This window comes from Erithacus rubecula (genome assembly GCF_903797595.1).
Source record: "Erithacus rubecula genome assembly, chromosome: 23".
NCBI lineage: Eukaryota > Metazoa > Chordata > Aves > Passeriformes > Muscicapidae > Erithacus > Erithacus rubecula.
In genome coordinates this window covers 7,391,714-7,460,588 of record NC_136675.1, presented here as the reverse complement: position 1 = coordinate 7,460,588, position 68,875 = coordinate 7,391,714, and the positions used below count along the sequence as shown (strand labels likewise).

At 53.6% G+C, this 68,875-nt stretch overlaps 3 protein-coding genes and 2 long non-coding RNA genes across 9 annotated transcripts; 1 reads left to right on the top strand and 4 right to left on the bottom strand.

The window, feature by feature from the left end:
• Positions 1 to 28,994: 28,994 nt before the first annotated feature.
• On the bottom strand, positions 28,995 to 30,773 carry LOC306811711. Its single transcript, XR_013776715.1, has 4 exons — positions 30,699 to 30,773; positions 30,074 to 30,175; positions 29,115 to 29,691; positions 28,995 to 29,079 (listed from the first exon to the last, which is right to left on the bottom strand). It is a non-coding gene; the product is annotated as an uncharacterized lncRNA (long non-coding RNA).
• Positions 30,774 to 32,402: 1,629 nt separating this feature from the next.
• On the bottom strand, positions 32,403 to 38,828 carry SESN2 (sestrin 2). 2 transcript variants are annotated; one of them, XM_079325649.1, is made up of 10 exons: positions 38,686 to 38,828; positions 37,821 to 37,886; positions 36,893 to 37,087; positions 36,425 to 36,607; positions 36,012 to 36,206; positions 35,209 to 35,359; positions 34,950 to 35,065; positions 34,016 to 34,206; positions 33,530 to 33,674; positions 32,403 to 33,462 (listed from the first exon to the last, which is right to left on the bottom strand). In XM_079325649.1, exons 1-10 carry the CDS (start codon positions 38,761 to 38,763, stop codon positions 33,376 to 33,378), a joined length of 1,407 nt encoding a protein of 468 aa, XP_079181775.1. In that variant the 5' UTR covers positions 38,764 to 38,828; the 3' UTR covers positions 32,403 to 33,375. The 2 variants fall into 2 exon arrangements, with proteins under 2 accessions (XP_079181775.1, XP_079181776.1); XM_079325650.1 differs by lacking the exons at positions 37,821 to 37,886; positions 38,686 to 38,828 and adding an exon at positions 37,224 to 37,389.
• Positions 38,829 to 38,859: 31 nt separating this feature from the next.
• LOC306811712 lies at positions 38,860 to 50,452 on the top strand. Its single transcript, XR_013776716.1, has 2 exons — positions 38,860 to 39,219; positions 48,731 to 50,452. It is a non-coding gene; the product is annotated as an uncharacterized lncRNA (long non-coding RNA).
• Positions 42,646 to 56,622, bottom strand: FAM76A (family with sequence similarity 76 member A; the record flags this gene model as incomplete). 4 transcript variants are annotated; one of them, XM_079325660.1, is made up of 11 exons in its annotated part: positions 42,646 to 44,511; positions 45,789 to 45,890; positions 46,344 to 46,479; positions 51,159 to 51,290; positions 52,099 to 52,185; positions 52,590 to 52,747; positions 53,615 to 53,767; positions 54,322 to 54,376; positions 54,853 to 54,925; positions 55,150 to 55,214; positions 56,421 to 56,622. In XM_079325660.1, 11 exons carry the CDS (start codon positions 56,612 to 56,614, stop codon positions 44,425 to 44,427), a joined length of 1,242 nt encoding a protein of 413 aa, XP_079181786.1. In that variant the 3' UTR covers positions 42,646 to 44,424. The 4 variants fall into 4 exon arrangements, with proteins under 4 accessions (XP_079181786.1, XP_079181787.1, XP_079181788.1 ...); XM_079325661.1 differs by lacking the exon at positions 51,159 to 51,290; XM_079325662.1 differs by lacking the exon at positions 54,853 to 54,925 and having other exon boundaries at positions 56,421 to 56,501.
• Positions 56,623 to 63,061: 6,439 nt separating this feature from the next.
• On the bottom strand, positions 63,062 to 68,628 carry LOC306811642 (digestive cysteine proteinase 1-like). The gene is made up of 11 exons (XM_079325560.1): positions 68,460 to 68,628; positions 67,321 to 67,380; positions 67,001 to 67,093; positions 66,752 to 66,924; positions 65,845 to 66,088; positions 65,580 to 65,772; positions 65,295 to 65,488; positions 64,621 to 64,712; positions 64,377 to 64,538; positions 63,753 to 63,942; positions 63,062 to 63,432 (listed from the first exon to the last, which is right to left on the bottom strand). Exons 1-11 carry the CDS (start codon positions 68,509 to 68,511, stop codon positions 63,245 to 63,247), a joined length of 1,641 nt encoding a protein of 546 aa, XP_079181686.1. The 5' UTR covers positions 68,512 to 68,628; the 3' UTR covers positions 63,062 to 63,244.
• Positions 68,629 to 68,875: the final 247 nt, after the last annotated feature.

The window sequence follows — 68,875 nt, the reverse complement described above, 5'->3', positions numbered from 1 at the left end:
AGGGACCAGCCCACCAGGAGGGCCGGCAGGGAGCAGAAAAGGGGCAGCACTGCAGCTCTGGAAGTGTTTAATGGAACCATGGAACGGTTTGGGTGGGAAAGGACCTTAAAGTGTGTCATGTCACCCCATGCCATGGGCAGGGACACCTTCCCCTATCCCAGGTTATCCAGGCCCTGTCCAGCCTGGCCTGGAACACTTCCAGGGACAGGCAGCCACTGCTGCTCTGGGAAATCCATTCCACCCCCTCACCACTCTCACAGGGAAGAATTTGTCCCCAAAATCCCATCTAAGCCCACTCTCAGTCAGTTTGGAGCCATTCCCCTTTCACTGCAGGATGGTCCCTCCCCACGTTTCCTGCAGGCACTGAAAGGCACAACTGGGTCACCCCAGAGCTTCCCTCCCCAGGCTGGACCAGCACAGCTCCCCCTGCCCTCACCACAGCTTTTGTTCTCAGCTTTGGGAGAACAAGAAAATGAAAAAATGTTGTATGTGCAGATCCCAGCTTTGGCTGCCTAGAGAGCTGTGCTCTGACACCGAGTGTAATTAATACCCCACCGACCGGGGCAGCAGGGTGGGGAAGGGGCAGCAGTCACCCCAAACAAACAAGCACAAGGTGAGCTCTTCCTTTCTCCTCAAAGGGAATGAAAAGCCGGTGTGCAAGTGGAAAACGGGTTATTTATAAGGCAGTTGGCATCATCACATTGTTTGGGTCCTGCAGACTTTGATGGTCCAGTGAGACAAATGGCAGCGAAGTGCTCTGCTCCACATGACTTCCTTCACGCTTCCTGTGACATTTCCAAGAGGGAAACTCCTATTTCCAGCGCATTCCAGTCCCAGCAGTCGGCAGGGAGCCGGTGCCACCACGCCCGCGGCTCAGGGAAGGTGACTGTGCCGTGTCCCACCGCCGTGCAGATGTGAGCACGCCGGGGCACAGCTGGAGAGGAGACTGCTGTGCCCAGGAGCCGAGTGCCAGCAGCCCCAGCCCTGTGCCCACAGCAGGGATCGCTGCCACGGGAAGGGGCTTGAAAACCCTCAACCAGGCTGGGCTTTGGGCCCAGAGCAGCCCAGGGCAAAAATACCCCCCGGCCTGTTCTGCAGGGGAAATGCAACTTCCAATGGAAGCAGGTTTCAGCCAGTACTGGAAAGTCTCACCATCAATGCCTCCTCGCCACGCCCTGCAATTACGACACAGACCGAGCATTTTCTTGTTTACTACTCAGGGAATGCTGAGGAATGCCACCCCGACAAAATTAAAGATTCAGTCACATCTTGGCTAACTTGACTAACCCTAATTTGATCACTATGGTGATTCATGGCTTTGCCATCTCGAGGCAAGGGAAACTCCAAAGCTGAAGAACAACTTTTTGGAGCACCTTGAAGCAGCATTAAAAGAAAGTCTGGTCAGAAGCCAAAGGAAGCACACATATAGGATACATTCCAGCAGAGCATCAGGCATTAGCAAAGCATCAGCACATTCCCAACAGGGAGGCATTAAGAGACAGGATACCCATCTGCCACTTCCAGCTACGTTATTAGCAATGCATTAAGCAAAAACACGGAGAAGAAAATTACATTAATTATTGCATTGTTTAGAGAAGAAACAGGAATGGCATTTAGCTTAACTCTTGTTTAACCCTCTCCTGCAGCAAAAACAAGATACTCAGAGAAAAATGTATAAACTGACATCACCTGAGGCTCACCCCACTTCAAAACACGGGGATGAAGAAATCCAAAATACCTTCCCCTCCTTCCAAAGCAGTGCCCAGCACAGCACAGCTTCCCTGAGCAGCTGCAATCACATCCAGCACCAACAGCCTCACAGGACAAACCTAACTCGTAAGACTTTGCAGCTTTGTGCAGACATTACCCAACATTTACAAGTCCTCCAGCAGAGTGAATACATCTATGCCACTTATACAACCAATGGGTCAAACTCTTAAGCACAACACTGGAAGCTGCAAGCTAACAGCAAGAATAGCAGTAAGTGTGAAACCTCTAAATTCAGATTAAATTGCAATTAACCCTAAGAGGTAGGACTACATTAACTCTAAGTTAGTCTTCAGTGCATAGGTCAAGGTCCAGACTCATTATCCCAAATTTCCCTTCCTACCTCTAATCCTTTAAGATGTCAAACTCCAGCTGCAAGCCTCTCTGCCCACACAGTAACTGAAAAGAAAGGCAGCAAGATTCCTCTGTAAAAGTTCTTTTAAACATTTCACACAAATCTCAGTAAATGCATTTGCTCTTCATGCCCAGAGCTGAAATTGCAGCAAAAACACCTTTGCTCTGCCAACCCAACAGGCTTGCAGCAGCCGCACGCACCAATAATCCAAATTATCCTTCAACACCTCCAGCTCCCCAGTCTGAAGTTACATTTTTTCCAAATTACTGCACAAGCCAGGCAGTGCCAGAGCATCCTACCACCCCTCACTCCTGGCTCTGCTCACACAGACTTACAAAAGCGCCTTGGTTTAGTTTTTGGGGAACACCCAATTTCCCCACCGCACCTGCTCTGCTTTAATTATTGACTAGGCGAGGAGCTCCTGATTAAAATGCAAGGCAAGTCTGGCACACAACCTCAGCTTCTGATCATCTCCCGCAGACACAGTTGGACGAGAAACCCAAATTCCCTGCCACAGCTCAGGAATTAAAAGAAAGGGTGGATCGGTTTCACTTGGGGCACTTACATGTAGCAAGGAAAACACTTTTGGTACCCTTGCAACTGAAAACTCATAAAATTTGATATTGTAAACCACAGCTTTAGGTTCACACACACAGAGAAGGTTTAAAAGCTTCCTTTCAATTGTACTGTGTTTTTACAAGCCATTTCTGCCAGAATAAATCTAACAGGTAATTACAGGTCTGACCTCCTTCTATTGCACAAATATGCCTTTGGAAACAACATGGAGAAATATTTGCCCAAGACAAGAAGACAACTCCAAGAGGAACCATTCCAGTTTATCAACTCTGTGATTCATGTTGGTACAAGCTCTATTCTCTATTTAAGGAACAAGATAACACTTGGGTAGTGCATCTGCCCAATTCATGCTTCATAGATCTACCACGGGCCACCCTAAACAGTGGCATGGCCAGACCTCAGGTCACACCCAGGCAAGAGCCATCAGAGAGTGAAGCTCAGCTCCAAATATTGACTCTTGCTCAGCCACCGAGGCATCTCTGAGCAGCTGAAGAGAGCAGGATGAGTAAAACATTGCTGCTAATGTGAACAGAGCAGTGCTGGGGTTGTGCTGTGTAACATCCCCCTCTTCCCCTTTGGAACTGGGCAGAGAATTACGGAGGCCCCAAGAGCTGAAAACAAAACGAGAGCACTCCACCTGCCCCCTGAGGCTTGTCCTGAAATCCCAACCCCAGAGCTCCTGCTCTCTGCCAGGACCAAGAGAACTTGGGAAAACAAGGTGGTGGCAGCCACAGGCACCAAGGGCCACCCTGGAGGAAGGCACAGAAATCAGACAGGATGGCTGAGTCCCAAACCATACAGAGCTTGGGTCCCCCACACCAAACCCTGCTTACACATCACACTGACTCACTGCAGGGACAATGTCACGGGAATTGTTTACAGTGTCAAGGTCGTTTCATATAATTAAAGGAAATGTCAAGAGATGAGATAAGACCAACAGTTCTGACAGCACGGCTAACCCTAACCTTGGAGAAAGCCATTTCTCCCCGAGTTGCTCCCCCTCTTGCAGAAATAACCCTTCACACATTCCCAGATTCCTCAGTTCACTTCATTGCTCATGCTGTGTCTGCAGAGCACCAGCAGCAGCCTAATTTAGGAGCAGGCAGCACCACACCAGAAGTGGAGATTGTCTGCAAGACTCAAACGAGGCTCCCTCTGCTCCCCTTGGCAGGGCTGGCGTGGGGCTGAGCCCTCCACAGGCACTGCTGCTGCCAGCAAGGGGACTCACATATTAAATTGTTTCTCTGTGCACTTTGGGTTTGAAATCAGGATTTTTTTCTTGTGCTGAATTCCCACCAAGAAGACGTGACACAGGGAAGTCTCTTTAAACTCATCCTTGTTCTTCAGCTCTTTTCCTAAACATCTGTTTAGGGATGAGCTTAAGGGATCCTTGCTGTGGAGGAGTGAATGGCTTCAGGAGGTGACAGGGTGTTCACTGTCAAACTCATTTAAAAAAATAACAATAACCCAGCACTGCTGCAACACACTGCCTCAGATACCAGCTCCCAGCACTAACTCTAGGAAGCCTGATCAATACTTTATCCCGAAAAGGAACATAAGAAAAAGCCCAGAACAGGGCAAGGGTGCCAGACTGACTCACATAATCCCATTAGAGTTACCCAGAGCACTCCATTTGCTCAGTATCTGGGAGATAACAGGATTAGCTTCATGTTCAACATCATTTCAGCCTAATAATTGCAGAATCACTCCTACAACCTTCATGTCACTGATTCAGCAGGGGATCCCCATCACCCCCCCACGAGTCCCAGCCTTGAAAGCCCCTTCATTAGCATCAGCATCTTAAGTTAATTACTTGGAGAGATTTTCCTTTCCTCTCCCAAAGCAAAATGTAACTTAACCCCTGCAACCCACAATGCTTGGGCAGAACAAACTCCTGCCTTCCCTGCAGGAAGGGACTCTGTTTGCTTTCCTAATCACTACTTCAGCTTCCAAGATTCAACGTTAAGCCCAAAGAGCTGGAGGAGAGGAGGGCAGGCTTTTCTCCATTTTGGCTGAATTACAACAAAAAAGATGGCAAAGGCTGTTCGAGTCCTCTAGAAGATGGAGTTCAGCCCCAGACCCCTGCCCAGCTCTGCCCTCCCAGGGAGGGGGTTGATCAGCTCTCGGGGAGCAGAGGATCACCAGGAGCGATTTTCCTGCCAAGCCGTGCCACCTCACCTTGGAAACGAGTCCCTCGGAGCAGCGGGGCTGGGGAAGGAAAGGGAAAGCACACAAAGCAAACGCTCCGGAGAGCTGCTTCCAGCCGCGCAGGGGAACGGAGCACAGGAACCGGGACACGCTTTTAGCGGGCATTTTCTCATGGACTGCAGAACACCATTAAATTCCACCTTTCCAGTGCAGCTGTGCTACACCAGTTAGGCCAGTGCTGCTATGCTGGCACATGGTGCCAAACCAGACCCCACTGCACTGCCTATGAAAGGCAATGCCCACAGCCACTGCTTACGATTTGTCTGCTTTACCCCCAAAAAAGGGACGAGAAAATCTCCTACAGAAACGCAATTCACAACATTCTAGAATGGCTTGAGTTGAAAGGGACCTTCAAACTCATCTTGTTCCACTCCCTGCCACCGTCCACTACCCCAGTTTGCTCCAAGCCCTGTCCAACCTGCCCTTGAACACCTGCAGGGATGGAGCAGACAGAGCTTCCCTGGGCACCCTGTGCCAGGGCACCAGCACCTCACAGGAAGGATTCCTTCCCACTGCGCCCTGCACTGCATCCCTGCCCTCTGTCCCTTGTCCATCTCCCCCTTGTCCCCCTGTCCATCTCTCCCCTGTCCCCTTGTCCCTCTCTCCCCTGTCCCTCTCTCCCCTGTCCATCTCCCCCCTGTCCATCTCTCCCTTGTCCCCCTGTCCCTCTCTCCCCTGTCCCCCTGTCCATCTCCCCCCTGTCCATCTCTCCTCTGTCCCCCTGTCCCTCTATCCCCTGTCCATCTCCCCCTCTCTCCCCGTTTCCCCTCGGGCCGGTCCCGCGCGCCCTCTGGCGGTCACAGCGCAGATCTGCAGCCCCCGGAAACCGGGCTGGGGCCCGGGCACGGGAACGGGGCCGGGGGAAGGCTCCGGGCACGGGAACGGGGCCGGGGGAAGGCTCCGGGCACGGGAACGGGGCCGGGGAAGGCTCCGGAGCAGCTGAGGAGCCCGGAGAAAAGGAGGGTCGGGTCCCTCCTAACAGGAGGGTGCTGCCAGGTGAGGGTCGGGCTGGGCTCACAAGGGACAGGACAGGAGCAAACAGTGCAAAGCTGTGCCCAGAGAAGTTTAGATTGGATACTGGGGAAAATTGTTCAAAGGGGTGTCAGTCCCTGGCACAGCTCCCCAGGGCAGTGGCAGAGTCCCCATCCCTGCAGGCTTCAAAAGACACGTGGATGTGGCCCCTGGGGGCGAGGGCCAGCGGTGGCACTTGGGGACACAGGCAGTGGTGGCCTTGGCAGTGCTGGATTTGAGGACCTTGGCAGCGTTTTCCAACCTGCAGGACCCTGTGATTCTATGGAAAATTGCACAAAAACGGCAGTTGCACAGCTGAGTTACACTAACGTGCAAAGCTCGACCTTACACAGCCTTAGACTAGCTCTAGCAGGACCCAAGGCAAAGCCTGCATCTGCAGAGCTCAGCTCAGAGCCTCAGCACCCTCGGGCTGAACACAACTGTACACGGAATTCAGCAGCTCCCAGAAACGTTATTCTTCATGTGCCAGGGAATACAAATTTATCATAATCCAGACAGCAAACCCTTTTGAAATCACAAAATCTCTGCTTCACAACATGAGACAAACCCAGGCTGGGTTGAAGATCCAGGCAAGTCACAGTCATCCACTCATTCCACACAGCAGGATGGGTCCAACCTGTAAAAAAGCCACCTCCTATCTCAGGTTGCTGTTGTCTCAGGAGACAAAAGACACCTTCAGCAATGAGAGCCAGGGCTCCTTTCCAAGACAAAGGAGAACCAAGCAGATAAAGCAGTGATGTCAGCAGTGACAACATCCAAACGTTCACACTGGGACTGCACCTCAGGGACAGCCTGAGGGCCTGGGAGCAGCTTTGTCCAGCCAACAGCTCAGCTAAGGCTATTTACAGCTCACAAAGGCACCAAGAGAATGAGAACATTCAGTATTTTGTTTTCAAAAGGCCAGGTTTGCCACTCAGCCTGGACACATTGCTTGCTCCTGTGTGAAGAAACAGCAATAACAAAACTCACACTTATAATAAACCTGCTTATGCCTGGTTCCAGGCAGGCTCCTTTTCTACTCCCAATCCCAATAAATTCAGCTATTAAAATCCCTGGACACAATTTACAGGCAGTGTTCCAGAAGCAAGGTGAATTTAAGGCACAGCAAGTTTAAAAGAAAATTAGAAACTCTGGAAACCTCCTGCCCTGTTCCGTGCCCTACTTACTGAGCCAGGGGAACTCCACACTCACAGCTTCACAGCAAGCCACCTGAATCACCCAGAGGATTGATTGCACCCCTTATCTCTTCACACAAGGAAGAGGATTGTTCTGTCATGAAGCATTTCTTGTCTTCCTGCCTCCAAAGCAAGCGTTTTCCACTCAGCATCAACCCTTGCTGCTGTCCTGCTCCAACCAGCCTGAGGCTAGAGCATCTCCATCCCAGCACATCCACAGCTGGGCCAGGACAGCAGAACCAGCAGAATTAACATCAGCTTTCCCCAGTCAGCGGCAAGGGCACAAACCCCAAGCCCACTCAGCACAACAGCTCCAAAAGTCACTCAAAACGGGATGTCACAGAATTACGAGGTCAGCAAATAATCTGTCAAACACTTGGCTTGTAGCTCAGGAGGGAAAGGCAGCAAGAGTCCAGACACCTCCTCAAGCTGGGCAGGGAGGAATCATTGGGTGTTAATTTTTAGAAATGCCACGCTATCTAGATGGATGGCTGAGCTGAACCACTTGCAAATACAGCAGGCAGAAAACAACATCGAGTGCCCCAAGCACCCTGACAGCACTCACACATTAATTACACGAAGAACTAGAACAAATTTAGAAACAAAAGGCTGTCAGGATAATGTCCCAAAGTATTTTGTTAAACCCTCAAGTGCACTCGACTTATTTACAGTAACGCTTTCAGGTAGGTAAGGAAATGCTCTGTGCTGCACCTTGTTTAAAAGTCAAATGCTTTCCACTGAGATCAGCTCCAGCCTCTGGTAACCTGCCTCAGGAACAGTAGGAAACTGCCTTTCTACCTGCACACGTCAACTATAATTAAGGATTTGAGCTCAGGCACTTTGGCCAGTTTGGTTCTTGTGCTGTATCACACAGAGCTGTGCTCCTGCTGCACAGTACCCAGCAACTGAGTGCAATCACAGCTTCTGTGTCTTCCTGGGAGGAAAACCCATCCTTGTGGTCTGGACACTATGAAGAGATTGCCATTATTTAGCAGCGACTGTTGTCCAGCAGAGCTGAGCTGGTGACAGCAAAGCTGCCAGCCCTGCAATGCTCTGGGGGCACAGAGCCAGCACACACTGCACTGCCAGCTCCACCAGCCCAGCTTCAACCGAGTCAGAGCCCCTGGCAGGGCCTGAGGGGCTCAGGAGAGCTGCAGAGGGGCTGGGGACAGGACACAGGGAATGGGGCACTGCCAGGGGCAGGGCTGGGTGGCACAGCAAGAAGGAATTGTTCCTGGCACAGGTGCCCAGAGCTGCCCTGGGTCCCTGCAGAGCCTGGCAGGCCATGAACAACCCTGGTCAGGTGGGAGCTGTGCCACGGCCCTCCCAGGCAAACCATTCCATCACCTGCAGCAGCTCCCAGGATGGCTTGGGACTGCTCTGATTTCTGGGGATAAAGATGGGAATCAGGCAGGCAGCCATGCATCCTCCCAGGAAAAGCCAGCAGAGCTGGTGGGAAAGAACCAAGTGTTCATGTTTTCAGCCCTTTCCTCTACTCAGACTATACCTGGAGTCCAAGTCTCCAGAAGCAGCAGACTTAGACCACACTGGTTTCTTTCTGAGGCATGTAACCCAGGAGCCAGCTTAGATGCTAAAACAAATTACTTCTTTGTTTGCACAAAGGTGAAGGACTTGAAGAGCAATTCGTATTTTTAGGAGGAAAAAAATCAGGAAAAAAAGTAGCACAGCAGGAGATAAAGAGGATGAAAGTCAAAGGGGATGAAAGTCAGCAAGGAATAAAGCAGTAGCTGCAGAAGATTTTCAAAGCATCCATAAACTTTGTATTTCATAAGCTTTCTAAAAAAGCAGGTTTGGGTAACAGCCTGTGTGCGCAGATCCATTTCACTAATTTCTTTTAATGTTTACAGTGGTCCCACAGAGATTTAGACCTTTTAGGGACTGAAAGGTTCCCATCTGAATACCTGCAGAGGAAGTGTGCAAGCACAGGCAGAAACTGTCAACAGAGAGCAAAGTACAGGAGGTCAAAGAACCCAACAGCAACAAGTTTCCATGCAAAGGCATTCCATGCTCCCTCTGAACCTGCCCATCAATGATTGCTCATTAATGAGCTGCAGGTCTGCTCCCACCTTGGGCCAGCCCAACAGGGCAGCAGAGCTTTCAGGGAATCATGGGCATAAGGTGAGACTTGCCCTGCCAAGCACAAAGCTTCCACTTAATATTTTGCATTTTAGATCTCCCAGACTTACAGGCAGATTAAATACTAGATAGAACACGATCCTTTGGCAAAGAAAAAGCTCCAAACCTAGCCCCAAATTTACTGCAGAGAACTGATGTAAAATCATAGAACCCCAGAATGCTGTGGGTTGGAAGGGACCCCAGAGCTCATCCAATCCCACCCCATGCCACAGGCAGGGACACCTTCCTCTAGACCAGACTGCTCCAGGCCCCATCCAAACTGCCCTCAAATACTTCCAGAAGTGCCACAGTTTCTCTGGGAAATCCATTCCAGTCCCTCATGGGGAAGAATTTCTTCTTAGCATTCAACCCAAACCCACTCTCCTTCAATGTAAGGCCAAATGTGGGAATTTAACCTACAGTCAGTTACTCAGGGCCACGTCCCCAAGTTTGCCAGGAGTTTCTGTGTATTCCTCTCTACACCTGACTCAAGGCAGGGCTGTGAGCACACGTGAAGCTGCATACCAGGTATGGACAGCTCAAACTGCACTGCAGCTGGCTGGAGACCTGCCTTCCACTCGTCCTCAGGGATGAGCAGGAGGCAAAACATGAGCACAACAGCAAATTTCATTTTTAATTAGCCAGGGCAGTCAGCCAAGGAAGGGTTCCCACCCAGCCCTGGCTGGTGCAGCCTGGCAGCTCAGAAGGATTCATGCTTCCCTGGGCATTCCCAGGGCCAGCCCAAGTACAGCAGCTCCAACAGGCAGCACTGGGTGCAGTTAATGTCCAACCAGGGAAGGACAGCAGTGCATCCAAAGCACCAGGCTGGAGGGGAACAAAGGGCACAGGCTTGGACTTCAGCTCAGCTCCATCTTACCAACCCAGCAGTCCTGAGCTTAGCAGCACCTGGAGAATGAATATCCATAAAAGCAAAGGAGTTCCAAGGAAATGATAAAAGCTCTGTGCATTCTGCCTTTAACACAGGCTCTTGGCTCCTGGCAGCAAGCAGGTAACAGCCTCAGCACCAGCCACAGGGGTGTCTGTGCATGCAGACACCCAGCACAGACACTCCACCCTAAAATGGCACTGCAGCAGCTGTTCAGAGGGAAAGGGGAAGGAACTTCACTTGTGTTGGCAAAGTGCAAGCAGAACATGCAGCTTTTCACATCCCAGGCCACCAGCACTCACCAAAAGAGGCCCTGCCAGAAGCCTCAAAAGGGTCCAGCTCAGTGCTCACTCATCTAGCCAAAACTGGGGTTCAATTGCACATGAAAAGGAACACAAAGCTTGGTGAGGTGAACAGAGGTGGCTGGTGGCAGTCCCAGCACAGGCTGAGTCCTGGTGTGTGAGGAGCACTCAGGGATCACAGAATGGCTGGGATGGGTTAGTTAGCACCTGGTTATGTTGCTGCACCCCTGCTGTGGACAGGGACACCTTCCACTGGGCCAGGCTGCTCAGAGCCACCCCAGCAACTCAAGCTCAGAGTCTGAGAGTGGCCCTGCTGTGCCCAGGGCTGAGCTGTCCCCTCCCCAGGCACTGCCCAGCCTCAGCTCCAGGCCACCCTCCCCTCACCTCCTGCCTCCCCCACAAGCCATCATCTGGAATTAGCTTGCCAGCGGATCACAAGGGAGAGCAAAGATCTCAGACTAAATGTGCACCTTACAGCCTGGCAAAGAGGGGGCACAGCAGCTCTTGCCACCAGCACTACAAGCACATCACACTTTTATTCAGGAGCTCTTGACTTGCAAGGTCCAACCAGGCCACTGGGCTCCAACACACCAGCTCTGTGTGAAGCCAAACACTGGCCTCAGCAAGCACACTGCCCTGCTGACAAGTACAACCAGTCCCAAAGGCTCCAGGATGGCATCACCTGACTCCACAGAATAACCTAGAAATATTATTTACAAGTGAGAATCATCAACTGCAGTATCACAGTCCAAAAGATGTGAGGTCAATATGCTGCATAGATAATGGTTGCATGCAAACCTCATGTCAATGGCAGGTAAAAAAATGGGCATTTAACTCCTTTCTTGTAGCCATTCTAGGCAAACAGATGGAAGACCTCTTCAAGGTAATCTCTAAGCCAAAAATCTGTGAGTTTTAGTTACAACCATATCCTTGCATCAGTTAAACCTACCAGCAAATGGATTTTCTTGCTTCAGGGCAATCACTATGTACTGCCTAAAGCATGAGATTTACATTTTAATTTTTAAAAAATTAATTTAAAAAATCCTTCTGCAACATAGAGCAGCCTAAAGGAATAAATACAGAATAACAGGAACAACCAGGAGCTGATCCTGCTTTATGCCTTGCCACGTGCCTTGTTCAAACCAGCTCACTGTTTCTGGCCTCTCTTATTAAGAAAGGGGATGTTACTTGTGTTCAAGAACCTGGGATTGCCAAGAGATCAGCATTCCAGGTTTCTCAGATGGGAGAGTCCAAAAAAGATCTTCTGTATGTCCAGAGCTTCAGTCAGATCTGGTCCACACCACAGTACCAGTGCAGCTGATGCAGCTGCCAAACTACACCATTTTCTAATCACCTACACTTGAAATGAAGACACCAAGTTTGAAGTAATCAGGTTCTTTATGATGCTTAACCAAGGAGGACAGGTCAGCTCCATCACCTGTGGCAAGATACCCAAGGCTGTACTCACCAGCATTCTCTTCCATCCCTCTTGTACTTTGGTGTCTGGAGAAACTCCTGTAAAAACAGGAAACAAAGTCAACACACCAATTAAAACTCCAAGTGTGAACAAAGCTCAGATTTGGTTTTATTTCTCTATCAGCTCTGCTCAGCCTACACAAAACCAGCGTGAAGAGAACCTAGAGCAGAAACCCTGCCCCAAACTAGGAAGAGTGTGACACTGTCACCCCTCTTTGAGGACATCAGGAGCCTCTAATCACACACATGCCATGATGGAAAGAAAAGAGAAACTAAATTAAGGTGCCATAATTACAAAGCAGCAATATTAGCTCCCAGGGAAAGCATTCCACATCTGCCTCTTCAGGAAGGGATGTGCCTCTGTAAAAGGGAACAGCCTGCTGCTTATCTAGCAAAGGCAGCACAGCACGTGCACAGGAAGCATTTCAGATGTCACACAGCATCAAGGCACTTCTGAACATACTGTGGGGGGAAAAAGACCAAAAAAAAAGGAACCAGGATTTTAGTTAAAAAAGCCAGTTTTTCTCTGGAAAAAGTTCTGAAATGAGGTGCCAGGGGAACTAAGTTTGGGGAAATCACGTGTCTTGATTTTGACAAATTCCACAGTGCAGTAAACACAGGCTCAGTATTTTAGAAAAAGGGAGGTTCTGTCCTCACAATCTTGCAGTTCAAACTCAGACAACCTCAGCTGGACATGCCAGAAGGAACAGCATGGGGTGACTGGGGAAGAGCTACAACACAAGGTTATTCCAGTGCTGAGGAGTCAAAGCCAGTCTTTATCTACAGCCCCCTTCAGTCTAACCTTTCCCCATGAAGCCCAGGCCAACTCAGCACCTTTGCCCCAGCAGCAAAGCCAGTTTGGTGCTTCAGTTTAACCTCAGATCAGCTGGCCATGCCCATGGACAGCCTGCTGACTGTGCAGCATGTGCTCAGCCTGCTCAGGAGCACTGGAGCAGCCCAAGCTGCAGTGCCAGCAGAGACAAGCACACTCTGCCAGGGGCTTTTCACTGTTTGCTCAGCCGTGGGGGAAATGCTCCTTTGGGTCACACAACCATGCTGCAGGAATTAAACCCTCAAACACAACTGGGATCACAGCTTTAAACAGCTCAGAAAACAGAACAAGTATTTGCCCGGGCTTCTGGGCAGTAAATGAGTGGATCAAGAACATCAGAAGGTTTGGGTTTCAGAGGCAGACAGCCACAAGTCGCTCAGGAAACACTGAGTCCCTGCAGCTGCTCCATTAGCACTGCTAAAATGCAGCTTTCACATGCATCTGGATGCAATGTTTGGTGCATCCACGTGCTGCATCAAGGGCACCACTTGCAAGAACCAGAATGAATGAACTACAGAATCATTTAAGCTGGAAAAGATGATTGAGTCCAACCATTAACCCAGCACTGCCAAGACCAGCACTAACCAGCACTAACCCACGTCCCCAGGTGCCACATCCACATGTTTTTGAACTTCCAGGAATGGTGACTCCAGCACTGCTCTGAGCAGCCTGTGTCATGGCTTGACAACCCTTTTGGTGAAGAAATTTCCCCTGATATCCAACCTAAAGCTCCCTGGCCCAACTTGAGGCTGTTTGCTCTTGTCCTGCCCCTTGCTCCCAGGAGCAGAGCCTGACCCTTACCTGGCCCAGTCTCCTGCCAGGGAATGCTCCCCACTGAAAGCAGAAGAGCCCCATCCCTGCCTGCCCTTTCAAGCATCCCCTTCTGGGAAAGGAAAGCAGAAAGGAAACTGAAACTGCCACCTCAAAGCCTCCTTGAGTCTCAGCACAAAGGGCAGCAGTGCTCCCACTCCCCCAGGGAGCTGGGTTAAATCTGCCTTCCAAGGGCACTCCTGTGCAGGCTGTGCTGAGCTCTGCACTCCAAGGGGCTCATCTGTGCCTGGAACAGCAATCCTGGCAGTGCTGGGCACTCCTGTGCACAGCAGGGACATCTGTCCCTGCCTGACCCACTGCTGGAAGCACCCCACTCTGTGCTGGGAGCACCTGCCTGAGCAGAACACCCAATCCACAATGTCTGGTTATTAACAGAGCAAGCACAAAAGGCACACTGGAGGGAAAAGCTGATGCCAGGGCAGAGGAAGAAGGAGCAAAGTCCACACTCCTGCAGCACTGCCAGAGGCTGCCAAAGCAGGAGCACAGCTCTGCCTGCACTGAGGAACAGCAATTCACTCTGCTCCTGCACCGAGGAACAGAATTCTCACCAAACACATGGATTGAACAGCACAGATCCTGCTGCCAGCATTGCCCAGACCAGCTCATTGGGAAGCTGTACTCTGGAGTCATATTTGAGATAACCCACCCCACAGAACAGAAATTTGCTTTTATCCCGTCACAGGTTTCCCAGACACCTACTTCTGAGCAAACTTGTATTTTCATTTCCTGCAGCAGGCCATGCCCAGCTGCTGTGAACACCCATGCCAGGAGTGTTCCCCCACCCCCTGAGCTGGGTGCAGCTCCTGCCCCAGCTCAGCAGCCCCCAGTGCTCAGGACTCCCCCTGCCCCAGCTCCTCTGGCTCCACAGCAGCAGAACCTCACTCTTTGCCTGCCTAAACACTTCAAACACTGCACAGCTTTCTCCCAGCTCTTTGTACCACTCTGAGAATATATTCCTGTTCCATTGACCTGGCTCTGAACTCCCTGCAGTAAGGTGATGGCTTTTTTCCAGCCAGGCAGCTAATCCACACACAATAGAAAACTGTTTGGAGTGTTTTCAACCCTATTTCTTCAGTCTTAACACATTCCCTGCTGCACAGGGAGTTTTGTCTTTCCCAGCTCTGCCCCATCCTCCCACAGCACATAACCCAATTCCAGAGCCCAGGGCTCCTGCCATGGCCATTCCTGGCCCCAGCACCAGCCCAGAGCTGACCCAGCTGCAGCCCAGGGGGAAGGACAGAACCTGGGCAGCCCAGCTCAAACCACCACAAAGTTGCACCCCAAGGTGCAATCCACATCCACGAGCTTTCCTGAACACCCCTTTACAGCTTCCCCTTTCCTCATTTCATGTTCTCATTTCCATTCCTCACCCAGACCTCTGGAGCATGAAGCATTCAGAATGAAGCTCATTAGCTGGAGCCCTCTGTCCTCACTGCTCCTCTCCAGTAGCATCAACAGCTTCCTTCCAAAGGCTACAGCACACTTCCACAAGTCCAGCTGAAACCTAAGCCAATGTTGGTTGTTTTTCCCAACTAGACTAGAAAACTGACAACTCTTGTAAGCAGAAGTGGCACGTTACTTCTCCCAGTGGCTGCCAACAGGCTCGCCTTAGGCAGGGAAAGGCAGGTTCCATGCTGGCTCAGCTCTAAATCACCATTCCAGAGAGGGACATGACAGCAGCTGGGCAGCTACTACAGGGCTTTTACTGTAATGAGACAAAACCCAAGGCTGTCCTGAAAAAAAATGTGGGGGAGAGAAAGGATGGTCTTATAACAGTTTGGAACTATATCCATCAGTTGGAGGGAAGGGGAAGGGTTAACACACACCCATAGCTTGAGGAACGTGGCCCTGCATTAATACAGACCATGACCCATGAAATTAAAACAAGCTCACCTGACAACTCCCAGATGATTATTTATTTTAACCTAATATGGTGCTAGTAACAGCCAATAAACAAATATTAGATTATCACTCATTATGCCACTTCAGCCCTTTGCTTTACACTACCTAAAAAATGCCACTACTGCAGCAGCAGCCAGAAGGCTCCCACCAGGTGACAAGGGCACAGCAGAGGGTTGATGCTGCCCACAGGAGCCACCAAAACAAGGAAAAGCAGACACCAGGAGTAAGGCCAGCTGGGCGATGAGGCCAGGCACAGAGCAGCCTCTTCACCCCACAGAAACACCCCGAGTCTTCCTCCCTGACCTGCCAAACCACTCGAGTCAAAGTCATCAGGACTGTCCCCAGAAAATGTTTCTCAAGGGCCAGACTTACAAACCCTCCTCAGCTAGCCCAGGATCTGGTTGCCCCTTCCTTTTTATAAATGCAATTTCAAAAATAAAATCAGTGTTTCACTCTCTCACCAATAATTACTCCTTCCCGGAAGGCAGATGAGCAGATTTTTGAGATAACTCCACCTAATGCCATGGGTCTGCTGGCCATGAAGCTCCACCAGGTCCTCAGGGGGAGGGCTAAAGAAACTCATTTTATCTGCCAGCAGTGAGATTAAGAGCATGGTAAACAATATTAAAATTCTCTTCTACAAAGCAGAATGCCTCAACAGCACCAAACTGTCTCCCAAGGGACAGATTACAGCACGGGTGCACAACTGCAGTTTAAGTATTACGAGGGAAATTCTTAAAAAGCCTAAATAGATCGACCATGCCAAAGGGGAAGAGATGCACAAGCCCCTTCTCAAATCAGTGGCTGCCAAAAAGCCCATATATTTTTCTGAGTCCATCTAAAAACAAAGCAGCTCCACCTACAAGTCTTGGTTTGCTCATGTCCTTCAGTTACATGGTTTGAACACAATTTGCTGGTTTCTGCAAATTGCTGGAACTACAAGTGCTGGTTTCAAAATCCCCTGAGCAGCCTCAGCTGACCCAGTTAGTTCTAATCACACACTGAGCAGTGGAGGGGTCAGTTGGAGGGAAATCAGAATATTCCTCCTCAGTAAAACCACACAGCTTAAACCCAGTTGTTCTGCAGCCCAATCTGGCAACCTGTCAATTAATGGGGTGCCCCACTAATTAACAGCCCAGCAGTTTCCCTCTTTCCAAGGACCCCAACACTAAAAGCATTTTTGCACTTGTTGGGAAGCAATGGCTTTGAGCAGGAACACAGCAGCTGTTAGCAACAAGGAATGGGTTTTGTGGAAGAAGTGGGAAAATCAGACAAGAACATAACAACTCTATGTGCAATTTAAATAGAAAATTGGAATAACCAGGATTGAAAACCTCAGTTCAGCTGGTATTACAGTCAATGAAAGCAGTGGCTTTTTGTCACAGATTTAACACCTGATAAGTGGCTCCCCATGCAAACAGCAAATGTTTTCCAGCAGCTCAGTAGCTGCCTGTGGGTGGCACAGTCATATAAGGTTACCAGGGAGGAACTGGAAAGGGAAGAGAGCTGCATCCTCCAGGGCTGTGCCACGGGGAAGGCGAGTGGCTTTTGCCAACACCTGGGCAAAAGTAAACCTTAAAATACTCACAGCCATGCAGTGCAGAAGACTGGAGTGTGACTGCAGACCCTGCATCATTGCTGCTCTGAGTAGCAGAGAATCCCTGAGGCTGGAAAAGACCTCTAGGACCCCGAGTGCAAGCTGTGAGCAGCCAGCACCTCGAGCAGCAGAGCACTGAGTGCCACGAGCTGCTGCTCCCTGAGCACCTGCAGGGATGGGGAACGCTGCACCCTGCACAAGGCCCTTTGCTCACTCCATTCCCCTCCTCGGGATGGGATTACCTTCTTCTCTAAAGCAATTCAAGCACAAATCAAAACTTGCATTACTCCATTTCCTAGAAGCTTTCACCTTATGTAGGCCTCCACAGTAGGAATGGACACTTTTTTCATCTCACAAACCAAGCACAGCAAGTTCTCCTATACTTCTATTTGAAACAGACCACACAAAGTCTGAAAAGGCCACTCCAGCCTCTCCCAGGTGTTTCAGCTCACTGAAGGAGCCATATTCACCAAACCTTGAACAAAAAGCCAGCAGCAGTCCATAGGAAAGCATGGCACATGAACACAGACAGCTTCTGCACCGGCTCCCAGTGACAAATGCTATTCCTATTTAGCTCTCAGCATGGGAAACTCCTCTAATTCGCCCCCAGACCTATTGACAGCTGATCCCCCACTCTGGAGGTGCAGACACATGCAGAGAAAGAACTGCATCATGAATAGAGCAAACCAGCTTCCCTCTTCACTGTCCTTGAAGCAGCTGAAGGGCTTGTCTTAGACCAAAATTACCTTCCTGATAAAAGCAGAGGGTGAAATTAAAGCAGAATGCCCATTCATGCAGAGATGCTTTCATAGCTGTGGAAGCTGACACAGGAGTGGGAGGATCCAAAGGGAAGCAGCAAGGCATGGCTATCCTGTGATCAGCTGCTCGGTATCCTGAAACCCAGGAGATTAAACAAGTGCTGGACACCCACAAGGTAAATGGACACCACTTAATCTATTGATACATGTGAATGCTCAAAATGCAGTAACAGATTTCTGTAGCTTGCTGTTACCCAGAGAAGTGTGGGCACAGCAAAGGCACTGATGTCCTTGTAAAGTAGTTCCTATAGAGCATCCTGTTGAGCCAGGACTGCACACATTTTGGCACAGTGACACTTAAGGAACCAGCTCCACCAGCACCCGCTTCAGCAAAGCAAAAAACTATGAGTATCTGAAGTGCAGAGCTCAATTGCCCAAAATCTAAGCTGTACCTTCTCTTTCTCCCTCTTTCTGAAATGTAGAAGATAAACTGAATTCTTGACTACTCAAATCTGTATTAGGATGAACTTTACCACTGCTGAAGCCACTGGGGCATCACCAGTTAGTTACAAAAACACCAGCTGGACCTCTGCAAACCCAGACCACAGCCCAGTCACAAGGCTATATAAATTAATTGGTGCACTAATTGAAAGCACAGAGGAGATGGGGAAATGCCTCAAGTACAATTCACCTATCAGAGAAGATTATGTAAGTGTAAAGGGGAAACAACCAGGAGCGTGGTCCCTATTTCTCAGAACCTGTGAACATTAAGAAGAGGAAGCCCTGAGATGCCTTTTTTCCTGTAAAGGTCTTAAAAATGCCTAACACGTTAAACACTAGATGCTCACTAGCATCTAATATTCAAACCCAAAAATAAGCTTGAGTGCCTTAACCAACCCACAATGGTGGTGACCAGTAGAAGGGATTCTCATCCACATCCTTTCCAGTTTGTTGTATTGCCACAAAGAGAAAAAAAAACAAGAAAACCCCACATGCTAGACACAGAGCTGTAGAAGGGCTCCCTTCCAAAAGGAACTGAGACCAGCCCCTGGGAAATCCCAGCCCCAGCAGCACCACACTGCTTTCAGCTCTGGAACTGGCACATTTCCCTTGTGTCTCACTGCACAACTGATTTCAGGACAACAGGGCTTGTCAGAAATTGAAGCTCCTTTGTGGTACACCTGTGGTATACTCCTTTGTGGCAAATACCTGTTCATGCAGCACCTCATTGTTGCAGAGGGAATCTCAATCCATGGGGCTGCCCCATCCCTGGCAGTGCTCCAGGCCAGGCTGGACAGGGCTTGGAGCTTCCTGGGGCAGTGAAACCTGCTCCTGCCCGTGCAGGGGGTGGAACTGGATGAGTGCTAAGGTCCCTTCCGAGCCAAACCATCTCAGGATTCTCTGGTTTATACCTGATGAAAGCAGACACAGCCTCAGTGCTCTGCTTGTGCCTGCCAGAAGGACCCAGACGAGCTGGTTTGGATATAGCCAAGCAAAGTCTCCTGCTGGTTCCAGGGCTGCAGGGAGCAGCTGAGGACTGAGGGCTGCACGCATTATCTGAGCCAAAATAACCCGTGTCACTTCTGTAACACACCCCCAAAAGGCACAAAATCACAGGGTTACTTATTTACCTCTGGCTTCTGGGGTAAAATTTAAACCACTTCTGCCTTCATTTTGTGGTTTCCATCTTCACCAAACTTTGAATAAAAACTAAGCAGCTGTGCACTCGCTCGGTGCTGTGGTCATGCCCCTGTAATTATGACTCTATAGACAATTTCATTTGCAACCACCATTTCCTCCCCAAACGAGGCCACTTTTGGTCTCAGCCACAGCAGAGGCCATTTGAAAAGTGTTTATTTTCACCTCTGTTTAAGAAGTGAGAGGAATGAGATTCACCACCATCAAAGCACTGAAATGAATTTGCTAGAAAGCTCACCTGAACTCCCAAAAATCCTGCAGCAGCAAAGCTGAATTGGCAATCCTGCCATAAGGGTCTTTCTCAAAGCACCCGAGTGCCCAACTGGGATAAACAGGGTTTGTGCAATCAGATTAAACTCCAAGCCTTCCCTGCTGCATGTTCCAGCACATAAACCAGGCATCTCTAATCAAATTCCACACTCCAAGGCAATGCACTCGAAAAAATGAGATACAGGAAACCTGTGCTGTGTAGGTGTCGTTATCAACCCACAGAGCCAACACCTCTTAACTGGGAACAGCTCAGCTATTTGAAATTAAAGCCGTGAATTCTCGGTCCTCAGGGAGGGTGCTGGGATGTCTGCCTTTCTCTGTGCAGCTCCTGAGCTCACTCCAGGCTTTGGGGACTGAGATTCCCTTGGAACTCCTAGAGATTTCAGGCTGAACTTCTCAGAGTTCTAAGCTTGGAATACTCAGGTTTTTGGGGCAAGTATTTCAATGGTTAGGGCCATAAAATTCCAAGGATTTTGGGGCTCAAATTTCCAGAATTTTTGGGCTGGAATTCTAACACTTCAAAGCTTGGAAGTCCCAGAGTTTTGAGCCCACAGTTCCCAGATTTTGGGGCTGAAATTCTCAGCATCTGTGACAAACCAAGACAGTTTACTCTTATTTACGAGAGAACAAAACTATTCCCAAACTCCCCCAGCACACCTAGAAGCAAAATCCTAAAGCACTGCCTGATCCCGAAGCACCAGGATTTGCCAGCCCTGGGTTTTGAAATAAGCAGGACTGATCATAACCCAAGGGCAGGCACTACCCAGGAATTCCAGTTTAACCAGTTCCACGTTTTCTGCCCCTCATTCCTCCCACTTTCGGCAACAAATCCCTGCCCAATCTACACGGGAATAAACAATTCACTGTGATGAACAGGCACCTGCTCCCCACACAGCTAAAGGCATTTCCAAATGCAGCTCGCTCCCAGCCAGCACAGATGGACACGCCAGGCACAGGCACCAGCTCTGCCTCCAGCACAGCCTTTGTGTGCTGAGACAAAGGCTGCTGGCAGAGGCTGCTGCCCCAGAGCTGCTCTGCTAAGGGATCACGACACAAACCAGCCACACAAACGGCTCAGACTCACCCCAGCCCAACTACACTGCAATCTGCTACAACACACGGCTGCTCTCTGGCTCTTGGGGACCACAGCCCTCCACATCCCAACATCTGACTAATGCATCACCTGCCCCACATATCCCAGATTATTAAACTGAACAGGTAAAGCTCAGTCACCACCAGAGATTTTCACTTTCTTGCACACCCTGCTTCCACCCAGGGCGATGCTGCAGGAAGGAAACAATCCCTTTGCAAAGGAAGGGACAGCCCAAGAGCAGGCAATAAAACACTAAAATGGAGCCTGATTTCTGCCTTGCTCACTCCTGCTGGACTTGCCCTGAATCCTGTGGATGCATTTAGGGCAGCCTTGGATTCCCAGCAGGAACAGGGCTGGTCTGGGCAAGTGGAGGCCTGGCCAGCAGAGCCTGCTGAGCACTCAGATGCTGCTGCCTGTGCCAGCCAGCACCAGGGGCTGCTCCTGCAGTGCACACCGAGCTCCAAGGGCATCACACACAACTCCTTCCCTGCTGCCCTGCCCGTGGCTCCTGTGCCCTCTGCACGCCTGCCCACCCGCAGGGCGCTGCCGCAGCGCCGAGTCCTGCCCTGCTCATCGAGTCCTGCCCTGCTCATCGCTGCACAGCTGAGCACACGGGGTGCCTGGGGCTGGCTCAGCCCTCCCACCCACGCTGCACTGCCCTGCTGCCAACCAAGCACAAGGCAACAGCTGCTGAGCAGTGCTCACCCTGCCCAACACCAGCTCTCCCAGTGCCCTCAGGTGTACAGACCTCCATGCTCAGGACTCATTCATCCTGTCACAACAGCTCAGGAACTGCTGCTGTCATCTTCTGCCTCTCAACTCGGCTTTCTCTGAACACAAATGCTAATATCCTTTAAAAAAAATATCCAAATCTGAGCCAAAACCAGACTGGTATGAATCACAGTGTTATTAATTCTCCTGCCCATCAGAACAGAAATCTCACCTTGCAAAACAAAGGCTCACAAAAATCTGTCCCATCTGTTAAAAAATCTGGGTGCACTGAATGAGACTATTTGAAAAACACTCTGCTGAAAGGCAGCAAACATTTCACCCCACAATGGCTACTGCAAACCCAGACAGTGACTACAGGTAGCTCAGCCAGGCTCCCATCAGCCAGCACAGCCTCCCAAGAAAGAATTCCTTCTGAATACAGAGCTTGTAGGGACAGTAAAATCCAGTATCAAGCCTGCAGCTGTGAGAAAGCTTCACAAAATCCAGCTTGGAAGATCTCACACTCCAAACTGCTACAATCAGAAGCAGGGAACAAAGTGTTCCTGCGTTCAACACTAACAGAAGTGGCAAATAAACCAGGACCTGCACTTCACCTGCACAGGCTGCCTAACAGGCAAAGCCTCTCTGATTTCCAGCTCCAAGGGACACCCACAGTAAGAGAGGAGCTATTCACTGTGCAGGAGGAGACAGGAATAGCAGCCACAGGCTGAGCAGTGCTGGCATGCACCAGCCCAGCTGCCCATGCACTGCATTCCCCGGTGCTGTTGGAGCAGCAGGCTCACCCCACACCACCCAGAGGGGTGAGAGTCAGCCTGCTGCTGCTGACCCCTCACACAGCCACATCCAGACATCTCTGACACACTCCTGGAATGGAAACCCTCCCCTCCGTTTAATCCAAAATCCATTCCCATAGATTCCTGCTTCAGCTGAAACAGTCATCACAAGCAAGGGACAAGTCATATCAGGACCAGAATTTTGGATGAGGAAGCTTTATTTGCTTCTAAAGTGCTCACGTTCAAAAGAGGGCAAGGATGAAGAGGGTGTGATCAACGCAGGCAAACAAGCTGCCATACTTCCCCAAAACAACCTCAACATCAGCTTCAGACGAGTTCTGTTGAAGCCAAACTCATCAGCAGCACTGTCAGCCATCCCAAAGGACCCAACAGCCTCTGCCCTTCTCCAGGATCAACACAACACATTTCACAGGACACCAGAGCAAGGCAACGTGTGGCTCCAGATCCACACAAAACACTGCCCCCCATGTTACCTGCAGGATGCAAATCAAACCTCTTGCTGCTGGCCTTAAGAGTGAAAGCTGCTTCCTGCAGCAAAGTCACCTTGGAAATAAGGAAGAATTGAAGAATGTGAGCTTTCAGTACAACAGGACTAAACCACAGTTGTATTATGAGCCAACAGATAATATCAAACCCTGAGGGAAGCGTTTGTGGAGAACACAGGAAGACTCAAGTCTACAATCACAGGTTCAATTATCTTAAATGATAATCAGAAGGTAGTAAGATAAACATTCACATCAGCATAAAGAATCCTACTCAACATTTACTCAGCAGTGCAGCCACACATGACAGGACAAAGCAATGCCCATGACATAGTATTAAAAACAGTAATACTATTAAAATGAAAGAGCTGTTTCAGTACTCATTGCATTCACCAGAAACACAGAACAGCCTCAATATTTTCCCCTCTGAAATGACTGTGCTCAGCAAGGACACAGGAATGAACCGACACTCACACGAACCCGCAGTGGACTGGGAGCAAACTCCACCCGCTGGTTAAAGATTTCACTGCTATAGAAACTGTGATTAAACTCTCAGAGCCATGAATCAGCCGCCTGAAACGCCTGGGCAGGCACAGCACTGGATTTCAGCCACCACCACCCCCAAAACGGCAGAAAAGCAGCTTAACCCAGACACTCCAGCTCCACCAACACTTCATCCTCCTTACCTCTGCAGCTGGCTGCTTTGGGGGCTCTTGGTTTTGACAGTGCTTAAAGCTGCACATGCCCCTTACAGGAACAGCAAGCAGGCTCCAAATTCATTTTGCAACAACTGGATAAAGCACCTAAAACCAAAGCCCAGATGCCTCTGGACCAGCTGTGTCCCTGCGCTGCCATTCCAATCAAGCCCACAGAAAGCAGGAGGAAGATGGCAGAGCTCACCAGCAGTTCCTCAGTCTCTGAACAAAGTGGATTTAAAAGAGGTTTAATTTTCCCAGAGGCTAATGCTCTCAAATCTAAATAAATCCTCCAAAAGAAGAGATTATCCATAAATTTACTAGTTAGAAATGTTCATGTATCCAGTGCTTATGCAAGGACTGCTGCTCTCCATGCAAGAGTCTCACCTGTACAATTCCATGCTAAAGGAGAAGAGGATTTCTGGTTGTTTCCCTCTGACCTCCCTTTCCATGCTGAAATGTAGCACAGCAGCTTACAAATCCCACTTTGCAAGAGCAGCAGGAATTTACTGCAGAATCAAGGCAAACTTTTTTCTATTTCACTGAAAAAGCTCTCAAAAGTTCCCCCCCTAGCAAAAGAAATTAATACAAAAAGCAAAATCCAGGCAGAAAAGCCTGGAGTGAAATGTGAATAAGCACTTAAATGAAAGAACTGTAGAGTTAAAACTTCAAATTACACATTCAGAAAATACAGGACAAAGTGAAAAGCAGGAAACAATTCCTTGAACACAGCTGATGCTGGACTTACCCAACACAGCTGCTACTCAAACACTTCCTGCTGCTATTCATGTTCTGTTTACTGAAGGGCTCACCTACACACCACACCACAGAGCAGGACTGGTAGAACCTGGCTGCTAATTATGGCCCTTAAGGCTGAGATGAATTAATTTGTGCCTCTAGCTATAAACAGGAGGATGACTACATCCTCAGTAACCACAGGTAATTCTGGAGAGGACAGACAGAAGGATGAAACAAGGAAAAAGTGACTTGCCTGACATCAAACTCCAGGACAGCAACATAGCTGGGAGCTAAAGCAGCCTGCTGTCCACCTGAGCATCCTGATTTCCCTGCACTCACAGCTGGGAAGCACAGAGAACAGAGTCATTAAAATACAGATTGAAGGCTTCATTAGGAGGCTAGGAGCAGGTGTGGAATAATACTGATTAGTGTAGTCACTAGTGTCACACTGATTTTGGGGACCCAGCAGCCTCACTACAATCCTTCATCCCACTTCCCCAGCCTGACACACTCTCAGAGGTTTTTGCAGGCCACCAGCAGCATATTCAGGACACCTTGCACAGCCAGCTTAATTAATTCAATCTGAAAATTCCACCCTTTTTTTCCTCCAGATGCACTTTGTGTAACCCCACCAATACCCCCAGAGAAACTGGATACTTAATCCCAAAAAACCTCACTGGTGAGGGACAGAAAAATCCAGCCTGGCCTCAGATATCAGCAGCTGAGCAGTGCCTGCAGGAGCAATCTTCCAGTCCAAGGGAAGTTCTTCCCTGCAAACTATTTATCCCCATAGTCAGGGGAAAAATCCTGTCTTTATAAGACAAGTGAAACAGAACAATAAAGCAAAATCCCACTTTTTATAATATTAGGTGCCAGGTAAGAGTTTTCCTCTAGCTCCCCTTCCTGCTGGCCCTCTCTCAACTGCCTTTACCTTGATGTGAACAGGTACAGAAAAGGCAGATGGCCTGAAGCCATCACTAACTCCAAAACTGCTGGAAAACAGGATGAGCCAAGAGACCTGGACACACTGACACTGCTTTAAGAAGATGCAGTTGACTCAGGAGAAATCCTGTGTGCAGACACCTGCAATCACAGTGCTTCTGTCCATAAATGTGGGTCTGTCTAAAATTTATTTGGAAGTACAAGATGAAAAATTCTATGACCTTGCTCCCCTCTGGCCTGACCCAGAGGCAGGAGGAGCAGAACACAGAGCAAGTCAGGAGCAGGACACAAGCACTAATTTAACTCAGCACAAGGTAAACGAAGCTTCCATCACCCCACAGAGAACGTGCCACTTCTCACCTGCTGCCAAGCAACAAATGTAAGGCAAGAAGACTTTGCTTCTAATTACTTGTTCTCCTCTGGCATCACACAAACACCCTTTACAAGAGAACAAAACTAGTAGGAGTTGGACTCTTCCAACTCAGCATATTCCATGATTCTGTAACAGCTCTTTTCCTGCTTCTCCTGTTTCCACACCTGGTTTGCAGCAGATGCTAAACTTAATATTGCCAAAAATAAAAGCCCAAATTTACTAGCCCAAATCTGACAGCTTATTACTATTTCAGTAATTATCTTCTTCCTCCTTAGTCCCAGCTGATAACCTCATCAGCACAAGGTCATCCATCCAGGAACACGATCAGATATTCTGTGGATCCATCCAGATTTCCAGTGTCAGCATTGCAGCAGAGCAGCTTTGAAAATGCATTCCCACAGAACCTGAGGCAGCCAGCAAAGAACAGCTCAAATCCTCCTGGCCTTGCTTCTACCCCTGCACAAACCTGCTTCCTGTGGATCTTGGCACTGCAGCCAAGCAGCAGAAACAGCTCTGGAGAGGAGGGAATCGATAACAGCACCAGCAGCACTTCTGTGCATCTGCAGGGGAGCTCTTGCTGAGACAGGAATAGCACTGACCAAAGCCCCTGCCAGCAGCCACAGCAGCAAGTCCAGGGGCTGACAGACATCCCTGACTGGATTTTGGGCAGGACAGGAGGATTAGCCAAGAGAACACAACCCCCAAAGGTGTGTGCCTACACCCAAAGTCCCCTGAAAACTGGCACAGTGACACACTTTGTTCAAAGCTCAAACACTCTGAAAACAACCTTGGCTTTATCCCCCATCCACAAACACCTCTGGAAGCTTCACCTCCATGAGCACAGCCTGACACACAGCTTGTGATCCCAACCTCAAGGCCACATCCAGCAACAACCTCTGTGTTTGCTAAGCCACCCTGTGCAACACGGTGTTCAGCCAGGGAGGGGTCTGAGCCTGGCCCAGCACCGAGCACTGTGCAGGCACCAAACAAGTCAGTGCCTCCCCAGCTTTAATCCCAGTTTACAAATCAAGGCTTTTCTCTATGATTAGGGCAAATTTCTTCTTCCTTACACCCTTAAAAGCTAAGGGAGAGAACTGAGGATGGAAAAGCACCCTTCCCACAGACAAGTGTGAGGTGATGAAGCAAGCCCATACGGGGCAGACTATGGTTTAAATCAATGGTGGGGATTAATCTGGATGGATTTTATACAGCAAAGTCTGTGGCAACACAGCTCTCATTAAGGGGTGAACTTTTGGGGCTTGGTTAACTGGAGGAAAACCTTTGGGTACTGGCAGCCAAGAGATTCCTGCTTTTAGCAGCAGCTTTCTGGAGCTGACAGTGAAAAGGTTCAAACCCTCAGGTCTAACAGCACTAATTTTACCAGAGTCCAATGATCTTTCCTAAAAGTGTTTCAAAAGGCACCGACTGCACAGGAGTGCCAGGCTTGCACAAATTGACCTCATCAGCCTGCACCTTGCTTTGCCCCATGACACTCAGCAGCTGTGGTTAATTAGTCCTTGGTAATGAATTGCCCATCAGGACTGCACGCAGCTGGCAGGTGAGCGATCCCGAACCCTGCTCTGGAATCAGTGTGCCAAAAGCACAAGCAAAAGAATAAAGTGAACAATCTGTTTACCCCTTCCCTCACTCCTCCAAAGCTGCCACCAGCCAAAGGCTCGGGGAAAAATATAATAAATCCATTTCCAGGGTTCAGCAGAGAGAAACCATTTGGACTGCTCTCAGTTTTCATATCTTTGCCACTGTGCTTCGTGTTATTTTCTCAACTCATTCAAGTTAGGAGATGAAGCCTGTTCTTTTGGCTAATAGCATTTAAAGCCTCTCTCTGGAGATAATTAGTCCTCCCTCCCCCATCCCATCCTCAGCAGAAAGAACAGAGTCACCAATAAACAAAGAAAGTCAGGCAGTGACAACCAGGGTATAGCTGAGACCTCCCTAATCTCATCCCAGCTGAGAATCAAAAACAAGTGACACCACAAGCCACAGAATGGACAACACAAGAATTCCAGATTAAGGGCTTTGTCATATTGAAATCAGGAAAACAGCAATTCCCCACCTTCAAGGAGCAAAATACCAATGTGTCATTGCTGGATGTCCTGCCTGGACACCTTCCAAGCCTGACAGACTGTCCTGAGTCATTCGAAACCAGCAGATAAGAGCAAGAACTGGAAAAGCTGCAGCCTTTTACCTCTAATTCCAGGCCTGTCACCCAGCCACTGGCAAATCACAGCAAGCTCCACACCTCAGCTCCTACTGACATACAGGAAATCCTGCGGGCAGAGGAAAAACTAAGAGCAGTCACCAGTGGGAAAGCAGCTCTGCTGACACAATTCTGCGTCTCTATACACCAGCTCCTCCCGTGGAATCTGCCCTTGGATCCAGAGCTTGGAAGGAGTTAAACTGCAGCCATGGATGAGCAGCCAGGCTGGCTGCTGCATTCCTTGCCTAACCATGACCCCACTTTGAAGGGAAGAGCTGCAATAGTTATCACCAAGCATGGACACGTCAGCGAGAGCCACTAATTAACTGATAAAAATAGATCTCTGAAAGGGCTTTTTTCCCCTCTGAGGCCCAATGCTGCCACAGCTGCACATCCACTAGCTCTCCACAGGCTCCAAACTTGCCAGCAAAAAGTAAAAGCATTCTCACACTCAGGAAAATAAACCCACATGGCACGTATATGTAGAAAATCACTGCTAAAGAGAATTAGGGAACTCATAATGAATGACGTGGAGCATCTCCACCCCCACCTTAATGGATGCAGGACCAAGATGATGCCTTGGCCTCCAACAGCCCAACCAGCTTCCCTGCAGCCCAAAGTTCTGGTTTTGCCTAAAAAAATGACATGTTTTAAGGCAATCCAAATGATCCTGAGGATATCTGCAGCTTATCTCACTCATGGTATCACTGAGACCAGCCAGAAAAACCCAGCTCTGTGTTAAGCCCCTCCACACTCCCACCCTGGCCAGACACAGGTTTTGTACAGCTTGTAACTGAATATTCATCACCAGCTAATAAACCTGCAGGAATTGCAGTCTCAGTGATTTTTAATACATGTAATGCTTCAACACATGCCAAACACAATGAAATTTGATCAAAATAGAAGCCATTTGTTTAAATACAAATGATTTGGCTCTCAAAATTGTCACCAAATTAAACTGGAAATCATATTAACCAGTGACTGAATGAAGTAGAAGGCTGTATCATCACAGATCACTGATCCAGCAGCAGGAAAACAAGGATGCAATCACATTCCTCTTGTCTGTGGCACTGCCCCACACTCCCAACAGGACTCTGCATCTCCCAGCACTTGAGCATCTTCTGTCCCTCACACAGTTCATTTCTCGGTAACCCAGAAAGAAAATGTTCCTTGCAAAAACACTGCTACATTATCAGATAACAGAGCATCACCTGTGAAAGGACAGTGACACATTTAAAGCCTTGACTTGGGACAGAACAGCGCAGTCATTCCCAGCACTGTCAGGAACAGGTTTACCCTACTCTGAGTTAGAAAGGGGTTTTGTTGCCACCACTGTGCAGACACCCAGCCTCAGCTGGTGTAACTGTGCCAGCCCCATCCCTCACAATCGGCCTCATTTTGGGTCTGTTTTGCCCTTTTTTTGCAGCCTGCACAACAAGTAGTTTAAACCATGTAAGCTTACAATTTTACATGTTGTCTACTCTTCAAAACAATTTGGGTTCATTTAAAAGATCTGTTTGAAGAGTATCAGGCATTCCTGAGGAAATCACAGCAGGGAGAGGAATCTCATTACACTCCCTTGCATTTCTGTAGCACATCAGATTGACTCAGCTGAACATCCTTTACCCACCAGGAGCAGGATATGGAAACTTCATCACTCCCCTCCTCTGATTCTGCATGGGACTTCCTTTTGAAAAACAGGAACATCACCAAACTTCAGATATAACACTCACTCATGCAATTCCAGGTTTCTTTAAGCAATAAAGAAGCAATTATGAGGAGAAGAGAAGGCTCCTGGGAAATCTCAGCACAGGCTTCCAATACTAGAAGGAAGATTATAAAAAGAAGGAGAGCGACTTTTTATACAGGCACAAAGTGACAGGACAAGCGGAACAGTTTCAAACTCAACAAGGAGATTTAGATGGATATTGGGAAGGAATTGTTCCCTGCGAGGGTGGCTGCCCTGGATCCCTGGCAGGGCCACGGCCAGGCTGGACACTGGAGCTGGGTCACCCTGGACCTGGGAGGGGTCCCTGCCACGGCAGGGCTGGGACACGAGCAGCCTTGAGGTCCTTCCAACCCGAGTCCCTCTGGGACTCTCTGACTCCTCTCTAGGCTTGTGGAAGCAGCATTTAAACATCCTAAAGCTTACGGGGCTTTACGGCTCATTTCAGCCTCAGCTGAGCACCTTCGCACATCATTTACCTTTTCTGCAGTATTTCAGCGCCAGAGAAGGGCACCAAGCCCTCGCCTACCTCCACCTGGACAAACACAAGCCAGTGCAAGGCACAGAGGTAAATAATTCATCTGCGTGCAAACAGAGGGAAAGAACAATTAAGCCAGAAAGCAGAACGGGGACGTTTCAAATTTCAGTCAACATTTAGGCAGGAGAGATCAAACAAAGAAATACCAGCGGGGCTGCCTCCGAGGGAACTTTGGAGAAGCAAGGAGCACTGAGGGCGAGGCGCGGAGGGCAGCAGGGACCAAAGCCGGGTTTAATCGCAGTCCCGAGCGCTCAGGTCCGAACTGTCCTCGGGGCACAGCGGGCACAGCGCTCCGCTCTCCGCCGAGCGGGCTCTCGGAGCCGCGCTGACCCCGCTCCGGCCGCCTCTCCGCCCGCACGGCCCCGGCCGCTCCCGGGGCTCCCGGCGGCGCCCGCCGCCTCTCGCCCCCGGCCCGTCCCGAGGCGCTGCCCCGGGCACGGGGCAGGGCCGGGCCGAACCGGGGCTCTCGGGCCCGTCCTTGCCCCGGCGGGGCTCTCCCGGCGGCTCCCCGATCGTACCGGGGTCTCTGGGCAGTACCGGCGCTCCCGGCCCCCGCCCGCCCGTACCTGCTCCTGCCGCCGCCGCCGCCGGGACGCGCCGCCGGAAGCCACGCGCGGGGCCTAACGGGAGATGTAGTGCGGCGGGGGACACGCCCCGCGCGGCGGCCACGGCCCGCTAAACAGGTGGACACGCCCCCGGAACAGGAGAACACGCCCCCCGGACACGGGAGGACACGCCCCGCGGGACATGAGGACACGCCCCCCGGAGCGGGGAGAACGGAGCGTTCGGTGTCGGGGGGTTTGGGGGGTTTGGGGGGTTTGGGGCCGCGGGGCAAGAGCGGGCTCGGGGTGGCGGGTGCTGGGGGAGGCTCTGGGGCCGGGCGGCCATGGCGGTTTGCGCCCGTGAGACTCTGGGGCGGCAGCAGCGCCGGTTCCAGCGCGCTCCGGGTCCCAGCGAGGGGCGCTGCCCGCCCGGGAGGGGCCGGGGGCGAGTGGCGGGTCCGAGCCCAGCCCGGGCCGGTCCCGCCGGGCTCTGGGAGTGGCTGGGATCGGTTATCCCTTCCCAGCCCGCGCGCGGATCCGGGTGGCTGTCCGGGCACGGAGGGTTCTCACCTCCAGCCCCGCATGAACCCCGCAGAGCGAGCAGCAATGCCCCAGGAATGCCGACTTGGCAAAGAAAAGGGCTCCATCAGTCTTAAAGACTTCCTTCAGCACAGATTATTATTATTATTATTATATTACTATTATTAGTAATATTAATATTTTATTACTATTATTAGCATTATTATTTTATTACTATTATTATTATTTATTAATACTATTATTTCCTGTTGCTTTGATGTGTCTAGAGCACCATTAACACATTATGTTTAAATTGAGGACAAGTGTAGTGAAAAAGAAAACAACAAATAGCATCTATTGGGATCGTAACTATCAGCTACAGGTAGGGGGGTTTTTCACACACCTGCCCTGCAGGACAGCAGTGAAAGCTGCTGGTAAATTATATATATGTACACTAATTGCAGGCTTTGGTTATGCACTAGATGAGGAATTTATTGGTTTATAATTGTGACCAATTGAAAAAAGAAAGGGGGTTAAAGTGATACCGTGACCCAGGTTAGGAGCTAAAGGAGACAGTGACACCCTAAAAATACAGCACCGTACAGGAGCTCTGCTGTTTCCTCCCCCGGGAACTTTGACACAACCAGCAAAGCCCAGGGAGCCCTGTCCTCCTGTTCCCCGAAAAAAGCTGCCCTCAAACCTCTTTTCCCCCAAACAGACTCTGCCCTATCAATCCCCACCGAGCTCTCCCAAGCCTCCCAGGGCTCAGAGGGGCAGGGCCCCCGTGGCTGCCCCGAGCCTGGATCTGGCACCTCCCAGGGGGAGCTGCCCCTCCCGGGCCCTTATCAGCAGCTCCCGGGGCTCCTGCCCGCGCCCCGATAAGGGCTGGCTCCGCACCTCGGGCCGGGTGGACACTCGGCTCCAGCGTGCATCAGAGCATCCCACGGGACAAGTGCCACCCCTCAACCCTTGGCACGACGATGTCACAGCCAGGAAAGACTGGAAACAGTCACCACAAGCAGAGTTGACTGAAGTCAAGCCCACCCCCCGGAGGCCAAGGGGGAGTCCTCAGACCTCCCACATCCCCCTGGGACAGTCAGGGATGCTCCCAGAGCAGCACAACCCTGCACTCCACACATGCCTACAGGATTAGCCCCTGGGCTGGCCAAGGGAAAGTGGAAAAGGACAAAGAGTAAAAAAAACAAAAACAAAAACAAAACTATTTTATTTTTTCAAACAAGATTAATAGCAAAGTTACAGAGGCATTTCCATGCCTAGTCAGGAGCGAATATACCCAAAAAAATATATAGAAATAAGTTAACTGGAGCTATGATTCAACAGGCAAACCAAGAGTGGTGATGCTGCTGGCCCTGGATCCTGCTCCCCACCAGGCACCTCCACAGCCACCTGAGCTGCTGGGAATGCTCTGGCACACCCCGATAAAGCCATGGGCAGCCCTCCCACCCTGCATCCTCACAGCAGGAGAGGGGCTGAGGGAGCCTCATGCCCCAGCACAGCTCTCCACCTCAGCCCCTAAAGCTGAGGCAGTGCAGATGTGCCAGTGGTTGGAAAACAATGTAAGAAGGTATAAAACACACTCAGGTATTCCAACCCTTTCCCTGCTCCTGCCCTGGCAGTTAGGCTAAAGGCACTTCACACCCCAAACTGCAGGGGATGAGGCAGAAAGGTGGGGAGGGGGTGCCTGGGCAGCACTCCCAGCAGCAGCTGTGTCTCCCAGCCCAGCAGGAGCCACAACGCAGGGATGACACCCAAGACACCCTCTGGCTCTCTCTGGCAGGGGGACAGTGCTCTTTGGTGGCAGGTGTGGTGCCAGGAGAGGCCACAGGGGTGACACCAGCACTGCACCACAGACATCCCAGTCTCCTTCAGTGGGGCTCACCCCAGAAAGACTGAGCAGCAGAGCACTCGCCAAGCCCAGGCAGCACTCTGGGGGCTCCCCAAACTCTCCCCAGCACTGGGAGCTTCTTGGGGCTCCCCTTCCCTGGGAGAAAGCGCAGGGAAGCTCCCACTTCACTTCCACAGCTCATCAAGCAGAGAGACAATAGTCCCGGATTGCCGGGGAACCAGGCGGCCGTGGCACGCTGCACAGCCGGGCAGGAGGAGCAGGAGCAGGAGCAGGAGCAGGAGCAGGAGCAGGAGCAGGAGCAGGAGCAGGAGCAGCTCAGGTCATGTATCGGGTGACGGCCCTGAGCGCGTAGAGCAGAGCCGCCTGCAGCCGCGCCTCCAGCAGCAGCAGGTTGACGTGCACCTGCGGGAGAGCAGAGTTAGGCACAGCAGCACCCAAACACCTGCACGGGGAAGGGACGGGGCAGCACCTTCTCCGAGTGCTTGAAGTGCCTCCAGAACTGCGTGTAGATCTGCTTGGTAGTCTTCTCTGGGTAGCAAGCCACTGTCTTGATGTAGATCTTTAAGTTGCGCTCCAGGAGCTGGTTCACCTCCCCGTAGTCGTAGTCATCATAGCTGGAGAGACGAGGGTGTGTTATTCCCATCCAGTCCCACCCTCTGCCATGGCAGGGACACCCTCCCCTATCCCAGGCTGCTCCAAGCCCCATCCAGCCTGGCCTTGGGGACTTCCAGGGATGAGAATTCCATCCTTCGGGTAAACTCTGCTAGAGCCTCACCACCCTTACTGTAATTTTTCACTAAATTCTCCTTTCCCAGGGCTGTTCTGAACCTCAGCCAAGCCTGCCAAGAGCTTCCCTTTGCCTTAGGAAGCAGCAGCAGCAACACTCTAACCGTGACCAAGGCAGGGAGCCGCTGCTGGCTCTGCCAGGGCAGGGGGAGCTGGGCTGGGGCTGTACCGGATGCCAAAGACGCAGTGCACATAGTTCCAGATGGCGCGGCGCAGCACCGAGGTGTCCACGCCGCAGTGCATGGCCATGGTGTTGTAGGTCAGGTTGTAAACCACCTGGAACTTCTCATCCAGCAGCTGCCCCACGTCTGGGTACAGGCGGTTCATCAGCGAGTAGCCGTGGTCCTCCCAGGTGTAATCCTGGTCAGGAAGGACACGGGTGGGGCTTGGCTGGGGAAAACTGGGCTCCCTCTGCCCTGCTCTCAGCCAGGGAACTGTTAATTTCTTCTCAGTAGCTGTTCCAGTGATGTGGTTTTGGATTTGGGATGAGAAGGGTAACACACTGATGGTTTGGTGGTTTTGCTATGATGGGTTTATCCTGAGTCAAGGACTTTATTCCTCTTGTTTCAGGCTCTGGCAATGGGAAGGAGCATAGCCAGGACAGGTGATCCTAACTGACCACAGGGATATTCCACACCAGAGAATGTCATGCCCAGTATTTAAACTGGGGGGAGTTACCTGGAAGGGGCCAACCTGGGTTTAGGAAGGGGGGTCTGGCATCAGTCAGCAGGTGCTGAGCAGTTGCATTGTGCATGACTTTTTTCCCCTTTTCATTGTCATTATTCATTATTATATAATTGTATTTTGCTTTATTCTCAATTATTTAACTTTTCATATCTCAAGATACAAGTTTTGATTTTCCTCCCTGGGTTGGGGGGAAGAAAGTGGGGGCTAAGTGAGCAGCTGTGTCATGTTTCATCTCCAGCTGGCATTAAACCACGACACCCCGCCAAAACCAGGGACATAAGGTGGGGTGTCACTCTCAGCTGACACCTCCCCCCATTCTCAGCACCTGGCTGCTCAGCTCCAGCCCTTAGCCTCTGACCCCAGTCCTGGGAACAAGGAGGGGGCAGCCCCAGACCCGAGGCACTGCTGGCACCCACCTGTGCACGGAAGGTGGGGGGGGCCTGCTCCCCCCTCCGTGTGAAGTCCTTGTACCCGAATTCGGGGTCCTCCAGGAAGCAGCGGATGCTGGACTGCAGGGAGGGGTCCAAGGCATCTACAGGGCACCAAGGCAGCGGCCTGAGCCCAGCTGGAGTCAGCGCTGCCCTGTGGGGCTGATCCTGCTCCCTCAGGCAGATTCTGGTTCCTCTCCCACTCCCCAGGCCCCCCGGCCCATGGGCACCTCCTGCACCTCCTCACCTGGGGAAGGGACCAGCAAACTCTCCGTCTTCTCCAGCTCAAAGCGTGTCGCCATCTCCTCCTGTGTGACTCCCTCCTCCTCCAGCTGGTTTTCCTGCAGCAGCTTCATCCTCTGCATCAGCATCTCCACCTCTTGCATTGCATCTGTGCCCTGGGGAAGCACAGGGCAGGGTCAGTCCTGCCCCTGGTCGCCCAGAGGGGCCCCCAAGCCCAGATCTGGCACCTGGGGGAGTTGCTGGGCTGCTCAAATGAGCATCTCCCTCTGGGCTTTCCCTGCTCAGATTCCAGCAGCTCCCACAACCCAGAATCTCAGAGAGATTCTCTGAGAGCTGGGCCCCTCTGCTCTGGAAACAACACTGGGAGAGATGGGGGTGTTCAGCCTGGAGAAGGCTCCAGGGAGACCTTAGAGACCCTTCCTGTGCCCAAAGGGGCTCTCCAGGAGAGCTGGAGAGGGACTTGGAAAAAGAGCCTGGAGGGACAGGACAAGGGAGAACGGTTTGCATTGCCAGAAGGCAGAGATAGGTGGGATATTGGGAAGGAATTCTTCCTTGTGACATTGGGAGCCCCTGGCAAAGTTTGCCCAGAGAAACCGTGGCTGCCCCATCGCTGAAAGTGTTAAGGGCCAGGCTGGACAGGGCTTGGAGCAAGCCCAGTCTAGTGAAAGGTGTCCCTGCCCACAGTGGAACAAGATGGGCTTTAAGGTCCCACCCAGTCCAAGCCATCTGTGATTCCCAGGGGAAGCCCCACGAAGCATCCAGCACCCCAGGATGCCCTCACAGCCCTGCAAGGCAAGCTCCTCTTACCCCAGAGCCCCAGACGCCGTCCTCAGAGGCAGGGCTGCTGTCGCTGGGGGGCGAGGGGGCCCCGTCCTGCTCCTCCTCGGGTTTGATGCCACAGCCAAACACAAAGGAGGCCAGCGAGTGGTAGTGGGTGAGGAGCACCAGCGTCTGCACCAGCTCTGCCAGCGACCAGCTGTCCTCTCCCGGCCTCAGCAGGGCCTGTGACACACAGCAGGGCTGAGCCAGTGGCAGGGACGCAGGAGCAGCTTTGGGAAGTGCCTCCCCCACAGACCCACCGGGGACAAGCCACCCCTTCCCGTCCCACTGACCCCCCAGCCCCAGAGGATTACACCCCGGGGACTGGGCAGGCAGGGACCTGGCCCCTGGGGTCACACCGTATTTTGGGGAGGATCTGTGCTGGCAGCAGCAGCTCTCACCTCGATGTGCTCCTTGGTGACGAGCCAGGGCCGGTGTGCCAGCAGCTTGTTGATCTCATTGAGGTTCTGGAGTTTTTGGGGGGCACAGTGCAGCCCCCGCAGCCACGCAGGGTTGCCCCCCACCTGCAGGAACTCCCCCATGTGCAAGCCCACCAGGTAGGAGCAGCGGTGCCGGGCTGCAGCCTGCAGGGAGAGCCAGCAGTCAGCCCCCACCCCGCCCAGGCAGGGAGCCCACTGCTCCCACAGCGCTCCCGAGTTCCAGACGGGGCAGATTCCCCCCTCACTATCAGTGTCAGTTCCCAGGGGTCCTGGAGGGAAGGTTTTGGGGTACCCTGGGTGGGCACTGACCCCAAAGGGGCTTGTAAGCTTTTGGGATGTCAGAGCAGAGAGGGGCCCCTCATGGCAAATGCCTCCTGAGGAGCAGTGCTGGGACCCCCAGAGCGCCCTGTCCCAGGCCCCAGTGCTCACCATGATGGCGATGTAGTGGCGCCCGTGGTAGGGCAGGGGCCCGTCCATGCGCAGCAGCAGGTACTGGGTCTTCCAGAAGCTGCTGAGGTACTGGGGGTGCAGCCCCATGACCATGGCGACGTGGTCCACCCTGCCTGCTGAGACGAAGGCCTTGAGCAGCTGGTGCAGGCTGCTGTCCCCACGCTCCTGCGGGATCTGCGGGACGAGGAGAGCAGGGAAGGGAAGGGCTGTGAGCTGTAAGCCCCCACTCTCCCCACCATCCCCCTAACCTAAATGGAGACACCCCAAAAGCAGGACCCGGCAGCCCAGAGCACCAGGGTGGGATGCTCACCCCACTGGAAGCGCCCCGGCTGCGGAAGGGACAGCGCCGGGCGCCCCCGCCGCCCGCCCCGGGGGGCACAGGCGGCCGGGGGGGCTCCATGCACAGCCCACGCAGCCCCTGCGGCTCAGCCTGGGCGCTGGGCTGTTTGTTTGGGCTCTGCAGCGCAGGGGAGGAGATGGGGTCAGCCCCCAGCGCGGTGACGAAACCACGGTGCTATCTCTGCCTGCGCAGGAACATCTGGAACAGTGAATGTGGGCGCTGAGATAGCGCCCAGGGGCTCAGGGCAGAATGCTGGGGGGCGCGCAGGGCAGGGCTGTGGGTCTTCGCATCACAGGAGAAACACAGACGTGTCTGGATGAGTGGGGAAACTGAGGCACGGCCAGGGCAGGCAAACACCAGGGTGAAATACAGCTGCTCTCCCAATCTCCAGAATGACTCCCCCACAATGCCACAAGGATCCGCTTGCGGTGAGTGACCCCTCTCCACCTCCTCCTCAGCATCCCACCCCCACCAGGCACTAGGAACTGGGGGGCTGGAAATCCTTCCTGTCCCCCCATCCGCAGCAAAGGGTGAAGGAGACCCCCACCCAAGTCAATCCCCATTTACCTCTCCCAGGGGAATGAAGGCGCTGGGGCCCCTCGCCAGCCGCCGGGGAGCCTGGATTCCTCTTTCCTAGGAAGGAAGGCACAGCTGGGAGTCAACGGGGCCACGGAACATCCCCGGCAGCGTCACCGGAAGGGGTGACTCAGGCGGACACCGGGCACGGGCCACGGGCGCTCCCGCACCCTCTGCGTCAGGCGGGAGCGCCTGATGAAACCGGGCGGCGATGTTGTGTGACACAGCGACAGCGGGGCTGGGGTGACACCACTGCCGAGGGGATTCACCCCCGCCATGGGCAAACACGGAGAAACGGGGTGCGGGTCCCGCAGGACGGCACGGGGATCCGGAGCAGCCCGGCAGCACTGTGCTTACAGCCACCAGCGAAACTCGGCCCCCGGCAGTGCCACCAACCCCTCCCCGGGCACAAAACGCGACTAAACATCACCATTTTCCCCGTCCTCCTCCAAATTCATTAGCACAGTTAATCCAGAAACGAGCCGTTGCTCACGGGGGCTCCCCCTGCTCCAAACAGGGGGTTCAGCTCCTTCCTGCCCGCACTCCTCAGCGCTCGAGGGGCAGCTGCTCCCACAGCGCCCACTCAGTTACTGGGTGAACAGGATGAGACCCACAGAGGGGACACGATGGCAAAACTCACACCCTGCGGCAGGCGCAGCCCGGCAGCCGCTCCCGAGCAGCGAACGGCTGCGGGACGGCACCGAGGGCCCGGGGCAGCTGTCGGTGCAGCCGGCGGGGCGGGGTGACCTCGGCAGCGGCCGCGGAGCAGGGCACAGCCCCAGCGGCTCTCCGGGGGACCCGTGCGGGCTGCGCCCCGTGTGCCCGGGGATGGGGCGATACAGCCGGGAGCCCTTACCTGGCCGCCCCGCCGGGCCCCGCAGCCCCGGTGCTCCTCCGACCCCGCGGGGCAGCACGGCGAGCCGGCGAGCAGCATCCCGGCGGGACAGGCGGGACACCCCCGGCGGGACAGGCGGGACACCCCCGGCCGCCCCCGCGCTCCGCAGCGACCCCCGCGCCCGCCACGCTTACATAGCTCGAACGGGACACGCCCCCCCCGGGACGCCTCGGCCAATGGGAGCTCGCATGCTTGATCACCCAGCGATAATCTGACCAATGACAACAGGGGGCGTGACCGCATGGCCGAACACATGGACATCAGGTCTACCCCGAGCCGGCCGCACTTCCCGACCCTTGAACGCTGCGAGTGCTGGGAATGTGTCCTGCGGCTAAAGGGAGAAGAAAGCCGAGGGAAACTACGTCTGCTCCGCTCAGCTCTGGGCCACCAACATCAGAAGGCTATGGAACTGCTGGAGTGAGCCCAGAGGAGGCCAAGATGCTCCTAAGAGGGCTGGAGACCCTCTGCACTGAAGAAAGACGGGGAGAGCTGAAGGTGTTCAGCCTAGAGAGAGAGAAAGCTCTGGGGAAATCTCAGAGCCCATTCCAGTGCCTAAAGGGGCTCCAAGAGAGTTGGAGAAGGACTTGGGACAAGGGCCTTGAACGCCAGGACAAGGGGCTTCAAACTGCCAGGCAGGGATGGATGGGATATTGGGAAGGAATTCTTTCATGTGACGGTGAGGAGGCCCTGGCAGAGTTTACCCAGTTCGCCCCTGGATCCCAGGAAGTGTCCAAGGCCAGGCTGAACAGGGCTTGGAGCAAACTGGGATACTGGAAGATGTCCCAGCCCATGGAGGGGGACAGGATGAGATGGGCTTTAGGATCCCTTCCAACCAAAACAGTCTGGGATTCTCTGACTCTTTTACTGGGTTTGGTGTTCCACCAAAGAGACGGGAGAAAAAGTGAAAAAAAAGAAAAATAATGAAAAAAAAAAAAAAAAAAGGGGGAAAGAAAGTAAAAAACCCACCCACACAAGCGTGGGCTGTCCCCGACACAGCACTGGTACCAACCTGGGGCTGCCTGACACAGCAAAGTGCAGCAAACAGGAGTGGCTGCACAAACAGCTCAGGATTTGCCTGGCAACAGCCTCCTCTGGCTCGGGGCTGAGCTGCTGCCAGCAGAGGGAACGCCAGCGCTCCTTGGCACTGCAGCACGGCCCGCGGCTGGGACAGCAGCGCAGCGCAGCGCAGCCCCGGCCCGAGACACGGCCACGGCCCGAGCCACAGACACAGCCTGAGCCACAGACACAGCCTGAGCCACGGCCCGAGCCACAGCCACAGCCCAGCCCAAGCCACAGCCACGGCCCGAGCCACGGCCACGGCCCGAGCCATGGCCACAGCCACAGCCACAGCCCGAGCCACGGCCACAGCCTGAGCCACGGCCACAGCCCGAGCCATGGCCACAGCCACAGCCCGAGCCACGGCCACAGCCCGAGCCATGGCCACAGCCACAGCCCGAGCCACGGCCCTGGCCTGAGCCACAGCCCAGCCCGAGCCACAGCTCGAGCCACGGCCCCGGCCCCAGCGGGAGGGAGCACACAGCCAGCTCCAACTGTCCCTGCCCATTGCTGCTTGTCCTTGTCCCCCTCCTGGGACTATTTTTAGGGTGTTTTGCAAACACGGCTCTGTGCCGAGGCTGCAGGCTCCGGGTGCCTCTAGCCACCTCAAGGTTTCAGCTTCTGTATTTCCACCCGTGTCACTTCAGAGGGACAATTCAGGGGCTTCATTTCACCTGATCCAAGGGAGCATGGCCCCCCGCTGCCCTGGCTCAGGGGTGCTGTTTCAGCCTGTGCCAGCCCAGTCCAGCTCCTTCACCTCTCCCCTGGCACGGTCACAGCCCCCAGAGCTGCTGGGCACGGGCACAAGCAGAGGTGCTGCTGGTCCCAGGCTGGGTGGGCTTGGAGCAGTCTCAGCTAGTGGGAGGTGTGCCTGACCATGGGGAGGGGGAACAAGGATGAGCTTTAAGGTCTCTTCCAACCCAAACCATTCCACGATGACTCCACAGTTCCACCCGAGGCCATGAGCTCTGTGTTTGCCCTGGCTGAGTGCATCTCTTCCTTTGCATCAGTAAAGGCAACACAGAGCAAAGTGGGGGGAGCTGAGAGGGGTAGGCTGCCTCTGTTCTCCCCTTTCTGCTCTCCAAAAAGCTCTGGATATTAGAGGGACAGGGCTGTGGGCATGCATCAGGCAATGAACCAGCTGAAGAGATGGGCTAGAGACGCTGCCAAATATTTAATATAAAAATATCCCGTCAGAAGACACGAAGGACTGTGCCAGGAGGACATTTGTCCTACAGACAACTGCTGCAAGTGGAGCAGGGGCAGAGGGGCCCAGCACAGCCAGGTGGGCACAGAGTTCCAGGTTTTGGAGCAGCACAGGATCCCCATCTGCTGCTCACCTTCCTCAGCCCACCCAGCAAGCTGGGGCTCCCTGCAGCCCCAGCACCTCTCAGCTGCAAAACAGCTCCAGCACCCCACAGAATCATGGAAATGTTCAGTTCGGAAAAGTCCTCTCAGGTCATCAAGTTTAACTATTACCCTAGCACTGCCAAGGCCACCACTAACCCCTGTCCCCAAGTGCCACATCCACACGGCTTTTAAATCTCCCCAGGGATTTAAAAACAAGCAACAGTAGGTAATTATTTTGGGACTGACAGTGCCCTGGTCACCATCCTGCTGACTGGACAAGTCTGGTGCTCCAGGAAAGCTGAACAGCAAGGGAAGGCCAATTGCTCAAGGTGTGTCACCTTAGAGGGAGGTTGGCTGGGGACAACTCCTGCCTTTTTCAACAGCTGGTAGTTTTAGGCAGCAGAGACATACAAGGACACTCTGAGGGAACACCTAGGGCAGGTAAGACATGGAATATTGTCTCAGTGCTTCCTTCCCTGAAGTGCTCACTCGAAAATCAGGAGCTGGTCACCCCACCACAGACTCCAGTGGGAAAACCTGCAGCATTAGGGCTTTGTGGAAGAAGGAAGCCCAGAGCTTCTGTGGGGTGGAAAAGGGAATTAGAATCACGGAATCATTCAGGTTGGGAAAGATCTCTAAGAGCATCCATTCCAACTGCTCCCCCAGCACTGGAGGCCACCACCTAACCCTTGTCCCCAAATGTTACATCCATGACTTTCAAATTCCTCCAGGACTCCACAACTTCCCTGGGCACAGTGTCAGGGCTGGACAGCCCCTTCCATGTAAAAATTGTCCCTGATATCCACCCTAAACCTTCCCTGGCACACCTTGAGGCTGTTTCCTCTCATCTCCTCTGCAGCTGCACTGCTCAGAGGTGTGGAGGGAAGGTGACTCCCAAGGTGATCCTGGCCCACAGGAGTTGCCAGCACTCCATCAGGATTTCTGCTCTGCAGGCAGATGGATGTGGCTTCAGCAACATAAACATTAGAAACTGTGGTGTGTTCTGGTTTGTGCTGGTCAGTGATCCCCATTGCTCTGGGAGTAGCACCAAGAGGGAGCTGCTATCCTCATGTGCTCCAGGGCACTGGATATGAATAAAGAAAAGGGACAAAGCTAAAACCCCTTTAGACTCCGGACCTCTGGAGATTTCCTTGCAAAAAGACAAGGGGCAGCTGAATTTTCTCCATGGAAATCTCATGGGAAAAGGGGAAACCTCCACGCCAAAGGACTGGGTCTCTCTGTCTGTGCCAGTCACATCCCCCTGCTGAGATCAGGAATAAATCTCATCAGACGCAGCCCAGTGGGTCCTGGGGAGCTGGATGTAACCAAGTAACCAGGATCCTAGCAACAGGCTTGATGGCAGGATTTAAAGATAGAAAGAAAAGTAGGAGCAGAGCAGACAATGGGGAAAGACCGTCTCCTTCCCCTAACTCCCAGCCCCAGGCAGGGAGAGCTACTTTGGTTGGTTTGGTTTCTTCCCTTTTCAATGCAAACAAAGTATCAGCCACACATGAGGATTTTTTTAAACCACTTTTACAGGTATCATTTGTACAAATCAAAGCGTCCCTTGAAAATCTCATTATTACAAACATACAAAGAAACGATGTTGGTGCTACAAATCAGCTACGCGACGGCAGGAGCAATTGATCACGATTAAAAACCCACCTCAACAGTATTTACAGGGCCCTTCTCCCTCTTCTTATTTCTGCATGTTGAGGGAAGGAAAAAAAGCAAAGTCCACAGTTAAAAAAACTCCCACCAATGCACTTCATTTTCTAAAAGTATAAAATTGGGTGAGTTTTTCCAGCTGCCACACTCAGGCAAAGTGTAGCCATTTCTGGATTTGCTTGTTTTCACATCAAAAGTCTCTTAGAAAAACCAAAAACAAACACATGGCAGTGTTTGATGAAACGTGCTCCTTCCGTGCCAGAAGCCAACATCATCCCAAAAAAGTGCCTTTGAGTAAAATCAACTTTAGTAACAAATAAGGAACAAAAGGATGAAAAAAGTAATCACAAGCTCTAGTTAAAAGCTTCATCAAAGCCCTGATGGAGCAGCCGCCCTGCAGCAAAAGCACAAGTTCTCTTACCTACCTCCAGCCCCTGCTCGGGGCTCTCCAAGCCCTGAGATGTTTCTCCTCTCCCTGTCTGGAGTTGGGGATGCTGAGGAGCTCCTGCCAGCCCGGAGTTGTGTGCTGCTCCCCCTCCAAGTGCTTTCTGCCCACCACCAGCACCCAGCAGAGGTGCCTGGGGGAACCCAGCCCAGCTGACAGCTCTGGCTGTCAGGGTCAGTGGCAGCACATCCCTGGTACAGGAACTCTCGTAGCCCTTGGATCCTGCTGCTTTGGCATCAGCAGTGAGAAAAATCCCTGGAGTGCCCCAAAAAACACTCCCTGGCTTGGGTCGCTGCCTGAGTAAGTGCTTTCCTGGAGCCAATCTGGCCCCTGCATCTGGAAGGGGCAGGGAAAGGGGGAAGAGAGGGAATATCCGAGCCTGGAACTCTCTGTCTAAAGAAATGGAGTAAGAGACACTTGATCGCACCAAGCTGCAGAAATCATCAAAATCCCAGAGGTCACCATGGAACCAGGGCACTGGGAAGGGGAATTCTGGGTGGGTTGGGGGCTGTATCATTCCACTTTGGCTCCCAACCCAAAAGCTCTGATCAGAAAAACAAGGAAACATAAAACCGGGCAGTTTGGTTTGCCAAGGTGACAGAGAAAAGAAGAAAAAAACAAAACAAAACACAAAATTATCTTCCAAGATAAATACATGGCCCCTATTTTGGAACCATCTTCAAAAAGCTGGATCACTGTTGTCAGCAGTGGCACAACCTTCCAGGAACATCTGTTGGGCTGGTGAGTTCTCAGCTCTCTTTTGAAGAAGGAACAGTTCAAGGAAACAAAGATCCAGTTCCCAACACACGCAGCTCCCATTTTATCTGCAGAACAACTGGCCACAGCAATTCCCTCCCAGCAGCAGGCTGGGAACCAGCAAGGAGCCACTAGTGCAGCAGGTTCCTACTTGCTCATGGAAAGGGCTGGCAGTGGTAGCAACTGGCTAAGAGATTTCTTCCAGCAAACAGTACTGGAGGGGGGATTTAGGAAGGCTGGGACCTCCCCATGGATCACAGCGGCCACACTCAGGCATGCTGTCCAAAGGTAACACACCAGGAATCCCACAGAGTCCCCAGCAGGGGGACAGTGACAACCCAGAGCTTTGGGCTTCCAGAGATCCAGCAGGGCTCCCAGGCTCCTCAGCTAATGCTGGCCAAAGCTCCCAGGCTGGGGGCTTGGCTTTAAGGGGAGGTTATTGCTCCTGACTTCTCAGGCTTTTTGCCTTTTGACAAGGCAGCTGCTTGCTTCAGGAGTTCTCTGTTCTTGGCCTGGAAATGGTGAAAATGGGTGTTTAGTGGCATGGATCATCATTAGCTCCTGGGATCCCTGTGCAGAAGCTGCTGACATCCCACACACAGCTGCAAGGGGGGCAGATGTTGAGCTCACCTCTAATCCCCTAGAGAGGGCTCTCCCATCCCAGCCCCACCAGAAAGGACAAAGTGATAAAACCCACAGTTCTGTTCAAAAATTGATCATATGAACAGTTCAAGGCACCTACAATACACTGAGAGGATCTGAACTTTGATTTTGCAATCATTGAAAAAGGTTTCCAAAGACTGAAGCAATACCAGCAGAAAGAAAATGTCTGGTCACCAGAGTTCAGGGCAGTGCCAGGCTGAGAAGAGCACAGACACAGAGAGCACCAAGAGAGTGCTCCTGGATCTGATGCTCCTTCACCTTCAGAAGCAGCACATGCAGCCCCTGCACAGCACATTCCCACACAGCAGGGACGTGCCCTGTGAAGGGATCCTCACAGGCACCAGCACTCTGACTGCAGCCCCAAACCTGCCTTCCACTGGGACACCTCCCCAGAGCAGGTGAGCAGGGAGGAAGGGCTCAGGGGCAACAGAAGCCTTCTGTGTCATCCCCTCCCACCTCTCATTGCTGGGGCTTTAGATCTTTATGTACCCAGAGTAATTAAAGGGTGCAAAGTTCATTTCTGTGTCTGATTTCTTCCCCTTTGACCTGATCCCTTCAGCGGCCCAAGTTATTCATGCTGTTAGCCTGCTGTGCTTCCACAGCCATGGCAAGAATCCTGCCCTCCCTGCTTCCATCAGCTCAGGGACTTCTTTATTTGGACTAGAGATATGGGGCTAAAAGAACTGCCAATTGTTCCTTTGTTCTCTCTAGTTACTGCTCACACAATTCACAGGTGATTTAGAGGTTCAGGGAGCTGACAAAGGTTCTGCAGACTGGAGAAACAGGTTCAAACCTGATTTTGGCAATAAGAAAAATTAGTTTGATTGTTCCTGTCTAGTCCAAAGGGACACAACATAGCACTTTACAATACAGCAAGTGTGAGCCTGAGCAGAGAGCAGCAAGGTAGGTGTAAATGGTGGTTGGGATGCAATGCAGAGCTGAGGAGGGGCTTGCCTGGCAGCACAGAGGCTGTAGGACAGGGCTGAGAAGCATTAGCAGAGATCTGTGTGCAGGAGCTCACAGGCTGTTCTGACCAGGAGTGTCCTCAGTCCCTCCTGAACACAGCTCAGGAATGTCACTGCTGGTTACAACACAGCTCAGCAAATTCAACAAAAAATGCTGTCACCTGTAACTGCTCCATGACCTCCTTGTGTGTCTTCTCCATCTGGTTCATCTTTGCCCTCATCTGTGATTCCTGGTACTGCAGGTCAGCTTTCAGCTCTGTGATCTGGGCACAAACCAGGAAGGAGCAAGTGAGCTGGAAGAGGCAACAACTGCCCTCCCCACAGACCCCCCAGCCATGGAAAGTGCCTCTACAGAAGGTGTGTGACACTGCCTGAGCTCACAGACATGCTGGCAGTGCTGGGGGATTGCAGTGAGAGCAGAACTGTCTGACTCGGAGCCCAGAGCAACAGCAAGGGCTAGCAATGCATTTCTCCAAGCAGCAGCATGTTTATTCCCAGCCTTGCCCACACACAGAGGTCTCCAAGTGGTCAGGAAATGACCCTGTATGAAATGAGATCCTCTGGGTGGGTCCAGAGAGCCTCTTTGGCTTTGGAAGGGAGGCAGCCTGGAAACAGCCAGACACGTTAACTCCGAGATAAAAAAACCAGGCTGTGTCAGAATGTGAACTGTGAGAACACGTCAGCCTCCTGTGGGGGAAGCAAGCCAAGGACTGTACCTTCTTCTCCTTCTCCAAAATCATCTGATCCTTCTGGTGAAGCATCTTTTTTAAAGTAGCCACTTCCTCCTTCAGCTGGGCAATGATGACAAAGTGGTCGGTGCCAGGGGAGTCCAGGGCAAGGTCCGGAGAGAAACTGCAGCAAAGAACAGGGAGAGCTCTCAAACCCCTCCTCACTGAGGCAGGGAAACTCCCACAGATGCACTCAAAGGAGAGTGGGAATCGTTTCATGATCATTCATGATCCTTTTTCAAACCAAAGAGTAGAAGACAGCAATCAGAGAGATAATTAAACTTTATGCATCCCTTTGGAAATCTCTGCTCACAAGCAGTCCTTGGATGCACTGCAAAACTTCCCACTGAATGTAAACAAATATTCTGGCAAGGAGGGAACATGAAAGAGAAACAAATAACCTCCAAGTTCAACAAACAGAGCAAGGGGAAACAGCTACATTGTCCTGAACAAGGAAAAGGGGTAAAACACCTACTGGACCTTGTAATAGGATTCTGCCATGATAAAGCAATTTAGGGAGAAGCTTCATTATTTCAGAGTAGGAAAAACCCTCCAAGAAGACAGTAATAGCTGAGCACATCACCTGTACACCAGCAGGCACTCCAAAGCTAAGGAAGCACCAGCAGAGTTATCTGTGCCTGAGTCAGTGCTGCACTGGTAAATCACAAAGCTGCCCAGGCAGGCACAGCAGCCCTGTGCCACTGCAATCTGCCAGAGCACAGCATGCAACAAGCTGCAGCCACCTGCACCCCACCCCACCTTTCCCTGCCTTCTGTCCCATCCCTGAAGCTGATTTTTATCTCCTCCTGCTAAGTGGGCAGCACACTCCCAGCCACACACACCTGAAACTGCTGTACAAAAACTGAACAGTAATAAGACAACAAAGCTTCCTTCACCTAGAAGGTGACTTCAAGACTGCCTGTTATCAGATAAATAAACTGTCAGAGTCACCCAAAGCCTGACTTCTTTTATTTTAAAAGCCTCCAGGGTAGGCTCAGCTCTAAAGCCAGGAGTTGCAGCAGACTGGGGAAGGCATGGTCTCCACCCAAAATTCTGCCTCTCTCCAGGATGTTTCCCAGTCCCCAGCCTGTACCCTAAGGCAGAGAGTACTTGCTGTTCACTTCACACGGGGTCTCCTCTAGCACCTGGAAATGATCCATTTTCTAATTAAAAGCACTACAGCCTGCTTTGACAGGACTCATTAGTAAGGATGTGGCAGGGGAAAAGGCTTGCTCCCCCACTGTGCTGGGGATCTACAGAGGGAAACTAAGCAGAGGCAGCTTCCCAGATCTGAGAGTCAGAGGATGGCCCTGAGGCCCTGGGAGAGGAAACCTGCCAGAGGAAAACTCAGAACGGAGAGCCTGCAGGAGACAAAGAGTGCCAGGAGATGTCCACATTTCCCTGAGCAGCTCCAGCAGGAGAAATTCCCTGCCTGGCAGCATTGGGAAGGCAGGGAGGTGAGAGCCAGCCCTGCCACCCCGTGGGGAGAAGGAAGGGACAGGACACAGCCTGGCACAGAGCACCTGTCCCTGGGGCTCAGAGCGTTCTGCATCCACCAGTGGGCAACTTGAGATCTCCTCCTGGAGGGGTATAAAACACCAGGCAGGTATTTTCCTGTCCATTTGCTGCAAAATGGCCCCTCAAATGTGTTAAGGTGCTAAATTCAGAAGCAGGTATTTCTTCCCTCTTCTTTTGTATTTTTGCAAAGACTGACAAGAAAGTAATGAAAGGTTCCTCTGTCTTTAACCCCATGTTACAGAAGCAGCCTGAGACTCCAAAATTTGAAGGAAAACTGCCAAACACAAGTCAGTCCTCTCCTTTAACAAACAAGATCAAGAATTAAAACAACCAACCAACCAACCAACAAAAAAGCCATTTCTTCTACAAATAAACTGAATAAACTCAAGATCCAGCCCCTTGAGATGGGTCAAGGGGACATGAGCTCACCATGTTTGAACAGCCTAAAATGCACACCACTAATTAAAGGGAAATTATGAGCTCCTGCTCTTTTCAGCAGAGACAGAGGACAAAAATGGAGCTGCTTCCAAGGCACCTGCCTCTCTCTACTGACTGGAACAGAAACCAAATTGACTGCCTTACACTTCACACCTGCTAAATGGCAGAAATTAGGCAAAGCAAATGCCAAGCCTTAATATTTTGCTATTCAAGTCAGGCTGGCGTGAAGAAGCACAGACCAGGCACTAAACCAGCATCCACATTTCACTTCAGACAAAAACCACCTGCAGAGCTGCCTCCAGCTCTGGGCCCCCAACATCAGGAGGATGTGGAGCTGCTGGAACGAGCTCAGATGGGCCACAGAGATGTTCCAAGAGCTGGAGCCCCTCTGCTCTGAACCCAGGCTGGGAGAGCTGAAGGTGTTCGGCCTGGAGAAGAGAAAGCTCTGGGGAAACCTTAGAGCCCATCCCAGTGCCTAAAGGGGCTCCTGGAGAGCTGGAGAGGGACTTGGGACAAGGGCCTGGAGTGCCAGGACAAGGGGGAAGGGCTTCAAACTGCCAGAGGGCAGGGATGGATGGGATATTGGGAAGGAATTCTTCCCTGGGAGGATGGTGATCCCTGGGACAGGGTGCCCAGAGCAGCTGTGGTTGCCCCATCCCTGGAAGTGTCCAAAGACAGGTTGCACAGGGTTTGGAACAATCTGGGATAGTGGAAGATGTCCCTGTCCATGGCAGAGGGGAAGAATGAGATGAGCTTTAAGGTCCCTTCAGTCCAAACCACTCTGGGACTGTATGAGAAACATCCTCTGCTCAGAGCAGTACAGCCCAAGTCACAGAGCTTTAAACTGTGCCAGGACTTTCCTATGCAAATAAGAATCTTTTTACAAATGAACTTCACTGCTGAGCATCCTGAGGCACGCTGCCCTCCCCCAGCCAGCAGTGCTGTCACTGCCAGGTGTTACAAGCACAATTTAGCACCTTGCCTGCAGTGACAGCAGAAGGGACTGCAGTGTGCTCTTCTGCAGAGTCTGCAGCATCAAAACACTTTGCCAGCACTGGCACAAGAGGATGAGGACACCAGGACTGCCCCAGCCAGGACCAGCACAGCTCCAGGGGCTGGAGGGGAAGCTGGCTGCTGGGCAGCACCAGGCCAAGGGGCACTGGCAGCACAGAAGGACTAATGAGGCCAGTTCTGCTGCAAGAGGTGCTGCGAGGCACTGGCAGAGAAAACCACTCCCAGTGCAGCAGCAAGAGAGCTGTTTGCTCCTCCCAGAACTCAAACAGAACAGACCATCCAACATCACCCTTTGAGTGACTGCTGGAGATCACCCTGTGCACGTATCACAGCCCTTGTGAGCAACAGCCACTCTGAAATGTGTGAACAGAAACAGAGGGAATTCAGTACGACACAGTGAAGGAATTTCTACCATATCCTAGAAGCAGTAATTCCAGGTAAGCTGGACCCTGGCTGAAGGTGCTGCCAAAGTAGCTGAGCTCAAACATGCCCCAGTTTTGCCCGGCTGAGGACTACACCAGAGGTTTGGCTGCAGCCAGGAGCCAGGGTACAGGAAGCTGGGGCTGATCTTGGCAGGGAGGAGGTGCTGGCTGTGCCACTCCAGCCTCTGCTGCTGCAAACACCCTTGTGCTGCAGCAGACCTTAACAGCGTGCTCAGGCTGTGCCCCAGGCACCAAGGTGACTCTGGGAGGGACACTCTGATAGCTGTATAAAAGGGAAGGATTTGGGGGGCTGCATGACACAACCCTCAGCAACTCCAAACCCACACTTAAGGAACCCCCATTATTATTCCACTCAAGACATGCAGCCATTTGTCTATTTAAGGCAGCTGCAGCTTGCCTTTTCTGCTGCACGTTGGTGAATCTCTTTAGATGCTAAATTTACACTTGGTTTGTTACTGGAACTCATCAAAAAAAGCCTGTGGCAAGACCTACAGCCTCGGCAGGAGCCTGACTGACAATATCTGACATGAGAGCAAAAGGCTGGCCCTTGATTCCTTCAGTACATGCTCTTGTTTTCCAAACAAATAGCTGACTAACCCAGAGCACAGGACATTTTGCTTTTTGGGTATTTTCAAGCCAGGAGGGCTGTTAGAATGACTTGTGAGATTTCAGCCCAGGATTTAATGAGGAGATAAAAACAGCTGGTGCTGTCCCACAGCCCAGAGCAGCCACCTCTCCAGAGGGAAAGCTGCACCAGGACAGGCTGCACCAGTTCTACCAGGGCCCTGCTTCCATTCTCTCCTCTGGTTCCACCAGCCCTGAAGGCAACTGAATTCTTACCCTCTGCATTCAGCCACGGCTCCTAAGTCACAATTAATCCTTAAATTGTTCCAGCTTTTAACTGAAAATGCTGTTCAGATGATAAAATATCTTTCAGACCACTCCATGGGAGCCACTGCCCTGTAAAATTATGAAAGTTCTATTTCACAGAATCAGAGAATCCCAGAATGGTTTGGGTTGGAAGGGACTTTACAGCTCATCTTGTTCTGCCCCCTGCCATGGGCAGGGTCACCTTCCACCAGGTGAGGCAGCCCCAAGCCCCATCCAACCTGGCCATGAACACTTCCAGGGATGGGGCATTTCCCACGGGAGCATTTTACAGTAACAAGGTGTCAACAGGATCTGTAGGACAGATCTGTGATCTCAGAGACATTGAAGGCAGGCAGTGATTGATTAAATACTAGTGGCTTTAACAAACCCTTTGGCACTAACTATGCTCTGGTCGTGCTCCCAAATCCCTGCTGTTTAGAAAGAGATCCGTGAGAGGGAGAGTTCCCGTGTATGAGGCAGATCCCAGGGAGGGAGGGGAGAAGACAATAGGTGATCTCACTTCAGGATGTCAATGCCTTGAGCAACAGGACAATGGTGGGCCCCGAGAGTCTGTTGGGAAGCAGCCCACTGCGCCAACGTGGACGGGGCCCTCTGGATAAGGGGGCAAAGCATCTCGGGAGAGGAAGGAACGCTGAGAATCAGAGAGGAAAGGCACCAATGAAAATATGCATGTGCAAGATCATAACAATACAAATCACCTCAACCTCCTGTTTCTGCTACTGACTCCCATTCCACTGCACAGGCAGCTGGCATCAATGTGATCCAGCATCAAGTGTGACAGCAGAATGGGGTCGGATGCTTCCCCAGAATCAGGGAACCATGGAATGGCTTGGGCTGGAATGAATCTTAAACAGCACCTCGTTCCATCCCCCTGCCAAGGGAAGGGACACCTTCCACTAGACAAAGTTGCTCCAGGACCCATCCAACCCGGCCTGGAACATCTCCAGGATGGGGAGTCCACCACCTTTCAAGCAAAGCTGTTTGACTGCTTGTCTCTCCCCCAAAGGCTGGAGGGGACATGGGAAGTGGGTCTGAATCTTCTCCTGTCCTCTGAGGCTCCCCCTGCAAATCAGTCTGACAGATCTTAAAGCACAAAGCCTGCAGACCTCACCAGCCCCTCTCTCCCTGTGACTGCAAGAGAGACAATGGAGTTGTCTGGCTGCAGTTTTCCTGACCGTTGGGGAGTTCAGGCAACCATCACTTCCATCCTGCTCCATCCAAGCAGCTACAGGTGCTCAGTATTCTCTTCCTCTTCAAATCTGTATCTAGATTCCAGGCAGCACTGGCTCTGCCAGGCTTTAGGGCAGTCCCTCAAGGTCTCAAAGCCCAAGACCCCTGCTCTAGCATTAGAGCTTCCTGATATTCACACACAACTCTGTCTTATAGAAACCCAGCAAACAAAACCACCTGCCCACAATTTCCTCATGTAACAGGCTCACCTGTCACCATTGGCAGATATGGCATCAAACTTGGCTTTCTTCTTTGGGATTTCGTTCTGAATGGAAGACGTGGATAAGGTTTTCTGGCTAGAAGAAGGAGGAAATTGTATGTCAGAACCTGAATGACTTTCAGACTAAGACAGAGAGGCAGATAAATATTCCCACCCACTTTGATCCTATTAAAACAGTATATCCCAGTGCTAAAATGATAAAAAACTCATTCCTTGAAGAGTAGCAGAGTAGAAACTAAAAATAAACAGAAAACAATGAGTCAGAGCAGCACGTAGGTGAAGAATTCCTGCTTAAAACCTGCATTTTAATCATTACATTTTACAATTGCAACGTAACTTTCATGGTGTAAAAGTTCAGTAAGTTGGATCACTAAAAGCACAAGGCTGCACCAGCACAGTGAGGTTTGCAAAAAAAGCAAAGTGTGACTCAGCCAGACCATCCTGAACTCAGACCCTGCCCAAAGCCCTCCCCAAGGTCACCTGTTGTAGTGGCTACCACTGCTGAGCCTGCTGAACTGCTCCTTCTCCTGCAGGCTGCCTCGGGAAGAACTGCTCAGGTGTTTGCACTGCTCTTTGGTCTTCTGCAGGACTCGTTTATAGGACAGTGTGCACAACCAGCACAGCAGCTTCCCATCCACCTGGAACAGGAGACAGAAAGGAGTTCTGGTCTTTCTTCCTGCCCACAAAGCAAGTACAGAAAAGACAAGAAGCACCTTCAAGGTTGATGTGACATATGAAGAAGCAGGGACTCAAAAAGAATCCTCTGAATGGTCAGGCAGCCACTGGAGACCAAAAGTACCAGGGTGTCTGCTCCAGGAGCTCAGCAGGGCACCGATTATCCGTGCATGTTCCAAACAATAGGTGTTAACAGTTTGCCTCCTACAGAGTGCTCAGGGGCTGGAAGCAAAGGGTGGGCAGAAGCCATGGAAGGGGTTTCCTGGTGGAGGTATGACACCTGCAGCTCCTCAGGCTATGGACAAATACCATTCCCCACCCCTCTCCCAGACAGCACCTCACACTTCATTCAGAGGCCTCTGCTCCTCTGCCAGCTCTTGGGCCAAATCCAAGAGATCTTTCTTAGAAGAACTGGCAGAGGAACATAGGGGTTTAAAGATTAAACAGCTCTAAACCAGAGCAAAGCTTAGCTCTAGAAAAGCACTTCACAACCGAGAGATGTGGATCACGGAATGATGTGGGTGGGACCTCATCCAGCCCCACCCCCTTCCATGGGCTCCCACTGTCCCAGGCTGCTCCAAACCCTGTCCAGCCTGGCCTTGGGCACTGCCAGGGATCCAGGGGCGGCCACAGCTGCTCTGGGCACCCTGTGCCAGGGCCCCACAACCCTCACAGGGAGGAATTTCTTTCCAATATTCCATCCAACCCTGCCATCTGGCAGGGGGAAGGCTTTCCTCCTTGTGCTGTCAGAAATGCTGCAGAGGATGTGAAGAAGATGGAGAGAGGATCACTGTGATCAGCCCTTTCAGCCTTCTCTGGCACAGACTGACCTTCTTCCTGTCATCCTTGCGGTCAAACGCACACTGCTGCTTGCACTGCTCACACGAGTGAGGAGGGCCATACTTCTTCTCTGAGTTGGTGCAACGCTGGCATTTGTTTCCAATAAATGCTGCTATGATGTTGCAGTACTGGCAGGGTTTTGGCTTTAAAAAATAAGAACAACTGTTACAGCCTTCTAACTACAATAGTACACTGTTCATTCCCAATCTCCCCGTAATTTCAAACTTCCATTTACTTCCTTATTCTATCCAGAGTATAATGATCCAGGACACAAAACTCCATTTGGATCGCTGGTCTCCAGCTAAGTGTATTTAGCCATGGCACTCAGACCACTTATCAAGGGCTGTGAAATCTTTAGAAAAATGTCCGATGCCAAAATAGATCCAATCAAAATGTCTATTTCAGATTTCAGACAAGCAGGAAATAAAGGTTTATCACTGCTTCCTGCAGCAATCTCAGTCTGTATAAGCACAGTCTTGTTTCTACTGGGTATCAAACAGATCATTTCCTGCCCTCAAACAATACAAAGCTCTTTTTTGTGCTAAAAGAAGAGAAAAAGTCAAAGCTTCACACTTGAGTGACCCATATGATTGATCAGTCGTGCTCTTACAGCTGAGCCAGTCCGTAAAGTGCTCTGGGATTTCAGCAGGATAAAGACAAGAGAGATGAAAGGAGAGGCTGAGGCCCCCTCACTTACTGTGCCATAGAGCTTCACATTCTGAGCACACTTCTTGCATATCGTGTTGGTTTTGCTGTGAAGAAGGACAGATCATTCTGTTAACACATTCCAACAGAAAATTAAACCTCTGGATCCCAGCCTCCCTCAGCTGTGTCTCTGGTGATGAGGCTGGATTCAGCTTCAGTAGATACCAAAGTGCTTTTCCTGTCCCCATCTGGCTAAGGATAAATGGCCAAAAAGTGGCATTATTAGGATGTATCTTTTAATTACAGCATCCCCAGATGACACCAGGTTTTTGTCCATACAAACACAGGATTTGATCACTGACTAACTGGCAGCATGAGTGATTCAGCATCAGGGCAGGCTCCACTCAGGAGGTCACAGGAGAGGCCAGAGGTATATTTGTCCAACAAACACAGGAAGCAACACCTCACACAACGGCCACACACAGCTCTGGGTTCACCAATCCTCCCTCTGACAGCGACACAACTTGTCAAAATGCAAACAGACAAGAGCCCAGCTAAAGGACACACAGCAGGAAATGAATACCAGACAAGATAAGAGGAAAACTCATGGGAAGATGCACCCAGATCCTTCCCTAGAAGATGCACCTGAGCTCTGACTGAAAAAAACCCAAGCAAAAGGTGCAATCCAAGTGCACCACAGACACTCCAGCTCGCCCAGCAGACCTTTGGAGACGGACAAAGGTCCCCCAGGTCTTCCACTGCACCAATCTACAGGTAAGGCTGGTGTGGAAGCACACAACGAAGGTGTGGAAGCATTCCAGTTCCCAGGGTGTGATCGTTCTACAGGAAACAGGATCTCCCCAGTTCAGCAAGCATTTACCTCTCCTGCTGGAATTCAGTCCTGCAGTAAGTGCATTTAACAATGGGATGAGCAATCCGGCACTCCTGCAACAACAGAAGCGTCCCATGAGGTGCAGTGCTGCTCCCCAAAGCCCAGACGTGCTGCCCTCCACTGCCAGCACAGCCCCACAGCTGCAAACACCTCCCGCCTGCACAGCCACGCTGGGAGAGGAGGAGGGGCAATGGCAAGGGCATGTGTCACAGGTGAGCCAGGCATCACCTGAGAGCAGAGCAGGGCTCACCTGCCCCACGCCCACAGAGCAGGGCAGGGGTGCCCTGGCCCCAGGGCAGCACTCAGCTCTGCCCCAGCTATCACGGGGTGCCCTGGCCCCAGGGCAGCACTCAGCTCTGCCCCAGCTATCACAGGGTGCCCTGGCCCCAGGCAGCACTCAGCTCTGCCCCAGCTATCACAGGGTGCCCTGGCTCCCAGGGCAGCACTCAGCTCTGCCCCAGCTATCACAGGGTGCCCTGGCCCCAGGCAGCACTCAGCTCTGCCCCAGCTATCTGCCAGTTTCCTGCGCTCTCTCTCGTCCCAGATTGCCCTGCACTCACCTGCTTTGTCCCAGCCTCAGTGACCCCAGGCTACTCCTGGTCCTGCCCCTATTTGATCTTGTTCTTCCCCGTCCCTGCAGATCGTCTCCAAACCCACCTCACTCCTTTCAAGACACCCATGTCCCCAGACCCTCACAGGCCTTTGCCCAGGAACAGCTCCCCCCTCCCCTCTGTTCCCCACTCCAGCCCCAGGAAATCGCTCCAACAGCCTCCAAGCAGCCCCAGCACCTGCAATCTGCCTCCAGTGACCCAGGCCACCCTGACAAGCAGCTCTCCTGAGCAGCCCTTCAGCACATTCCCCAGCCCCTCAAAACTCCCCACAGCTCCCAGGCCCTCAACCACACCCTCCCTCCGCCCACCCACACACCCCACAAAGACACCTCAAGGCCCCGCTCTTCATAAATACTCCCAGGATCGCTCCACAATTATCCCCAGTCCCTCTAAGAGCCCCCAGTCCCCTTAAAAACACTCCCTTGCTTGCTCTCCCTCACTAACAATGCTCCAGGAGGCCCTTTACCCCTCAGACCTCCCCCAAATCCCCTCACAGACCACCCCCCTCAAATCTCCTCACAGATCTCCCCCCTTTTTCCTCAGCCCCCTTCAGATTCCTCTCCCTTCGGCTCCTCCCAAATCAGCCCCGACAAGCTCCCTCCCAGGCCTTCCCCCACAGCCCCTTCACAGCCCGCCCGTCTCCTGGACCTTGCAGAGCTGCTGGCCCTGGCTGAGCGCCTCGAAGGGGAAGCGCTGGTGGCACTTGGTGCAGGCGTACAGCGCCGCCATCCCGCCGCCCCGCTGACAGGCGCGGCCCGCCGCCCGCCCGGCCGCGCGGCCCCGCCCCCGCCCGCCGGCCATTGGCCGCGCGCCGCGTCACTCACGCCCTGGCCGCGTCTCATTGGTCGTTGTGCCGTCATTCAGGGGGCAGGGCGCCGCGCCGCGGAAGCGTCGGCGTCACGGGGTGCACGGTGACGTCAGCCGATCGTCCCCGCGTGACGCGACGCGCGGGGAAGATCTCTCGAGATCTTATGGGGAGAAAGAGGGCGGGGCCTGGGAAAAGGGGCCGGACAGGGGCTGGGCTGGGCCAAGGCTGGGCATGGCCGGACATGGGCTGGGCTGGGCTGGGCATGGCCGGACATGGGCTGGGCTGGACTGGACATGGCCGGACAGGGGCTGGGCTGGACCAAGGCTGGGCATGGCCGGACAGGGGCTGGGCTGGGCCAGGCCGGGTTAGAAGGGGTTGAGCTGGGCTGGGCCAGGCTGGGGTTAGAAGGGGCTGAGCTGAGCTGGGTCGAGGAGGGAGCTGAGGGAGGGTGGAGGGGGTGGTGGCAGGGCTAAAGCTGGACAAGGTGAGAGGGAGAGCTGTGGCTGTCCTGGGACAGGGCAGGGGAGCTGGATTGCAGCTGGGGAGCAGGGTGGGAGTTTGGGTTAGGGCTGGGAGCAGGGTGGGAGTTCGGGTTAGGGATGGGATGGGAGCAGGGTGGGAGTTTGGGTTAGGGATGGGAGCAGGGTGGGTGTTTGGGTTAGGGCTGGGAGCAGGGTGGGTGTTTGGGTTAGGGCTGGGAGCAGGGCAGGGGGCTGGGTTAGGGATGGGATGGGATGGGATGGGAGCAGGGTGGGAGTTTGGGTTAGGGATGGGATGGGAGCAGGGTGGGTGTTTGGGTTAGGGATGGGAGCAGGGTGGGAGTTTGGGTTAGGGATGGGAGCAGGGTGGGTGTTTGGGTTAGGGATGGGATGGGAGCAGGGTGGGTGTTTGGGTTAGGGATGGGAGCAGGGTGGGAGTTTGGGTTAGGGCTGGGAGCAGGGTGGGAGTTTGGGTTAGGGATGGGAGCAGGGTGGGAGTTTGGGTTAGGGATGGAATGGGAGCAGGGTGGGAGTTTGGGTTAGGGATGGGATGGGAGCAGGGCAGGGGGCTGGGTTAGGGCTGGGATGGGATGGGAGATGAGCTGCTGCACGAGGGAAGGTCTCTGTGAAGGTGCGTGGAGCAGGGTCAGGACTGGAGGAAGGAAGGAGGAGAGTGGAGGAGTTTGGGGAGGAGGAGGAGGAGGAGGTGTTTCCTCCTTGAGAATGGAGGTGAGAAGGAGCAGAGCTGCCTGCTCCAGCAAGGGCTGGAGACACCAGCAGGGCATGGGCAGTGGGAATATTGTGGCTGGAGAGGAAGAGAATGGGAGGAAGAGAGAATGAGGCAGGAGGTTGTGTCTGCAGGGAAAGGAAAACCTCCGTGTGAACGTGCTTCCCCTTTGCTCTGACTGCTGCAGCTGCTCCTCCACAAGTCCCAGGCACAGCCAGGGCTGATTTCACGGGTGACCCTAATGGGATCAGAGCAAACTGCAGCTCCCTGTGCTTGCAGCACAGCTTGGGAGCAGCTCCAGCAGGGAACACGGAAAAGATCTGGCCCCGTTTCATTTTGGGAATGAGGTTGGGCTCAGGCTGCTGCAGCAAGGACAGATCATACACTGCACATATGCAATAATTGTTCTCTTTTCTTCATCACGTAGTTGTCATTTTGTACAATGTGACATAGAACAGGTGCTTTGAGAAATGGGGGAAATTAAGACATTTTGGTGTTAAAAGTTCATTCTAAATCCAAGACAGAATGAGCAAAAGGCAGGAACTACTCACAGTGGTGTGATCTGCTCCATTTGCTCGACATTCCTGTGCTCCTACATCCTTCCCTCTTCCTCAGACCTTAAGGGAGACCTTGAAATCTTTGGGAAACTTCTATCCTTCCCTTTTTTCCTACACCATATGACAGAGTATTCCCAGTCCTGGCTGGTGCAAGTGGTGGAGCTGAAATCTGAGCTGCTCAGGCTTTCCCAAGAAGGACTGGGGGAGTGTCTTGGGTTTTGAGCTTGGCTGCGTGGGTGTGCATAATGAACCGGAATTCTGCTGTGCTTGGCTACCTCGGGGACTCGTTTTAATCACCGGGCAAATGTGCTGTGTGCAGGAGAAACACTGGATTTCATGAGAGGAGTGGCGCTGTGCGGGGTGCGGGGCTGGGGTCGGGACATGCCCGTCGGTGGGAGCGGGGGCAGGGCGGGCTGGGGGCAAACCTGCCGCGCAGGGCTGCGGGGAAGGGCGGGTGGATGCGGGGCTGGAGGGCTGGGCACGCTCGGGTTTTGGGGTCTGACGGCACAGCGGGGAAGGGCAGCGCTGCCTGCGCTGGGTTACAGTAAATCCTGGAATCCTGAGATGGTTTGGGTGGGAAGGGACCTTAAACCCCATCCCACTGTCCCAGCCCCGTCCAGCCTGGCCTTGGGCACCGCCACAGCTGCTCTGGGCTCCTGTGCCTCACACCCTCACACAGGGAAGAATCTTTTCCTAACATAAAATCTAACCCTGCTCTTTTTCAGTTTGAATCCATTCCCCCTTACCCTGTCAACTACAACCTAAAAGTCAGGGTGTGGGGGGTATGGAGCAGCAAATACCTGGGGCTGAAGGAAAAAGAATGATTTGGTTTGAGAATGTGAACAACAAACCTGCCAGAGCAGTCACGGGTGCCAAGGGAGAAGCATTTGGCTGAGGAAGAGAGTTTGCAAAGCTGCTACTGAAGGAAGTGTGAGAAGAAACGCTTGGAAAGCTGCTGCCTCGGTGATTTTCCAGCAGAGCTGCACTGGCAGCAAGGCAGTTTCAATCTTCAGAGCTGAGGAGGCTGTTCAGATCTATCAGATGCACCCGTTCGCTGGGGAATGGGTTGGGTGGAAGGAATCAGAGGTTATTTCACTCTAGTGCCCTGCCATGGGCAGGCACATCTTCTATTTGTGCCCCAAAAACCTCTGGTTACTGTGTATGACAGCAAAAGCCTCCCCTGGATCATGGTCTTTGCCATCCTAAAACCTCAGGGGTTTATGTAAGGCACATCCTTCCCCTTCATGGACCGGCTGGCTCTGTCCTGGGAGACTGAGAGCCCCAGGAGCCCCTTCCCCAGCACAGGGGTACTGCTGAGAGCTCTCCATCAGCCCCTCTGGATGGCCTGCAGCATTTGGGAGCCACGAGGCTGCCAAAGCAAGTTTGATTCAGCTGCTGTTCCTTGACACCGTCTGTGGTTCTCTGTAAATCACTAACAGATAATAATTCCACATTCTGGCTCTGCGTGTCCCCCGCCTGCTGAATAATTACCTTGTTTTGTGCGAGCCGTGAGAGGTTTTCACAGATAATTCATCCAGCAGGGAAAGGCAGCCAGACTTTGGGCTGGAGCACATTTTGTGGCCACCTGGCATTGCAGCACAGAGGTCTGTGCTGGAGTGCAGCTGCTCGGGGGAAATGCCGTATCCAGGACAGCCAGGGCAGGGCCAGAAACCAAACCCAGATGAAATCCCAGCCGCCCTTCCTCAGAGAATGATTTAGCTTGGCAAACTCAGCCCACCCTGCGTTTCTGGATGTGTGGACAGATTGATCCCACAGATCTGGATGCTCTCACCCACAGAGGAGCTGTTTCACTGCAAGCAGAGCTCCTCCCAGGAGCTGCTTGTGGTGGTGACCTCTGTCTTGCCTCGTTCCCCGTGTCCTGCTGGCCCTGGCTGGGTGGGTTGGAGCCCAGCAAGGAGCAGAGATCGCCCCAAGGTTGCTAACCCCATCCCAGGGCAGGAGGGGAAAGGATCATCCCCGTGCCAGCTTATCTCAGCAGCTCCCAAAGCCAGGCTGATTGCTGCCGTGGCTGTGCTGAGGGGCTCCAGTCACAGAATCTCAGAATCACTGGGGCTGGAAAAGATCTGAGATCATCAAGTCTGCCCTTGGACTGATCCCCAGCTTTTCACACAGACCAGTGCCATGTCCAGTCACTCCTCGGACACCTCCAGGGGTGGGAGCTCCTCCACCTCCCTGGGCAGTGCCTTCCAATGCCTGACCACCCTCTCAGTAAAGAATGAGATGTGACAGCCCTGTCCTGCAGCCTCCAGCACGGGCCATGAGCAGTGTCAGCATCTCCATCTCAGCATGAACCAGGAGATTGCTGGGGTGGAAGCCACACATAGAGACACTCACCTGGCTGGTGAGGGTTGGCAGCCGTTTGGGAGCATCTGCATGGAGCAATTCCTAAAGGAGGGCACCAGGCAGGACTGAGGAGCTGTTTAGAGGCTGAGCAGGCTCCCACCTCCAGCATGAGCCACCACGGGCCTGGACAGCCTCAATAGGGCTCAGTGTGCAGGCAGATGTCACCTGTGCCCAGTTTAAGTGCCTGAGCACCAACCTCCTGCTTGGCAGATGCCAAAAAGGAGCAGCTGAACGAGGAGGGGGCCCCAAGGCAGTGGAGACCATGACAAACACCTAATAGAGGATTGGGGCAGGACTGGAAGCCAACCACTGAGGGCTACCACCATCCCTGACCTCAGGAGACTTCCCAAACCCCACAGACTGAGAAAGAGATGGGGTTCTCAAGGAGGGGCATGGGAGGTGGGTCCCAAATCCTCTCATCTTCCACTCTGAGCAGTGCTCACTCCATTGAGCACCAACCTGAGCTAATACTTTGCCACCAAGGTATCAGATTTGGGGAGTTTCCTGCAAGGTGCCTCTTCCAAGGGAAACCTTAAATAGAGAGCTTCAGGCCAGCTTTGCTTCCAATAAATAGCAGAGTTCAGAGTAGCTGTGCTTTGCTGTGCTCTGCAAAACTTGGAGCCACTCTGAGCTTTGAGTGTCCAGGGAAGTGTGGAGGTCACAGCTCAACCAGGCTGGGAGCCAGAACCTACATCTGGCTCTGCAAGCAGCAAGCCTCCCTTCAGGTATGCCCTTTTTTGTTTTTCTTTTTTCAAATATAATAAATAGATGTTTTTTTAAGTTCCCAGCCAGCCAAACTACCCACGCTCAGGACTGCAGTATCCCTAATGCCATGAGTGCAGAATTTCAGTAAATGCTTCCTGGGGATACAAAACCTCCAGCTCTCGAAGGCACCTCTGTGCTCAGCAGCAAATTCAGGACATCTCCTATCCAAAGGGAGCCTGAAAGTCATGGTTTCCTGAAAGTCAAAGCATGTTTTATTGACTGCAGTCAAGACAATCAAAGATCTGGAGACCTGGACTCCCACGGAATAAACCACATTATCCCTGTGCAGTGATCATTCCTCTCCCAGACACGAATTCCAGCCTGCCTCCCTGCTGGGAATGATTAAAGACCCCTTCAACAATCAGCAAATTGTCAAATAAGCAGGTGAGCAAGTAAAAGAAAAGAAGGGAGTGTGACGACCTGCCAGCAGTGATGGGAGCAGTTGTGTCACCTGGAGGGAAGTGCAGCTCCCCAGGTGCTGCCAGTGGTTTGCTGTACAAAACTGGGGTGTAGCTGTGGGGGATATCACTTCTCAGGTATCAAAACCCCATTTTGGGGAAGGTAGAGCCTGTGCAGATGCAGCCACAAGACATTTTCCTTCTTCTGGGTTTCCCTTCCCAGATGCCAGCTGCCAGATGGGCTCTGGAATTGGGAAGAGATCCTGGCAGTGCCAGCAGCTCTCCCTGGGAGCCACCCCTGGAGCCCAATGGGCTTGGGCGAGGGTGCTGGGGGTGTCCCTGTGTCCTCCCCACCCTGTAGCAGTTTGCAGCCAGGGAAAAGCAGCCCTGGCTTTGTGGCCTTCACCCCTCCTGCCTGTCACCTGCCTGTCCAGCTGGCCCCCAGCCCAAGGTGACAGGGAGCCCCAGACAAAGCCAGTCAGGCTCGCTGGGCTGGATGCACGCCCCACTGGGCATGAACTGGGCTGGGTTCAGCTGCACCTCGGGGTGCAGGGCTCAGCTGGAGCCCCCTGTGCTGCAGCACTGCCCCAGGGACCACCACCACCACTGCCAGGGCTGCCCAGCCCTGCCGAGGCACATCCAGAGGGATGGGAGTCTGCCAGCATCAGGGCAGGGAGAACTTCCCACCTGCTTTAGCAACCCTGTGCACTGATCCTGCTCTCCAGGATGGCTTGAGCCCCAGCTGAGAGCACCCAGCCGAGGTACAGCCACGATGTGAAAGGGGAGCAGCCCCAGAGAGTGAAGGTGCCCGGCTGGTGGCACTGGCAAACACCCAGGGGACAAAACCACAGCCACAGCCACAGCAGGCACTCGGGCACTGGGGCACAGGGGGGAGGCTTTCCCCCTCCCCAACTCCCCATGCCAGGAATTTCTCATCTCAGCAGAAATCCCTGGGGTTGTTTGTGCTCCACCTCAGAGCTGGAAGAGCCTCTCCCCTTGCCCCAGGTGTCAGCCTGGCTATGAGAGCCAGCTGGCTCTGCCAGGTGGGATTGCCCCCTCCCCAAGAGGCCCCTAGGGTCCCACAGGACCAAGAAAACCAGGCTGGGGACAGGGATCTGTACAGGATGTGTCCCTAGGGCACAGGGGGCACAGCTGTGTGGGCAGCAATTGAATCCTTCCTGTAGAAGCCATCCAGTATTTTTCCAGTGTCTTTATTGGCAAGGCCAGTGCTGTGTCCCCATCCTACCCTGTGTCCAACACTGAATGGACCTGTCCCATTGTGTCCCTGGCTTCCTGATGGCTCCACCAAGGGCCTGATCCAGGGCTGAGTGCTGAGAATATTGCCCAGGGCTCTCGCTGCAGAGCCAGGGTGGCTCAGGCCAGGATGGGGTAGGTGGCCTCGGTGGCCACACCACAGTTGTTGTCCTTCATGGCCATGAGGATGTAGCCGTCATTGCCCCAGTATGTGGACCAGGAGTTCTTGATGAGCCAGTAGGTCTCTCCCTGCAGGACTCCGTAGCCCACAGCCAGCACTGCATGGTCCAGTGACCCCGGGGTGTTGTCTGCAGGAATGACACGGCACAGGCTCAGCCCTGCCCGGAGACTGTCCCTGGCTGCTGAGCACCCAGTGCAGAGGACATCCCAGCCCAGAGACCATTCCCTTCTGGGGCCATCCCTGCCTGGAGAGCACCCCTGTCCAGGAACCCCAGTGCAGAGGATATCCCAGGGCAGACAGCATCCCCGCTCCCAGGGCTACCCTCAGTGCTGCAGAGGACTTCAGGGTCAGCCCCTCCGCCCCTCCCCTGCCCAAAAAGAGGGCACTGAGGTGCTCTGGCCTCTCCTTGGCACCCCGAGCTCCCGTGCCCCGTGCTGCTGGTCTCACCGCACTTGGGCTCATAGTAGATGCCGTTGGAGTAGAAGGAGAAGCTCTTGTGCGAGGCGTCGATGCTGACGGCCACGGGGCCATGCTTGTAGATGGCAGCTTTGACTGCTGTGATGTTGCCCGAGGTGACGTTGACGTAGCCCGTGATCTTGGCCAGCATCTCAGACTGGTTGTAGTGGCACAAGCCATTCTGCACACCCAGGGGACACACGGTGTCATCAGGAGCCCCAGGACCCCTCGCTGGGACCCTCCCTCCCCACCTGACCCTGCAGGTGCAGGGAGGGACCTGGAATTTGGGCTGTGAGAGCATCCTGGCTCTGACCCTGATGGAAGCAGGGGCTTTGCTCCATCCCTGGGTACCCTCAGGTATGCAGTGACTCATGGCCCCACACACAGGTGGAGAACCCTTGTCCCTGTTTTGCAAGCAGAGACAGTGGGGGACACAGTGACAAAACCGCCTGGATGAGCCCTGGGGCTTGGCTTTGACAGTGACCCACGGAGGCCTTGGGGACGAGGTGCCACCCTCATCTCCAGAGCCTGCTGTGGGCATCCAGCTGGATCCCACCTTGGCTTTAAAGCACCAAGATGTTGAGAGAGCCATCAGGGACAAGGGGCCACCCTCACCTGCCCCTTGTAGGTGCCGTAGGACTCGGTGCTGGCAATGCCCCCGTGCTTTTTGATCCACTCGTACGCTCGCCACTCCTCGCCCCCGTCGCAGGCGTAGTTCCCAAAGCCCCAGGAGCAGTCGATGAGCACTTGCTGGGACAGGGGGGTCAGCACGCCGGTCTGCGGGGGGACACGGGGCAGGATGGGGACAGGCACCCTCCAGGGCCTGTCCACACAGTGTGGGGCACAGCCCTGCTCCCACCTTGAGGAAGAGGGCACCTTCCATGGCTCCCGTTGTGGCAAAGCTCCAGCACGACCCACAGACAGCCTGATCCTTCACAGGGGTGACAGCACCTGGGGACAGTGGGAGAGGAGAAACTGGGCTGACACCAAGGGATGGAGGCAGGTGGAAGGGAAACTGAGACAGGAGTTGAGGTCCAGAGGCAGCACAGGCAGATCTTGGTGCTGACCGAGAAGGGAGGAATGCACCAGCAAACATGGGACCCCCCCCCCGCCCTTGGCTAGGGGCAGGATTTGGGGTGTCACTCCCAGCTGATGAGGACATGGGTGAAGCCAGATGTTGCTTCAGGTGTCACATCTGTCCCTGGGACACCAGAGTGAATTCAGGGCCAAGTGCTGACCCAGCTGCCTTTAATCACAGAGACAAGAATGGTTTCAGTTGGAAGGGGCCTCAAATACCATTGTGTTCCACCCCGTGCCGTGGGCAGGGACACCTTCCACTAGACCAGGTTGCTCCAAGCCCCGTCCAGCCTGGCCTAGGACAGCCCCAGGCTCTCTGTACCCCTGTTCCAGTGTCTCACCAACTCGCAGATGTGCAGCCCGAGGGACAGCACAGCCCGCAGGCTGTGGTGAGCAGCAGGGCGGCTCTGCGGGGCTCAGGCTGAGGAGCGCTCCCTGCCCCGAGCCCGCACGTACCGTACATGCGCCAGTCGAGGCTCTCGGGGAGGATGATGCCGGCGTAGCGCTGGCTGGGGAAGGGCAGCCCGCGGTTGGGGGTCCCGCTGCGGCGGCGGCCCCGCAGCGCTGCCAGCTCCTGCGGGGTGCGGTCGGCCAGGTGGTTCAGCGACAGCGTGTAGGACAGCGCGGCGCGGTTCCGCGAGTGCACGAACCTGCACCACGGTGGGGACAGCGGCAGTGGCACTGCCACCGCCTCCCCGGGATCAGCAGCGCGGCAGAGGGGTCACCCCCAGCCGCCCGTACCTCATGTTGTGCACGAAGATGCTCTGCCGCTGCTCCAGCTCCCGCACCGAGCCGTAGCGCCGCCCCATCTGCCGCCGGTACTCGTGGAAAGCCCGGTGCGCCCAGGGCCGGTGCTGCCCCACCAGATCCTCCATGGGGTTCGCCAGCACTCGGTGCTCCGCCGCGCTCCCCGGCAGCTCCCCGCACTTGGTCTCTGGACACCGGAGGGGGGACACGGTCAGCCCGAGCCCCACGGACAGGATTTGGGGGGTCCTGCCGGGCTCACCGTTCACGGGGAGGTCGAACACGGACGGGGGGTAACTGTTGTCGAAGTCGGTGTAGGCGATCTCGTACTTGTCGTAGTGGGAGCCCAGCAGGCTGTTGTAGCCCCGCATCTCGTAGTGCACGGGGGCCACCCCGCAGCTGGAGTTGGTCACCCACAGGGTGTAAACGTTCTTCTTCTGCGCCCAGCGGGTGACGTTCTGCCACACGGCGCAGTACCGGCCCTCGTAGTACTCCTCCCGCAGGAACTGGGGGGGACACGGCCTCAGGGAGGGGACCCCAACCTCCCCCGGGCCACCCGCTGCCCACTCAGCCCCTTCGCCCAGGCCAGCGCCCACACCAGGCTCCCCGCATGGATCCAGTGGCTCCATGGCCATAAGCACACAGCCAGGTGTGGGATGGAAACTGGGGCAAGGATACGGGGTGCAGCACATCCCTGTGCGCTCAGCAGTACCCTGGGGACCCTGCACTGTGCACAGCACCCTGTGCACCCAAAGCAGGGGTCTGGCTGCACCATTTCCCCATAAACCTGAGAAGATTTCAGGTTTTCCCTGCGTTTCCAAGCCCTCGCCACGCAGGCAGGTGTCCAGCTCGGTGACAGCCTGCTGTCCCCGCTGCTCACGCGCTGTGCCCAGCCCTGACGCAGGCTGGGGCCGCCAGGAGCTGAGCTGCCATGCAGAGACTTGCCCAAACCACGCCGAAATGCCAGCGTTTGTGTGGGATGTGACACGTCCCAGCACGGAGCTGGGAAAGGAGCCAGGAGTGACCCTCCCCGCAGCCTGGGGTGTGGGGACAGGTCCCGGCCGGTCCCAGCGCCCTGCAGCCCTCGGACAGAGAGGAGCATTCTCCCAGCAGCCCTGGCACAGCCTGGAGATGCTTTGGGAGGTCAGACCTAGGCTCAGCTGTCCCACCTTAAAGCCGCTCATGCTGGGGAAGACGCTCTGAGCTGTGACCACGTCCTCCTTGGAGCCGGGCAGCTGGAAGCACTTCCTGGCGTTCACCTCCTTCTCGGTGGTCTCCGGCGTGATCTTGTACCTCATCCCGTAGGGCTTCACCGCTGCCAGCTGGTAGGTTATCACCTGCCCTGTGCCAGGGAAGGGACACTGAGGCACGGGAGCCCTGCTGGGGCAGGCTGGCCGCCGCTGGTGCCCACCCCTTACCTCCGTAGTACTGGATCCGGCTCTTGTTCCCCGTCAGGTTGTACCAGGCTTCGAAGGGCTCCTCGATCTCGGCGTAGGGCAGCTTAATGACCCCTGCGAGCCCCCGGCACAGGACACAGGTCAGCCCCGAGGCTCAGCACCCCAGCATTGCTCCCTGAGCCCCCCAGAGTCTGCAGACCCACAGCTGACCGAGACAGTGCCCCCACGGGTGACGGGTCAGGAAGAGGCGCTCGGCTGCGGGAGCTGCCCCAGTCTGGCACTGGGACAGCCTGGTCCTGCCCGTGCTGCACAGCCCCCCAGGGGCTGCGGGGTCCCGTTACCTCGGACATGGTAGATGGAGCCGAACTGAGGGGGTGGGCGGGAGAGGCCGAGGTCCTGTCCTGAAAGGCAGAGAGGGCAGGTGAGGGGGGCTGTGAGTGTCCCCCCGAGCTGAGACAAGCCAGTGCTCCCCCTCCCTGCAGCCTGGGGGTCCCTGCTTGGCTCAAAGAGCTTCCTGAGCTCATCCAAAGGCACATCCAAGGGACGGAGGCACTGACACCGTGGACACAAACGCATGGGCATGGCCCCTACGGACACTGGAGCAAGCCGTGCCCTGCTGCACCCCCAGGGAACCCCAGCTCCCGTTGGGGTGATGCCCCAGTGTCACCCCCAGCATTGCTGGCCCTGGCTTTGAATGTCTCCAAAGTGGGACCCAGCCAAGCTGTTCCCAACACACAGGGCATGGCTGAGGGGCGCCAGGGACCTTACAGATTCTGCCTGGCATGTTCCAGTGACCTCCCCAAGCTCCCTCCGGGCTCCCAGCTTGTGCAACCCCACGCCAACACAACTGCTGGGAATGAGCCCTTCCCTCCCTCAGCATCTTCCTCCTCGCCGGGGGCGACCGGCAGCACCTGCCAGGACCCAGACAGTGCCTGTCCATCCCGGGACAGCCGAGGCAGACCTGTCCAGTCCGGGACAGACCTGTCCCAGCCCTCGGGAGGCGGGGATGAGCAGACCCCAGCTGCCCCCCGGGCTGTGCCATCCGCACCCGTCACCCACCGCCCCTGGGCACCCACAGACAGTGCCAGGCTTGGGGGAGCAGCCACCTTCCAACCCTCCTCGGCTTTATGGAAAGGGAGTCCCAGCCCCTGCCCACCCCTGGTGGTCGCCCTGCCCCACCCCGTCCCCTCACACTTGGCTGCCCTGCCTGGTTGGGTTAAACCCCTTTGGTTAAAGCCGCAATTTATTCTTACTTTCATGCCCCCAGCCCCACCAAGCCCCCACCCCGCCCTCTTTGCCACCCATCCCAGCTGTGTCTTGGAGGAACTGCGAATTCTGGGGCCCAACAAGCAATAAAACCACTTCCCCAGGCTGAAACCTCCCCTGCGGGGCAGCGGGAGCAGATCTGATGGGGTCCCCAGTTTCCCTTCCATTCCCAGCTGTCCCCAGCGGTGACGGTGCCAGAGTGGGGCAGACTCACCCCGGACGGCGATGCAGAGTGCAGAGGCCGTGAGCCAGCAGAGAAAACCCATCCTGGCCGCCCCGGCTCGCCCGGCTCCGGCTGCTCAGCTTTAAGCTGGAGCCAGCGGCGGCGAAACCCGGCGGAGCCAATGCAGAAGTTGGGGCCCTCCCCGGAGGAGGGAAGGAACGGGGGACGGGCACCCCGGGGGCTCGGCGGGGAGAGCGTGTCCCGGCACAGCCCCGCGGAGGGCGATGGAGCAACGCGGCGCTGCGGGCCAGGGGAGGTGCGGGGTGAGCCCCAAAACGCCCCCAGCAGCGTTCGGGTGGGTGCGCTGGATGGATCTGTGGGCACCCCCCATGCTGGGGTCAGCCAGGCTTCCTTCCCTGTCCGGATGAGACAGGAGGTGACAAGTTATGGGTGACATCACTGGGGAG

Bases quoted from the DNA above. Each gene is read 5' to 3' on its own strand.
- SESN2 (XM_079325649.1), bottom strand. From the start codon at position 38,763: ATGCTGCTCGCCGGCTCGCCGTGCTGCCCCGCGGGGTCGGAGGAGCAC. The intron at 35,360-36,011 runs GTAAGAGGAGCT...GTGCTTCCCCAG, and splicing joins ACGGCGTCTGGGGCTCTGGG to GGCACAGATGCAATGCAAGA. The intron at 33,675-34,015 runs GTACAGCCCCAG...TCGTCTCTCCAG, and splicing joins CACTGCGTCTTTGGCATCCG to CTATGATGACTACGACTACG.
- LOC306811642 (XM_079325560.1), bottom strand. From the start codon at position 68,511: ATGGGTTTTCTCTGCTGGCTCACGGCCTCTGCACTCTGCATCGCCGTC. The intron at 67,381-68,459 runs GTGAGTCTGCCC...TCTGCCTTTCAG, and splicing joins ACTCTGCATCGCCGTCCGGG to GACAGGACCTCGGCCTCTCC. The intron at 66,089-66,751 runs GTGGGACAGCTG...TGTCCCCCCCAG, and splicing joins CCAGCATGAGCGGCTTTAAG to TTCCTGCGGGAGGAGTACTA.